This window comes from Bos taurus, chromosome 13 (genome assembly GCF_002263795.3).
Source record: "Bos taurus isolate L1 Dominette 01449 registration number 42190680 breed Hereford chromosome 13, ARS-UCD2.0, whole genome shotgun sequence".
In the NCBI taxonomy this organism is placed as follows: Eukaryota; Metazoa; Chordata; class Mammalia; order Artiodactyla; family Bovidae; genus Bos; species Bos taurus.
The window spans coordinates 61,102,098-61,172,457 of record NC_037340.1 but is presented as its reverse complement, the minus strand read 5'-3'; the positions used below and the strand labels follow the sequence as shown (position 1 = coordinate 61,172,457).

Genomic DNA, 70,360 nt, shown 5'->3' with positions numbered 1-70,360 from the left:
CTTTTGAGACTTCTTCATAAATTTTGAACACAGATTGGTTGTCAGATAAATGATTTATGAATGTTTTCTCCAGTGTGTGTCAAGGTTTTTCTATCCTCTTAATGTTTTTGGAAGAGCAGAAGTTTTAAATTTGATGTTCAATTTATCAATTTTTAATTATATGAGTCATGCATTTTTGTCTATTTTTTTAAAAATCTCTGCCTAATCGAAGATCACAAAGCTTTTCTCTTTTGTTTTCCCAGAAGTTTTATAGCTTTAGGTCTATGTATCCATTATACCAGGTATTTCTTATATTGGCTTCCCTGGGGGCATAGATGGTAAAGAAACTGCCTGAAATGTGAGAGACCCAGGTCGGATCCCTGGGTCGGGAAGATCCCCTGGAGAAGGAAATGCTAACCCACTTCAGTCTTCTTGCCTGGAGAATTCCATGGACAGAGAGCCTGTCAGCCTACAGTCCACAGGGTCGCAAAGAGTTGGACATGACTAAGTGACTATCACTTTCACATATATGATTTTTTTTGGCTGGGTTGGGTCTTCCTTGTGGCATGTGGACTTAGTTGCCTCATGGCATATAGGACCTTAGTTCCTTGACCAGGGATTGAACCCACATCCCCTGCATTGGAAGGTGGATTCTAAACCACTGGATCACTGGGGAAGTTCCCTTGAATATATTTTTAAACAGAAGTGTATTCATGTACTACTTTATGTAAGAAAAAAGCCAACTCCAAATGTTTAGTATATCTCCCTCTGACCTGACTGCTGATTAGGACGAGGTAGAATCTCAAAGATCCTTTGCAGACAAACAGAGGAGAGAAAGTCAAGAGACCATTAGGACTCCCAGTAGTTAAGTGTACCTCACATTCACGAGCGTCCTCCTCCTGCCAGGTTCTGTGTTAGCTGTATGGAGACTATATTATGCAAATTGCCTGCTATGTGCATTAGCTACACAAAGAAAGGATGAGTCCTATTTTGGAGGAAATCAGGGAGGCTTCCTAAAGGAGGTGACTTATCCTCTAGGCACTTTAAGAGGGAAAAGCACAAGGAGATAAGGCCTGAATGAAGACGTGTAAGGGGCCTGTAAAGGTCTGATCACTTGAGGAGAGACAGTTGGCTACAAAATAGTGTAAAGGGCTAGGGCTTGGGGTCCAGCAGTTTAAGATTTAAAACCTTGTTATACTGTGTGACCCGGACCAAGACATTTCACCTCTCTGAGCCTTTGCTTCCTCATTGGCAAAATGATAGAAGTTCCTAACTCCTTAGGCTATTTCTAGGACTCACTGAGATCAAGCTTTGCAAAGCTCCTACTGTGGTCTTAGTACAGAGCAGATGCTTACTATACAGTAGACAGTAATAGCATATTTTCAAGTCTAGGCCTGGCCTTCGGAACCGTTTGGCTGCAATTATGCTCCCAATTTTTTTATTTTTATTTTTTAATGTTTTGGCCATGCTAAAGGGCATGTGGGATCTTAGTTCCCTGACCAGGGATTGAACCCATGCCTCCTGCATTAGAAGCATGGAATCTTAACTGCTGGACCGCCAAGGAAGTCCTAGCTCCCAGCGGTTTTTAGTGAACTCTGGAAGGTGGGCTTTCAGATCCCCCGAAATGTCCCCTTCACTGTGCTCCCTTCAGACTTGCCAGTTGAAATAATGACACTTCCCTATACACACACCTAGGCCTGTGGGGGCAAAAAAATCTGGCTTCATTTCACTCCAGAAAATTTTCAGTACTTCCAGACTTTGGTTTTTATCTCCAGCATTTTTAAGGTCTGACAAGGAGTTGGAATAAAGACTGCTTGTTTATATTTTTGCCAAATGGGCATTTTTTTGTCCCTCTCCTTGGTAGTGTGAATTAAGGGAGTATTTGCCTCCCAACCCCACTACCAAGCCAGCTCAGGAAAACAGACCCAGACCACTCTTTTGGCCAGAAAGCTTGGAGGACTCATTAAATGACCCCCCAACAGTCCCACCCCAGGGTTCCGCTACTAGTCCTTCAGTTCATTTCATTTGCTCCATGTGTCTCACTCTTTGACACTTCATGGACTGCAGCACGCCAGGCTTCCCTGTCTATCACCAATTACTGAAGCTTGCTCAAACTCATGTCCATCAAGTCAATGATGCCATCCAACCATCTCATCCTCTGTCATCCCCTTCTCCTCCTGACTTCAATCTTTCCCAGAATTGGGGTCTTTTCAAATAAGTCAGTTCTTAGCATCAAGTGGTCAAAGTATTGGAGCTTCAGCTTCAACAACAGTCCTTCCAATGAATATTCAGGACTGATTTCCTTTAAGATTGACTGGTTTGATCTCCTTGCAGTCCAAGAGACTCTCAAGAGTTTTCTCCAGAACCACAGTTCAAAAGCATCAATTCTTCAGTGCTAGGCTTTCTTTCAGAGAAGGCAATGGCACCCCACTCCAGTACTCTTGCCTGGAAAATCCCATGGATGGAGGAGCCTAGTAGGCTGCAGTCCATGGGGTCACTAAGAGTCGGACATGACTGAGAGACTTCATTTTCACTTTTCACTTTCATGCATTGGAGAAGGAAATGGCAACCCACTCCAGTGTTTTTGCCTGGAGAATCCCAGGGATGGCGGAGTCTGATGGGCTGCCGTCTATAGAGTCTCACAGAGTTGGACATGACTAAAGCGACTTAGCAGCAGCAGCAGCAGCAGGCTTTCTTTATGGTCCAACTCTCATATCCATACATGACTACTGGAAAAACCATAGATTAGACTAGATGGACTTTCGTTGGCAAAGTAATGTCTCTGCTTTTTAATATGCTGTCTAGGTTGATCATGGCTTTTCTTCCAAAGAGCAAGTGTCTTTTAATTTCATGGCTGCAGTCATGATCTGCAGTGCTTTTGGAGCCCCCAAAATAAAGTCTGTCACGAGTCCCTCAGAAAGCGTTTACACACACCTCTGAGTTTCACAGCTGCTCTCTGGGACTGGCAGCAGCTGTGTGAATATAGTACTCCTTTTCACAGATGGGCATACTGGAGCCCAGAGAGGAGACGGGCCCAGCCCTTCACACCTTCAAATCTTGGCTCTTCCATTGATAAACTGTGCCTCAGTTTCCCCAAGTGTAAACTGGATCTAACCCTTGTCTCTGTGGAGCGATTATGAGAATGAAACAAGCTATTCCAGGAAGTGATGAATGGCGAGGTCTTTTGTTATTATGTCTCTGTCACCACGGCTCCTTTTGTGCCTTTACTATCCTTCCTCTGGGTTCCAGGGCTCAAGGCAAATGGCTCCCATTTCTTAAGTGCTCACTCTGGGTCAGGACTGGTTCCAAGTTTAACCTGAGAGAGGGAGCTCAGGAGGGCAGGGACCACAGCTGCAGTCACTGCTGCAACCCAAAGCAGAGCGCAGTGCCTGGCACACAGGAGGCACTCACTGAGTATTTGTTGATGAGAGAAAAACAACTCATGATTTAGGTGGTAATACTATGTCCCCTTTATAGCTGAGGTCACTGGGGCCCAGAGAAGTTGAGTGCTTTGGATCACACAGCTGGGATGTGGCATTGAACCTAAGTGGTCTGGTTCCTAAAAGAGTGGCTGTGAGGGACTGAGGGACTTGTGTGCGTGTGTGTCTACACTGCCTGCGTGTCTACACTGCAGGGTAACTCCTCAGGGATTTGTGTACAAGTCCGGCACATTCCCCACTGCCCCTCCCAGGAGTCTTGGCCTTGTAGGCTCCAGGGCGGGCCTGCCTGGGCCACGTGACCTGCTCTGGCCCTGGCCCGGCAGCTGTTCCCCAGATGTGCCCGCAGCGCAGTCTTCCAGCCGCCAGGCCGGCGCCTCTGGGCTGGGGCTGCCGGAGCTGCGGGGGAGAGACCTTTGGCTCTGGTTGTCCCCGCCCCCCCGTAATGGGAGACTACAACCGTCTCCTGCACACTCTACCCCCAGAACCGTGTGCTCAGCCCACACTTCTCTCTGCCCATCATGCTGAGAAGAGAATCCAAGCTCCTCCCGGCCCGCAGCCCCTGACAGCACCACCAGCCCCACCAATGGCATCTCTTGCCCCTCCCTTTGTCTCACCAGCCCCAGGGCCTCCTTTACTACCTAGTGTGGTCCTGCCTCAGGGCCTTTGCCTTTGCTCTTCCCTCTCACTTGAAGGCCCATCTAGATCTTTTTTAAGACTGCTCCTTCGTCAAGTCTCAGGTCAGAAGTCTCCTCTTGAGAGACCTTCTTAAAACCTCCCTGGGCTATTCACTTTCTTTCCTGTTCACCCGGTCTTCATCATTCATAGAACTTATTACCATCTGAAATGATCATTCTTTTCTTGGTAATTGTCCATCTTCTCCACACCCTTTCCAGGCTGTGAGCTCCTTCAGTCACTGCTGTGTCCCTAGAGCTGAGCACAGGGCCTGACCCAGAGAGGGCAAGCGACTTGCTCAAGGTCACACAGCACAGTACTTAGAATAGCATAGTATTTAGAGTAATATCTGTCGAATGAATGGTTACCTTATGGTCCTCAGTTACCATGTGTACAAAATGGAGACAAAAGTTGAACTTAGTCTACAAGGTTATGACATGTCAGTTGGAAAGCATTCAGAAATGGGAGTCAGAACACAGCTTTGTGTCTTTCCAGGGTCCTCAAGTTTTCAACCCTTCAAACCAGCAGGAGGCTGTGGATGGGTGCATGAGGGTGTGGGGACTTCGAGCTATCTGTCCTTAATAGCTGTGGAAGCCTCTGCCAGGTCCCAGTCCCACTCTGGACCTCAGTTTCCACATCTATAAAATGAGGCCTGTTGCCACCCCTCCATCCTAGAGGTTTTGTGCTGGACTCCTGGGTCATGTTGGAGAGGACAGGGGTCCAGGCTTGAGTCCACCTTTTGCTTTTCATCCTGTTTTCCAAAGAGGCCCCAGAACAATGAACAGGCGGCTGGAGCCTTTCAGTCTGGGCACCTCCCTGGGTCCCCTGCAGTTGAGGAGTGAGGTGGGGCCTTCCTGTGGCCTGACAAAGGACCACTGCTGCTCTGGAGCCTTAGGACCAAAGGGAGGGGCAGAATCAGGTCCCAGGGACCTCCCATCTTAGGTCACTTAGCACAGGCCAAACCTGCAGAGCTGACAAGTACACTGCTAACACACACTGAATGACATATGACAAACACAGCACATGTGTGCAAACTGACACCATGACTGACACATTGACAACAACACCTCAACACACAACCAACAGAGCAACCTGCCAAATGCATAACACAGTACCACGTGATAAGAACAATTAGCACGCTGGCCTCAGAGCACACAACCAAAACCCAAATCTGTACAACCAACACATCAGTAAACACACGGAGACCAAGGAGGCAACACACTGAAACACCCAATTGTCAAGCCTAACAGAACCACATCAAAGCAACACATTACAACAGCACCCTCAACAGCACAACCCAGACACACACCCTACAGTGCAACACACATGCACCAAACACAATAGACACTTACACCCAGATCAATATTGCTCACATCAAGATGCTGACACACAGCTCCCACAGTGCCCACATCTTACAGAAAACAATCCAATGCAAATCCACAAGCCAGCTTCCCCAGGCACTGATTCCCCACAGGGTACATGCCCGACCAGCACCACCTTCACCAGTTCAAAGGCCCCATACTGCCTCCCACCACTCCTAAAGTCTTTTTTTTTTTCATTTGGCTGCACCAGGTCTCAGTTGAGGCACGTGGCATCTTTAGCTGCAGCATGCAGGATCTTTTAGTCGTGCATGTGAACTCTCAGTTGTGGCGGCTCGTGGGACCTACTTCCCTGATCGAAACTGGGCCCCCTGCCTTGGGAGCATGGAGTCTTAACTGCTGGACCACCAGGGAAGTCCCCCAAAGCCTTTTAAATTGTATTTATTTATTTATTTGGCTGCACCAGGTGGCTTGAGGGATCTTAATTCCCTGAACAAGGGTTGAACCTGCGTCCTTGGCAGTGAAAGCATGGAGTCCTAAACACTGGAAAGAAGGTGTTAATCGCTCAGTCGTGTCCAACTCTTTGCAACCCCATGGGCTGTAGTCTGCCAGGCTGCTCTGTCCATGGACTTCTCCAGGCAAGAATACTGGAGTGGGTTGCCATTTCCTTCGCCAGAGGATCTTTCTGACCCAGGGATCAAACCCAGGTCTCTTGCATTGCAGGCAGATTCTTTACTGTCTGAGCCAACAAGAAGTGAAGTGGACTGCCAGGGGAATTCCCCCATAGTCTTTGTAGATGTAGATACCTCCACCAACAGGACTTGCCAGGTAGCTCAGTGGGTAAAGAATCTGCCTGCAGTGCAGGAGACACAGATTCAGTCTCTGGGTTGGGAAGATCCCTTGGAGCAAAGCATGGCAACCCACTCTAATATTCTTGCCTGGAGAATCCCATCGACAGAGGGAGCCTGATGGATTACAGTCCATTGGGTTGCAAAGAGTCAGACACGACTGAAGCCACTGAGCATGGAGGTATCTCCTGCAACACACACATATACACACAGACACTTCAGTATTGTGCATAAGCCCTGAGGACACACAAGCACTCAACCATGCCCACCCAGTGCCCAGGAATTCATGCCTCAGAATGTAGAACTGGGCTCTGCCAAGGGCAGATGCATGGGAGCTGGTCTGATCCTGTCAGCCATAGAAGCTGATGCCACCCGCCAGGGATACCCCAAGTCAGGCACCGTCTGCAGAACTTGCAGATACCGCCCCTCCTGCTGCAAGGCCCAGGCCCATGGAGGTGGAAGGAGGGAGACTGGGCAAGGACCTTCTGGTGCTGGGCTTTAGTAAGTTCCCCCTGTGCCCACTGGGGCTCCAATGGTGGCCCCAGAGCTTCCCTTCCCGGAAGCAGAAATCCCCGCTCCTGCCTGGTGCCTAGCAGAGGGCCCTCCCTTGACTCACCTGCCCCGTACACCTGGTGCCCCCTCCTACCCTGGGGCCCGGAACCCGAAACGGCTGAGGGTGTGTCTCTCAGGGCCTGCCCAGGTGCCTCCCCACCCCAAAAGCCTAAGGCAGTTCCACCCTCTCCACTCACCCCAACCCTAAGTACCCTCCAACTGCACCCTTGCCTCAGGTCATGGGTGGGGCTATACACCTCAAATACTGTGACTCAGGTCAATCTCTCAGGTCTTTTAAAAAGTCTCATTAGTTTTTGCTGATGCAAAAGCAGAACTGTTCTGGTTAAAAAGAAGTTGACATCTCAGAAACACTTAAGGGAGAAAGGGGCCCTTTTCCTAGGTGAAAAGAGGTCTGGATTCACATCTTTGTTTACTGCTTATAAGCTATGAGTCTGTACGTCACTTCATTTTTTCTGTGTCTGTTTCCCCATATGTGAAACTGGGGACAGGAGGAGTTCCCCTCTCTATGAGGATTCAGTGAGTTAAGTCGCATAAAGAGCTTAGAACAGTGCCTAGCAAAGTTGGCATTCAGTAGACACTAGTTATTATTATTATCACCGACTCAATGGACATGAATTTGAGCAAACTCCAGGAGATAGTGGAGGATAGAAGAGCTTGGTGTGCTGCAGTCCATGGGGTCTCATGAAATGCCAACCACTCATTCTGTAATTGGCACACACCAACTCTAGGCACAGCATTGAAAGAACAAGGTGCAAGTTGATGCCATCAGGGAGCCAGGTGGTTGGTTCCTGGCTGCTGTGTCCACATGCTGGGGACCCAGATGCCACCAATAAGTTAACTACTGCCCTTCCAAAGGGGGCACTTTGGAGAGAAATGAACCTTCCAGGAGTGCTCTCGGTAGCACTTGCCGGGTCCTCGCAGTCTGCTCAATGGCCCTGCAAACCTGATCCCTGCCTGGAGATCAGGCAGACACCCCCCAGTTCCCAGGGCTATGATGGGGAAGCACAAAGTGCTGTAGAAGGCGTGGCCTGGGAGATACCCCAGTCAACTAAGGGAGATCAGAGAGGACTTCTTGTAGGAAGAGGTAATATGCCATCTGAGATGGAAAAAAGCGAGGAAGAGTGAGGCAGAGGCTCCTGAGCCTGAACATCTGTACATCTGGGATGTACACAGGAGACAACTGCCACATCAAATTGCAAAAACTTCAAAGTCTGATAATGTAAATTCGTGAGGGTGTGGGAAAACAAAAATCCTCAACCGCCGCTGGTATGTAAACTGGTACGATCACTTGAGAGCTCAGTTTGGCAATATTGAGTAAAAGTGAACACGGGAACTCCCTTTGACCCAGCAGTTCACTCCCACGGACATACCCTGAAAATCCTGCCCTCAAGATGCCAAAGGCATGGGGCAGGAACACGGCAGCTATGCTGACAGCAGAGCAGATTGAAAACTACCCATCCGTTCAACAACAGGAGAACAGGGAAATGAAATAATGGTGGCGTGGTGGTTGTTGTTCAATTGCTAAGTCGTGTCAGACTGTTTGCAACCCTATGGACTGCAGCACATCAGGCTCCTCTGTCCTCCACTATCTCCTGGAGTTTGCTCAAATTCATTCCCATTGAGTGGAGTGGTGAAAGTGAAGTGAAGTCGCCCAGTCGTGTCTGACTCTTTTCCACCCCATGGACTGTAGCCTATCAGGCTCCTCCGTCCATGGGACTTTCTAGGCAAGAGTGCTGGAGTGCATTGCCATTTCCTTCTCCAGGGGATCTTCCTGACCCAGGAATCGAACCCAGGTCTCCTGCATTGCAGGCAGACACTTTACCGTCAGCTAGACCTGTATGTATTCTGCTGGATACCTGCAAAAATATGATGCTGCTTAGGGGGAAATACAGAAGGATTTGTTTTTTAAGTGTAAATTTAAAAAGCCACAAACAACGTTAATAAATTTCTTTGTATTAAAAGTATAAGAGGGCTCCCCTGGTGGTCGAGTGGTTAAGAATCCACCTGCCAATGCAGGGGACATGGGTTTGATCCCTGGTTCAGGAAGATCCCACAGGCCCTGGAGAAAATGAACTCTGTGCACTGCAATTACTGAAGCCCCCACGCCTAAAGCCTGTGCCCCACAAGAAGATAAGCCATTGGAATGGGCAGCCCGGCAGGGCAAGGAAAGAATAGCCCCCACTTGTGGCAACTAGAGAAAGCCCAGGTACATGACAGCCAGAAGACCCAGAGCAGCCAAAAATAATAAATCTTAAAAAAAATATACATGGCCTGGAAGAAACATGGCCACTTTGTGATGTTACCTGGGAAGTGGAGAGGGTGGCAAGTAGTCTTGGAGAAAAGGGCAGAGGCACTGACTACAGGGGAAAGCTAGCAGCATCTGTAAAGTTTTATTCTTTAAAGAATATGGGAGGGGGAATTCCCTGGCGTCCAGTGGTTAGGACTCCACCTGTTCACTGGAGGGGACGCGGGTTCCATCCCAGGTCAGATCTTGCAAGCTGTGGAATGGAGAGGGGGAAAAAACCTAAAAGATGTGAGGGGAACAATGATAGCAAACTGCTGGGTTGTTAGCTCCTGGTGGTGGGAATACAAATCGCTGTATTTCTCCGTCATTTCTACACCACACTAAGTAAAACGTTAGGCAAGCAAGAAGGGCAAAAGGCATTTCCAAGCAGAAGGGCCAGTCCAGTTAAAGGTTGGGGGCTGGAGGTGGAGAGTTGCGCGGGGGACCCCGGGCGTTCAGGGTTAGCGGGAGGTCAGCAAGGGAGCGCTTTGCAAAGAGGCGGGGTGCCCGAGCGCCCTTCATCTCCGCAGGCCCGGCAGTGACTTCGGGGTGAGCAGGAGGGGAGAGGCGCCGCACCCCAGCTTTTGTTGGGGCGCGCACCTGCCTGAAAGAGGGCGATCCGCCCCTCGGGGCCGCCTGGCGGCAGGACCCGCCGCGCCGGGCAGATGGGCCGCCCGCTTCCTGCGCTCGCCCCGTGGGAACCGACCGGGCGGGCGGGGGCGGGGACGCCGGGAGCCGCGCACAGATGGGCGGGGGCCGCGGGCGGCGGCAGATGGGTGCGAGCCCGGCCTGGGCCGGGAGACAAAGGCTAAGGGCAGATGTTCGCGGCCAGATGTTCGCGGGATAGGGGGGCTACTCTGGGAAAAACCGACTTGCCTTCCCGCCGCCCTCCCCCTAAAGTGGCTCCGGGCGGGCGGTGGGCTAAGTGAAGCTGGTGTAGCCAACGGCAGGGGCAGCTGGGAAGCGGGGAGCCCACGACAGGGGCTAAGGGGCTCTCTGGTGGAAGCATTTTACCCCCAGCTTCCCCCAACCCCGACCCCGAAAGTTCCATCTTCTTTCTGCAAAGTACCAGTAAGACAGCTCAGGAATCTGGTCTGAACTTCCCTCCCCTATGTGACCTCCTTCCCCAGGCCTCCGGTATTAGGGGGCGAGGTGTCAGCACACACCCCTGTCTGCATCACCACACCTCCACCATCATCATCATGAAGAAGGGAAGCGAAGGTCGCTCAGTCGCAGACGGATTCTTCACCAACTGAGCTATCAGGGAAGCCTAATGAAAACACCCCATGGCAGTCCATGGCATTCTCCAGGCCAGAATACTGGAGTGGGTAGTGGTTCCCTTCTTCAGGGGATCTTCCCAACCCAGGGACCGAATCCAGGTCTCCAGCATTGCAGGTGGATTCTTTACCAGCTGAGCCACAAGGGAAGCCCAAGAATACTGGAGTGGGTAGCCTATCTCTTCTCCAGCGGATCTTCCCCACCCATGGTCCAACCGGGTCTCCTGCATTGCAGGCGGATTTGTTACCAACTAAGCTATCAGGGAAGCCTTGTCATCATCCTAGCGGCAGCAATGCTGGCTGACATTTATTAAACACTTATCAGGGCTTTAAATCATTCAGTTCAGTTCAGTTCAGTTCAGTTGCTCAATAATGTCCGACTCTTTTTGACCCCATGGACTGCAACACGCCAGGCTTCTCTGTCCATCACCAACTCCTGGAGCTTGCTCAAACTCATGTCCATTGAGTCGGTAATGCCATCCAACCATCTCATCCTCTGTCATTCCCTTCTCCTCCCGCCTTCAATCTTTACTAGCATCAGGGCCTTTTCAAATGAGTCAGTTCTTCTCATCACATGGCCAAAGTACTGAAGTTTCAGTTTCAGCATCAGTCCTTCCAGTGAATATTCAGGATTGATTTCCTTTAGGATGGACTGGTTGGATCTTCTTGCAGTCCAAGGGACTCAAGAGTCTTCTCCAACATCACAGTTCAAAAGCATCAATTCTTCGGTGCTCAGCTTTCTTTATAGTCCAACTCTCACATCCATTCATGACTACTGGAAAAACCATAGCCTTGACTAGACGGACCTTTATTGGTAAAGTAATGTCTCTGCTTTTTAATATGCGCTCTAGGTTAGTCATAGCTTTTCTTCCAAGGAGCAAGTGTCTTTTAATTTCATAGCATCAGTCACCATCTGCAGTGATTTTGGAGCCCCCCAAAATAAAGTCTCTCACTGTTTTAATTGTTTCCCCATCTATTTGCCCTGAAGTGATGGGACTGGATGCCATGATCTTAGTTTTCTGAATGTTGAGTTTTAAGCCAACTTTTTCACTCTCATCTTTCATTTTCATCAAGATGCTCTTTAGTTCTTCTTTGCTTTCTGCCATAACGGTGCTGTCGTCTGTGTATCTGAGGTTGTTGATATTTGTCCCAGCAATCGTGATTCCAGCTTGTGCTTCATCCAGCCTGGCATTTTGCATGAAGTACTCTGTATATAAGTTTAATAAGCAGGGTGACAATATACAGCCTTGATGTACTCCTTTCCTGATTTGGAACCAATATGTTGTTCCATGTCCAGTTCTAACTGTTGCTTCTTGACCTGCATACAGATTTCTCAGGAGCTCATTAATTCTCACAGCCACTCCGAGTAGAGATGCTCTAACCATCAACTCCAGTTGAGGGATGATGAACACAGAGGTCCTGAATGACTGGTGACTTAGTGAAGGTCAAAGAAGAATTTAGCAAGGCTAGGGTTGAAGTCTGGGTTTCTCAAAGCCTATGGGTTCCCAGGTATCATGCCTCCTTTACCCTCCTGTGTGCTAAGTGCTTTACCAACCTAATTTCTTCATTTAATCAACAATATTTGTGAAGCACCTACTGCACCTCTGGCTCTGGGCCCACACTGGGATATTAGAGTGAACAGAACAGAGGGAAGTCACTATTCCGTGGAGTTTATATTTAGGGGAGAAGGGCACACAAAGAGCAGGGTAAGTGCAGTATATATTATCTCTTCTGGTGATAAATATTATGGAAGAAATAAGTCAGGAAAGGGGGGGTTAGGGAGGGCTGGGGTTAGGATAGGTTGCAATCTCAGGGGCTGGGAAAAGTCTTCTCTGGGAAGGTGGGTAGCTCAGTAAAGAACTTGTTTTTGCACTTCCTTCAGCTACTGGGGACAAAACATTCCAGGCAGAAGTCAAAATCAGTGCAGAGGTCCTGAGGCAGAAAGGTGCCTGGTATGTTCAAGAGGCTAATGTGACTCTGGTCGAGTGAGCAAGGAGAAGGCTGCTAGAAGGTGAAAGTCATGAAGATATGGGGGCAGAGACATAGCTGGATCTCAGAGGCCACAGTGAGGAGTTTGGTGAGGCAAGATCCTGGGATGGTTTTAAGCAGAGGAGGATGGTGGTCTGACTCCTTGAGCAGAATCTCAACGACTCTGATCCAGCTGCTGTAGAGTTCCTATCCCTGTACTGCAGGGTGGCCCCTGCTCATCTCCACCCTTGTGTTTCTCTGCTTGGATGACAGCAGTTGGTTTAGATCAGAGTGTCTTAATTTGAGGCGCATAGATGGGTTTCATTGTTGGGTAAATTTACTGTATTTTTTTGTGGGGAAAAGATCCACAGCTTTTAACACATTGCCAAAGGGGTCTGTGAGGAATATAAAGTGTTCATAGATGTCTTGCTCATAAGAGCACCCAATTGGAAACAGTTTAAATATCCATCAAAAGGAGAATAGCTAAATGCACTGTGAAATACTATGGGGCTCTGGGAAATTATGAGACAGCACTTCCACTTTCAGGAATGTATACTAAGGAAAAACTCAATGTGTGAAACAAGGTATGTCCAGGAAGAAGAGTCAACTGGAAAAAAACCCATTTGTCCATCACTAGGGGATTGAATCGGAGAAGGCAATGGCAACCCACTCCAGTACTCTTGCTGGAAAATCCCATGGGTGGAAGAGCCTGGTAGGCTGCAGTCCATGGGGTCGCTAAGAGTCGGACACGACTGAGAGACTTCACTTTCACTTTTCACTTTCATGCATTGGAGAAGGAAATGGCAACCCACTCCAGTGTTCTTGCCTGGAGAATCTCAGGGACGGGGGAGCCTGGTGGGCAGCCGCCTATGGGGTCGCACAGAGTCGGACATGACTGAAGCGACTTAGCAGCAGCAGCAGCAGCGGATTGAATAAAGACCATTCTCTCCATATAATAGAATACATACATGCAGCTGTGAAAAAACAAGAAAGCTGCCTTTATCCTGAAATACTAAGGTTTCCTAGTACTTTGTTAAGTGGAAAAACAAAACAAGTTGTAAGGTAGTATGCAAAGACTGCCACCACTTTTGTTTAAAAAGAAAGAAAAACAAAATATTCATATTTGCATGTAACTCACTAGGAAACTGCCTCTGGGGTGAAAAGAGAGATGTTTCTACTTTTTAAATTGTGTACCATGAGGATGCATTACCTATTTAAAAATGAAATAAAATTAAAATGTAAAAGGGGGGGACTTTCCTGGCAGTCCAGTGGTTAAGACTGTGCTTCCACTGTAGGGGGCATGGGTTTGATTCCTAGTCAGGGAACTAAGATCCAACATTCTGAACAGTGTGTCCAAAAAAACAAAAAACACAAAAAATGTAAAAGGGAAAGGTTTGGACCCAGAAAAGATTAAGGGAGAGTGCTTTGCCTCTGGGGCTTCCTCCCCGTCTGAGATTGTGTGTTATGTGGTTAGGAGATATCTGTGAACAACCTGAGAAACTCAGCTGGACCTGTGACGGGACCTGAGACTCGCTCAGAGTCACGTCCACCTGGAGGTGGGACCCAGGGCTTGGAGGTGGGAAATACCCTGTCAGTGGGCCGAGGGCTCCAAGATAGGAGCATTTATAGAATTTACTTTTTTTTTTTTTAAAACAACTGGGAAAGTGTTGATCACTCAGTCGTGGCTGACTCTTTGTGACCCCATGGACTGTAACTGGTAGCCCACCAGGCTCCTCTGTCTGTGGAATTCTCCAGGCAAGAATATTGGAGTGGATTGTCATTCCCTTCTCCAGGGGATCTTCCCAACCCAGGGATCGAACTGGGGTCTCCTGCATTACAGGCAGACTCTTCACCATCTGAGCCATCAAGAAAGCTTTATTTAACAGCTTTATTGAGATATAATTCATACATCATACAATTCACTCATTTGAAGTATATAACTTGGGGGTTCCCTTGTGGATCAGTGGTAAAGAGAGACAAGGATTCAATCCCGGATCTGGGAAGATCCCAGATGGTGTGGAGCAACTAAGCCCGTGTGCCACAACTATTGACCCCGTGCTTTCGAGTCTGGGAGCCACAATTACTGAGCCCACGTGCCTCAACTACTGAAATCTGGGTGCCCTAGGGCCCATGCTCTGCAGCAAGAGAAGCCAGGGCAATGAGAAGCCCAAGCGAGCACCACAACTACACAGTAGACCCCACTCTCCACACCTAAAGGAAAGCAATGAAGAATGCAGCAACGAAGACCCATCGCAGCCTAGAATAAATAAAGTCAAATTACAGAGTGTGTAACTCCATGGTTTTTAATATATCATAGAGTTGTGCAGTGATCACCACAATTAATTTTATAACATCTTCATTATCCCCAAAGAAATCTATTGGCGAGTCACTTCCTATTCCCCCCGCTACCTCTCAGACCCTGGCAGCCACTAATCCACCTTCTGTCTCTATAGATTTACCTGTCCTGGTTATTTCCTATCAGTGGAATCATACATATGTAGTCTTTTGTGACTGGTCTCTTTTATGCAGCATAATGTTTTCAGGGTTTCCCTAGAGTATACTTTTAAATGCCCAGAGAGGGACTTACCTGATGGTCCAGTGGTTAAGACTCCAAGCTTCCACTGCAGGGACCATGGGTTCAATCCCAGGTTCCCTCATGTTGCTCAGTGCAGCCAAAGATAAATAAATAAAATAAAATGCCCAGTTACTCCAGCAGACTGTATAGGGGTTGTCTCTGGGGTTGGGATGTGGGATCAGGTCTCTGACTCAGGTTGAAAGTGGACCTTCCTCTTTCTCTGACATGTACCTCTACATGATTTGCTTTTTCATAATAATGTATTTCATGTATTAAGGCTGGTTAAAATGATAGTTCATTGGAAGGACTGATGCTGAAGCTGAAGCTTCAGTACTTTGCCAACCTGAAGCTGAAGCTTCAATACTTTAGTTGGGATGTGAAGAGTCAACTCATTAGATGCTGGTAAAGACTAAAGGCAAACAGAGAAGGGGTTGGCAGAGGATGAGATGGTTAGACAGCATCACTGACTTGAATGTGAGCAAACTGTAGGAGAGTGGGTGATGGGAGAGCCTGGCATACTGCAGTCAGTGAGGTCGCAAAGAGTTGGACACAACTTAGGGACTGAACAACAAAAATGATATTTACGTGGTGCAAAAATAATTGCAGTTATGGACAACGAATTTTAAGTCATTATAACTAGGCTCAAACACATCTTTATTAATCAAAACAGGAACCTTTACAATCAACACATTTTTGCCAACTAGAAATAAGTTTGCTTACTCCTGTAGCATAAAAATCAATGCTTCAGAAATCAACGAACTCTTGGAAAGCATTTTCTGTATCCTGCTGGTTGTGGAAGTGTTTTTCCTGCAAAAAGTTGTCAAGATGATTGAAGAAGTAGTAGTTGGTTGGCCGAGGTCAGGTGAATATGGCGGATGAGGCGAAACATCGTAGCCCGATTCCTTCAACTTTTGGTTGTGCGACCTTTCGTCAGGCCCTTTCTGTTGACTGATACCGGCTGCAGTTTTTGGTGATTTCACTGATTTGCTGAGCATACTTCTCAGATATAATGGTTTCACCAGGATTCAGAAAGCTGCAGTGGATCAGACCAGCAGCAGGCCACCAAACAGTGACCATGACCTTTTTTTGGCGCAAGTTTGGCTTTGGTAAGTGCTTTGGAGCTTCTTCTCACTCCAACCACTGAGCTGGTCATTGCTGGTTGTTGTATGCAGTTCACTTTTCATTGCAGGTCACAATCCCAATTGAGAAATGGTTGGTTGTTGTTGCATAGAATAAGAAAAGATGACACTTCAACATGACGATATTTTTGATTTGCAGTCAGCTCATGAGGCACCCACTTACCAAGCCTTTTCACCTTTCCAATTTACTTTAAATGCCGAACAACTGTAGAATAGCTGACACTGAGTTCTTTGGCAACTTTTGGTGTAGTTGTAAGAGGATCAGCCTCAGTGACTGCTCTCAATTGGTTGTTGTCACCTTCCGATGGCCAGCCACTGCACTCCTCATCTTCAAGCCTCTCATCTCCTTTGCAAAACTTCTTGAATCACCATTGCACTGTGCATTCCTGGGCCAGATGTGTTGTTGATGTTGCCAATTGTCTCTGCTGCTTTACGACCCATTTTGTATTCAAGTAAGAAAATTGCTCAGATTTGCTTTTTGTCTAACATCATTTCCATAGTCTAAAATAAATAAAAACAAACAGTAATAAGTTATTAGCAAAAAACCAAGTGAGAAATGTGTATTAAGATGATGTATAACATAACCACGTTTATTGAAAATGTATTCCAATATCAAGTGGAAAATTTCAATAATGCAAAAACTGCAATTTTGTTTGCACCAACCTAAATAATACATATTCATTATAGAGAAGTTGGACAGACATACAGTTCAACTTAAGCAAGATAAAGTCATCCTTAATTCTGTCCTTCTACCTGTAAATACATACAGACATTCCTTCTGAATGTTTACGAAGTGGGGATGGGATCTGGGCAGGGTACAGGAGAGGCAGTTTCTGCATTGGGGAGCAGTAACTGGGGGGGTGGGAAGGAGGTGCTGTGGTCCAGGGATTTCTAGGATTCTGCTTACAGAGGCAGTGATTTTTATTTTCTGTTACTTGCTCTGAATGCCCTCCTCCTCTTTGCCCTAGCCTCTATTACCACAAGGTGGAATTATGCATTTATTTGAGGAAATCATTTATTCATGAGCATTTTGTAGTAGATGCTCAAGAGAAAGTAAAAGATAATGAAACCGACTCCATGACCCAGAATATAAAGCTGTGCGTTTTGTTTCTCAGTTATGTCACTCAGGCAGGCCTCAGTTATTAATCACCTACTGTGTGCCAGGCTCTGGCCAAGTCCTGGGGAGACATAGATGAGTAATATTTAGGTCTCCCACTCTTCCTAGCTTCCCTAGGGACTTTCAGGTGGCCTTTGCCAGGATTACCACCTAAGTCAATAACTGTGATGATAATGATGATGGTGATGATCTAAAGTAGTGGTTAGCATTTTAGGCTCTGGGGTGAGGCAAACTCGATACATGGCTCTGTGGCTTTGGGAACTGTGGTGCTCCTGGCATGAAGCCCATCTTCCTGGGCCTCAGTGTCCTCTTCTATAAATGGTCTTAGCTGTTCTACCTGCAGGATTGCGATGCTCTGTGACAGTACTGCAATATGCTTCATCCCGCCTGGTCCCACGTAAAGTGGTAGTGATCACTGAGCGTTTATCACTGACCCCACTCCCCACTTGTCTGCATTTCACATCACACCATTCCCAACGGAATCCTTCCAGCCACACTGTGACTTGAGTACCACCACCTCCATTTTGCAGATGAGGTAACTGAGGATGCAGTTAGCTCAGGGGGTGACGAGGACGTGAGTTCTCTCACTGTCTGACTCCCAGGTCCAGGGGGCCAGTAGACTGGGGGCTGGGAGCAAGAGGCTCTTCTCCACTCTCTCCCACACTTCCCTGGGAAAATCCAACAGGTGGTGGGGCCTCTGCACTGGGGACCATTGTGCAGGGGCCTGGGAGGGTCGGAGGGCCCAGTGTGTGTCTGGGAGAAGATGGATGCCTTCATTACCATGTGAATCCTGGGAAACTGCTTCCCTGGCTGGGTGGTGGGTGGGCGTGGGCCGCAGGGGGTGGGTGGGGGAGCTGGGTGTTCTCAGGCCTGGACCACACAGTGACTGGGAAGGGAGTCCTTATGGAATCCTGAGGGACCCATTAAGAAGACAGATAATGGGATTTCCCTTCTTGCTTAATTTCTTATTTTAGGATATCTCCATCCTGTGAGGCTTAAAAGAGACACAGATTGAACACAAAATGTTGTTTTTAAGGAAGAAAAAAAACCTTCCCCCACCTCACCGCCCCCCACCCCGCCAGTTGCAACTTTCCCACTGACTGTGCTGCACGTTTGGGTCTCAACACTTAGAGCTGGAGCCTTTCACAAAGTGCGCATGGGTCAGCATCTCATGGGGGCATTTCCCCGCGCCAGTCCCTGAATAGCTCTTTCATTCATGGAAAATATGTCCTGGGGGAATCCAGGGTGATTAGCAAATATTAATAGTTGCTGAGCAAATTAGGAGAAGCAGGTTTTAGACTTAAAAATCAAGGTATTGTCAATTTTTTAAAAAACATTTTAAATTGAAGGATAATTACAATATTGTGTTGGTGTCTGCCGTGCATCAATATGGATCAGCCATAGGTATACATATGTTCCCCAGGGTGTTGTCAGATTGATTGGAGCAGAAATGACTGGCCAGTGTTTGGACAAAAGGTCAGTAGTAGAGAGGGAATAAGGTAATCGGAATCACAATGGTACCCAGTGACCTGGTGTCCCCATTTTACAGATGAGGAAGCGAAGGCTTCAGAGGGACCCAGGCAGAGGGGTGCTCAGACCATAGCAGGAAACCTGGAGCACACACGGACTCACATACATGCACGCGCAGAAATACATCTGCAGCCCTGCCCCATGTAAGGTTTCCGTGCCCTCACATTTATACAAACCCCAAAGTCATACAGATTCCACAAGAAAACACATTCTTACTCTTGCTGACACGTGTAATTGCACAGAGAACCTCTAAGGCAGGAAGGGGCCCGGACCCTCCCCTGGACTCTGCACCATGGCAGCTAGCTCTATGGCCTTGAGCTCAGGTTTTTTCTACTTCCCCCGGACCACCTACCACCTTTGACACATATGTCTCCACCTCCTCTCCCCTCCCCCCTCCAGGGCCCCCAGGGTATTAGGGGGGTAACTCAGGTCTTAGCAGCAAGAGAGGTGCCTACTTTCGGGGCACAAACATGTGGAGAGTCCTTGAATGCAGCGCCCAGGGGCTCAGCCTTCTCGGTGTCCCCGCTGCCATCACCCTCCCCCAAGGCTTAGTCCCAGGAGGGCAAGGGGCCAGGCCCCACCACCGCTTTGTAGAGGGCAGGGTGCCCTGGGGAGGAAGGGCCCATTACAGACCCCGGAGGGGCTCATCCGCCTCACAGGGATCTGCCTTCACATGCAGATGGCCTGTTTGTCTCACCTGGTCTGCCTTAAAATGACAAAGAGGTTGGAGGCTGTCTGGGTATTACAGGAGATGACACCTGACCAAAATGAGAAGAGGAAGGTTGTTAACTACAGTAACACAATAGATATCAAAATTGTTTGCACTGTATATATGATTTGTGTTAAAAAATACATACTACAAAAAAAAAATCTGAAATTTACGTTTAGCTGTTAACAGTAATCTCTGGGTGGCAGGAAAATGCTGGTTTATTTTCTCATTTTTTAACATATATGCTAATTTTCTACAAAGCATGGCTGTAACTTCTGGATAATAAAAGTTTTTTAAATTAAATTGATGTTTTTGAATTGTGGCATTGGAGAAGACTCTTGAGGGTCCCTTGGACAGCAAGGAGATTCAACCAGTCCATCCTAAAGGAAATCAGTTCTGAATATTCATTGGAAGGAGTGATCTGAAGCTGAAACTCCAATACTTTGGCCACCTGATGCAAAGAACTGACTCATTGGAAAAGACCCTGATGCTAGGAAAGACTGAAGGCGGGAGGAGGAGGGGACGACAGAGGATGAGATGGTTGGATGGCATCACCGACTTGATGGACAAGAGTTTGAGTAAGCTCTGGGAGTTGGTGATGGACAGAGAAGCCTGATGTGCTGCAGTCCATGGGGTCGCATAGAGCCAGATTCGACTGAGTGACTGAACTGAACTGATCTATTTGTTTCATTTATTTTTGGTCGTGCTGGATCTTCGTTGTGCGTTGGCTTTTCTCTAGTTGAGGCGAGTGGAGGCTCTTCTCCAGTTGCAGTGTGCGGGCTTCTATTACAATGGCTTCCTTGTTGCCGAGCATAGTCTCCGCAGTGTGTGGGCTTCAGTGGTTGTGAGCACAGCTTCAGTAGTTGCGGCACACGGGCTTAGTTGCTCCACGGCATGTGGATCTTCCTAAATTAGGTAATGTCTCCTGCATTGGCTGGTGGATTCTTTATCATGGAGCCCCCAGGGAAGCCCAATAAAAGGTTTTTAAAAATGAATACTGAATGACATGAAAAATTACAAGGGAGTGGTGTCCTCACATGAGTTCAGAGGTCTTTTTTTTAAATTAATTGTGTATTTATTTGTCTGTGCTGGGTCTTAGTTGCAGAATGTGGAATCTTTACTTGCAGTATGCAAACTCTTAGTTGCAGCATATGGGATCTAGTTCCCTGACCAGGGATCGAACCCAAGCCTCCTGCACTGGAAGCTTGGAGTCTTAGCCACTGGTCCACCAGGGAAGTCCCGAGTTCAGGGCTCTTGATTGCTGTGTGGGCAGCTTCCTTCTCTGTGCCTTTATTTCCTCATCCCTACGATGGAGACTCAGCACATGGAGGATGTGAACACTTGGGATGGTGCTTGGCACACAAGAAGTGCTCAGTAATGGCAGCTGCTATTCTTCTTCCAGGAAGGTTTCTGTTAACGCTTCCCAGTACAGATTGGATGCCACCTGGCTGCCTGCAAGGATGGGTGTGCACAAGTTCCCTAGGCTGGGTCATGTACGGGTTCACCTGCATATAGGTTTGCCCACGCACTTACGTGTCCCTCGAGCATTGAAGTCCATACATTGTGTGCGAGGAGTCCATACATGTTCACCCATGGGGTATCAGGGACAAGCACTGTGCTTGCAAACAAGATCACAGGTCCTTTGCTTCTGATCGCTGGGGTGGAGGAAATGCTCTTTCAGTTTTCTACCTCAGCACACTCATCCCTTGTTTCCTTTCAGCTCAAAACTGCTGGGAATTTAGGCTTCTTCCTGGCATTGGCCTAGACTCAGGGCTCTTTTAGGGGTCTTAGGACATTTGTAAGGTTGTATGTAGTATGGGCTGAACAACCTCCAAGGAAGAGGAAGTTGGTAAGAAGTGTTGGGACATGTGGATTCACGGTCCTGCCATGGTGCTGAGGAATATCTGTATGACCGTCCACCTTCTGGATTGCTTCGAGTTCTTAAATCTTTCTTATTCATCTGTCCCCGTGGACGGTTTCATCCACTCATCACTCATAGTGTTATCATTACCGTCCTGGAGCCCCACCCCTGGCTTCCAGGCCTTCCCCAATGTAATGTTTAGAAAGGACTATGTCACCCCCCTGCTCAGAAACCTTCCTTGGCTCCCACTGCCTCCAGGATAAGGCCTAAGCTCCATGGCCTGGCCTTGTGGGATCTGCTCACCTTTCCTTATACCTCAGTCTTTCCCACTCTGCCAGCCTCTTCCTTCTCCTCGGAAGGGGATCTCTCCTGGAAACAGCAATGAAAGCTAAATGAGCTTCCTTTCCTCCTTTTTGTTTCTAATGTGGAGTCTAAGAGATTTGCGTTCAAATCTCATCTTGCCATTTCCCAGCTCCCTTGTGACTAAGAAAGTTTTCAGATCCTTTCTGAGTTTTAGGGGCTTCCTTTGCCTGATGGAGATAATAGCTGATATTTCTTTTTTTTTTTCTTTTTTTTGCTGGGGATGGATTTAATTTTACTTTCAGTTCTATTTGGTTTTGAAAAACTCAAGATTTGGAAAATACAAAGTATACAAAAGATTACAAGCCACCCAGATCTTCACATCTTTCTTGCCCTCAAATTTCCTCAAATTACTATCTCTTTTTACACATCTTAGAGACTCTTCCATAAATATTATCTATTGAAGATGTGCTGTGTGTTTTCCATGGATTATTTCACTTAAATCCTCACAGCCACCTGTGGGCAGACTGAGGCTCAGAGACCAGAGCCTCACGGTTGGTAAGCAGTAGATCCGAGACAACGTGTCCATTTATGAAGTGCTTTCTATGTGCCCTAGGATTGTCCCAGAGCTGGGACATTCAACACATACTGAGTGCCACTCTAGGTCACTGGGCCGGGGGCTAGGTTACTCTGGTGGGGAGGAGGGCAGAGGCTCAACCTTCCCACAGTTTATCAGTGGAGATGGCCTGTCGCTGTTGCCCCCTTTTCTCTGAGTAGGAAAACCAAGGAACAGACGCGAAAGAAACAGACCTGAGGTCATACAGTGGTAAGAAAAGAGCTGGGATAAGCAGACTTACTTTACTATTGGGGAAGCTGGGGCACGGAGACGGAAACAGACTTGCCTAAGGAAACATGGCAGGCGGCAGAGCCGGGATTCCCAGGCTCACAAGGTCTCGGCCTTCCCGGCCCTCCCCTCGGGGGGCGGGCCCACTGTGGGCCCCGCCCCACCGCTCGCGCCCGCCTTCCTGGCAGCCTTGGCGGCTGTTTCCTGCCCGCGTAGCTGGGCGGGCGGGCGGCCGGCCCATCTGGCGGCCCCCACGGGGAGGCGGCCCAGACTCGCTGGAGCCAGGCGCCGGCCTGGGCCCCCATGCCCGCCTGGAGAGCCCAGGTGTGGCCGCGGCGGGGGTGGGGGTGGTGCCTTCCTTCCCGCTCGGCCCTTCCTGACGCACCCGGGCAGGATGCTGCCTCCTCCCCAACCTCCGCCTCCCACGACCTGGCCTGGAACGGGGAGGGAACGCTAGCGGTGGGAGAGCGGGCTGGGCAGGGAGCAGCAGGCCCCGCCTCTGGTCTCCACTCCTTAGGAGACCTTGGGCAAGTCTGGCCCTTTTTTTTTGGCGTGGGTGGGACGGGAGTAGAGAGCACTCCGTTTTCCCATTTGTGCGAGAACGGCTGAACTCTGACCGGGTCACCCAGGATCCTACCTTGCCACTCAGGGTCCGACCCCAGACAGGATTGTGGGAGCGGGAGGCACCTCTTCTGCCTGAGGATCGTGACATGATCATTGACTTGACATTATCCATTCGTTCAGCCATTTAAAGTCTGTCTGCCTGATCACAACGTCAGCCGGGAAGCCCGCGCTTGACCTGTGTTCGCTGCCATGCCCAGCGGCTTGACCTGTGCCCAACTCATACCTGGTGCTGAAAACCCAAAAGGGCATGTCAAGGCTTTACCCCCTCCCCCTTAAACTGGAGCCACCCCTCCAAATTGGAGCTTACTCATTTTACAGCTGAGCAAACAGGACAGAGTGGGCAGCCAGCCCTGCTGTCGATGCTGACCCTCTTCTCCAGCGCCACTCCAAGACGGAACCCAGAATTAAGCATCTTGATTTATGTCAGCAGCACCTGCGGTGAACATCCCCCAAACCAGGCATCCTAGGTTCAAATCCCTCTGGGGCCCTTAATGTCTACTTCAGTTTCCTTTATCTGTAAAAATGATGCCACCTCCCTCACAGGGGTGTTATAACCATTCCATGAGTATTTCTAAAATGGGTTATCATAATGCTGGACACGTTAAATACAGATGACCTAGTGTACTGGAGCTCTCCACAGGGCTGGCCTCCCTCTTCCCCTACAGTAGCCCCCTCCCACTCAACCGTAGTCAGGGGAGAGGGAGGCCACTGAAAGGGACACCTAACACATCAGGGGCGAACTTGGGGCTTTTGGAGCTGTTTCCCAAGAATCCACTCCCACCCCAGGGTGAGGCTGGCAGTAGGCCCACCAGGGGCCCTGCCCAGCCACCCACCCCCGCCTCTCCGGCGTGCAGACTCGATCCGTGCCCGGCCTGGTGCCATTTTTCCATGGGACTCTGGCTGTGGTGGTTCACATCTGGAGTCTAGACTCGGAGGCTCTGCAGGCCGGGCCTACCGCCCGGGCTGGGCCACCACTGCCCGCTGTTTGCTCAGCTGAAGCTGGTTAATTGGAATTAGAGTGGCCTCTGCGGTGCCGGCTGGCCGGGCGGGCCCTGGACGGCCGCTGCCGAGGTCTGTGGAGCATCTGGCGGGGCCAGGACGGTCATTAGGTGGCAGGCGCCCGGCGCCACTGCCACCTCAGCCTCTGCCGGGGGCCGGCGGTGACTCAATGAGGGCTTTGTAGGCTATGGACCGCAGAACCAACTGTGCTGTGTGCCTGGGCTGCCTGCCCCATCTGCCGCCCTCAGAGAGGCCTTGTTCCAGGACCACACGGCCTCCCCTCTGGAGGTGGCTGGAGTCGGCAGAGATCCGAGAAGCCCCTGAAAGGAACCCTCTTGGCTGGGGGAAGCTTTTGAGATTTCCCATCCTTCCTTTCCAGAAAGCCCAGAGAAGTCAGCAGTGACTCAGGCCCAGGGGTCTGCAGAGGAGTTGCAAAGTCCTTAGGAACTCTGGAATTTGATTCAGATTGCTCAAGGTCAAATCCCTGTCTAGGGGTAGGTAAGCTGCCTTAGTTCTCTCACTTGTACATGGGGCTAATATTACAGAAGGAGAGTATGAGAATTAAGTAAATCCTGTATTGAGGTGCTTGGTACTTGCAGCAGCTCCCATTATCTGCTCCCACTTGTTCTTTAGCTCCAAACTGGAAGCCCTGTCATTTTCAGCCTTTAAACCTGGAAGCTTAGGCAGAGATTTCTGGGCTGTTGAAAGTCTGAGTCTCAGGCCAGTGGCCACCCTCCCCGACCTTAGTTTCTCTATCCAGTGACCCCATACCAGGCAGGTAAATAAAGGCTGTGCCCACCCCTTGCCTGGTCCACTGGGGGTTCTCCTTCGGGCCAGGGCTGCTGTCTTTGGCAAACTGTGGAGAAACCCTGGCTCTGGGATCTTCAGTTCTTGGGCCTGGATGGCCTCCCAGAAGCCCCCTCCCCAGCCTCTCCAGGGGCACTGGGGATGGCTCCGAGGATCAGGATCCTTCTGGCTTTGCAGCAGTAGTTTTGGGAAGAAGCCCAGGAACAGGCAGAAGGGGAGTGGTGGGTCCTCCATGTCTAGGGTGATCTAGAGTCCCAGGCTCCCCAGCTGAAGCCATGTGAATGTTGAAACCACGGAGGATGGGTTCTGCCAGCCTGGGAATAAAATCCACTCTTTCCTGGGGCCCACGTGGCCCTGCTGCTTCCCTGGCTTCACAGATAATGGCCCTCTTGCTGAGTCAGGCCAGACTTTGGATACCACAGCCTCTTCCCCACAGGCCTTTCCTCCAGAATGTGATGTAGCCGGTACCTGTCCAATACCCTCACTGCCCCCAAGTACTGGGAGGAGCATGGCAGGAGAACTGGAGGGCTGGGCACAGGGCTCGAGGGCCCCTCTGCTGGTCAGAGGGCATCTGGGGGTGCTAAGCTGGCACACTGGCCACACGCTGGGTGGGCAACCAGGATGGAGGGGCCAGAAGGTCAGGGCCTCACCGCAGGTTGCGACAGTCCACCATCCCCAGGAAGGGGCTTACATGAAAGTCTCTGGGGGGGAGGGTGAGTAGTAAACCCACTCTAAGGTACTGGGTGAGAACGTTCTCAAAGTGCAGTGGCCTGCCCAGGCAACGGGATGAGTTTTTAATGTGAGGCAAAGTCAGTCCACAATACAAAAGTCTAAAAATCAGACCCACTTTTCCCACCTGGCACCCAGGGATTGGGGGGGTGGGGACAGTTGGGGGCTTCCTTTGCAGGCAGGAGATGGGGAGGAGCAGAGAAAGGCCAGAGAAGGGGGAGAGGGAACCAGGCCCTGGAGGCCCCGCTGGAGGGAGCTTGCTGCCCCTGCCCTTCTCTGGGAGCTGCCTGCCTCAGAGGCAGATCCACACTGTGCGGGCCGGTGTGCGGCCAGCCCGCCCGGGTGTCTGGCCCTTGCAGGGTCAGGCACCAGCTCCATCACTTCTCCTTCTTCTCCAGCCCCTTCGATGTGGTGGCCTCTGTTCCCTCTCTGGTTTCTGTCACTGCTGCTGGATCCTTAGGATTTGACTCCTCATAACTGACCGGAAAAACAAGACAGAACAAGGACGACACACTTAGAGGAGGGAAGGGCAGAATCTTTGTGCCCACCTCCCACCATCACAGGAAAACCCTGGGCACAAACATCCTTGGCCCAGCACCTTCCAGGACTTGGCCCGGCCCCGCCGTGCGCCCTCCTCAGACCGGCTGCTGGTTCCACTTTCTCTGTGCCTGGTGGTGCCAAGAGGTGGCAGGGCAGCGGCAAATGGAGGAGAGGTTGGGCTTGTGCAGACCCATTTTAAGCTTCCTGGACCTCCCACTGGGGAAAGAGAGTGGGGAAAAACAGGGACAGCCAGGATGAGGCTACAGGACGAATGGCTGCCTCCCAGGGCACATAACAGGAGTCGGAAAGCTCAGCCCCAGGGGCGCGGGCGGGTGGGCAGGGGGGCTGCTCTACTGACAAATGGCAAGGTGCCACTCTCGTAGGCAGACACCCTGGCTTAGCTCTTCCTTTGGGCTCCATTCACTGAGCAAGTGAGTTCATGCCAAAGATAATGCTCACATTTCCTCACCACATCAACCCTGTGAGGCAGGTATGTGCCCACTTCTATATGAACAAAGAGAGGTTCCGAAAGGGGAAAGTGAAGGTTATACACTTGCCCCAGGTTATGTATATGCAGAGCGGTAACAGTGTCCACGGCTGTGTGACCAGGGCTGCTGACCCCCACTCTCAGGTGAGCCCCACAGTACTGGTGAGGCCGCTGGGGTTCTGGGGCCCTGCTCCCCCGCCCCTCGACTGGGCACTGTGGCTGCCTGGTGGTGGTGGAGCTGCCTCTTGCTGCCTGCCCCAGCAATGCTCCCTGCCCCGTACACTGGAGTGGGGGTGTCTGCCCTACCTTGGGCCCCGGGGCAGTAGGGGGAAGTGGGCAGGTGGGCACCCGCTGGGTATTACATGGCGCTGGGATTCTGCGGGCGCCGGCGGCGAGGGCCAGCTAGCTTCTGCTGCATGGAGTCCGCCAGGCTGGCTGGGGAGCCCGAGACTGTGGGGAAGTGGGTGAGCCTCGGGGTGTGAGGCAGGATTTCCGCTGAGGACTCGTAGCTGTGTGAGAGACAGACAGAGACAGAAAAAAAGAGATGGAGAGGAAAAGACTAACGAGGACAGAGATTTCTCTTCCAGGGAGCAGAAGTGGGTCTTACTTTTATCTATCTCTGCACTTTCGAACTCTGTGGAAAGAAGCCAGTATTACTTGGAGGATAAAAAAGAAAAGGTGCACCTACACAGGAACACACTCTGCAGAAGAACAGGGATGCCCTAGATGTATCTGTACGTGTCCCAGGTGGTGCTAGTGGTAGAGAACCTGCCTGCCAAGGCAGGAGACATAAGCGACGTGGGTTCCATCTCTGGGTGGGGAAGATCCCTAGAGAAGGGAATGGCAACCCACTCCAGTATTCTTGCCTGGAGAATCCCATGGTCAGAGGAGCCTGGCGGGCTACAGTCCATGGGGTCGCAAAGAGCCGGACACGACTGAGCGACTGAGCACACATGGAGATGTTCTGCTGCTGTGAAACATCTCTCAGACACACCCTTGTGTGAAGAATCAGGACGCAGAATGCCCCAAGAACGCCACCGCCTGCGTGAGGACGTGTATACACATTCACGCTTTCAGGTGCAGAGACACCTCTGGATGGCCAGGGACGGGGCTGGCTGCGTGGGCGGCTGGGCTATGAGGGGGTTGGTTGTCCCTCCCCTGCTATGGAATTTGCAACCACGTGAATGTGTTATCATTTAAAAAGTAAATGAATAAAAAAAGGAGAGTGCCACTAAAGGGAAAAGTAAAACCAAAGATAAGGTGGAGAATTAGGGAGAGAGATGGGCAGAAGAGAAGAGAGACTATTTGCTTTTTCACCTCAATCTAAAAACCTCCTGGGGGGGGTGGGGGGCAGAAAGGTGGGGCACCCATGTGGGCAAACTTTTACAGAAACCAAGCACCAAGTGGGTGAAGGCGGGCACCCTCTGTCCTGGCTGGGGAGGTCACCCCCAGTAGGTGCTGGGGGCTGAGGCTGGCTGAGAGCCGAGGGTGAGGGTAGGGACTGAGCTCAGGGCCCAGGTCCCATTCCTGCCCCCAGGTTCACCCCCAGCCTTGCCTCAGAGTCCACAGAGCTTTGCCAGGTCAGGAGCCCTGGGCAGGCATGTTGGGAGCCTGGGGCTCTGAGGCAGGGCAGGGAGGGCAGGGGCAGGTATGGGGGAGGGGTGAGTCACAGGCTCCCCTACAGGCAGCCAGGTGCACAGAAAGCTCTGGCAGGCACTCGAGGGACAACCTGGAGGCCAGGCAGGTGGAGCTGGTGGAAGGCCCCAGAGTGGGCAGCTTCAGCTGCAGCTGGCAGCTATTTCTGGGTCCCTGGCGGGTGGGGCTGGTGCTGCTGGGGTGTAGACACCTGTCGGAGTCACGCAGGCCTGGGGGTCAGGGTGGGGCTGATCACGGGTCTGGCAGGTGTGTGGACGGCCAGAGAAGGGGTATGTGTGTGACTAAGATGGAGAGAAAGCAGCCGGCTCTGGGTTACAGCCACAGCGGCAACTGGACATAGACTGACGCTGGAGTTCTAACCAAGCATTTCCATCACACTAGAGTCCCCCTGCGGAGAAGGCAATGGCACCCCACTCCAGTACTCTTACTTGGAAAATCCCATGGACGGAGGAGCCTGTTAGGCTGCAATCCATGGGGTCGCTAAGAGTCGGACATGACTGAGCGACTTCACTTTCATTTTTCACGTTCATGCATTGGAGAAGGAAATGGCAGCCCACTCCAGTGTTCTTGCCTGGAGAATCCCAGGGACGGGGGAGCCTGGTAGGCTGCCGTCTATGGGGTCGCACAGAGTCGGACACGACTTAAGTGACTTAGCATAGTATAGAGTCCCCTGTGTCACTCACGTGTGGACACTGAGGCTGGGGGCGGGGAAAGACCTGCGTGAAGTCATATGGTGGCAGGGTCGGGATGGGAACCCAGGGCTCCTGACAGTGGGGCAGCCTGCGGTAGGGAGTCTACACAAGCCAGTCCCCTTTCATGACTCAGCTGGCATCTGGTGTGGGGGCTGCCTTGAAAGCCCAAAGGCCATTCCCACCCCTGGCTACTGGCCCACGGAAGGGTTCTGCTGGTGCCCACGGGCACCCACGTGCTGATGCAAAGGGCAAGGCTGGTGGCATGAACAGTGTTCCCCCAGAGGCACGTACCCACAGCCCTCAGAGGCTCCGCCAGCTGCCTGCAGTGCTAGGCAGACCCCTGCTCCCTGCCCCCTCTTACCTGAACATTTCGGTCACTTCTCCCTTGGCCAGTGCCACCAGGACAGGAAAGCCGATACATGCAGGGACCAGGTACAGGAGGGCAGGCTGTGAGAGGACAAAGGCTGGTGAGGCAATGCTGGGCAGGGCACCCACTCAGGGCCGGGCCTATCACCCCAACTCTCTTCTGAGTGTGACTGAGGGACAGGTTCTCGAAGCAAGTCAGTGGCTGTGCCTGCACTGGGGCTCCTGACTTCCCTAGAAGCAGCAGCAAGAAGCCCAAAGAAACTCAAGTACGCAGGGCTTTCAGGGCGTCCTGGAGTCTGGCTGGCAGCATCCCACTGCCCAGGACACCAGGTTCCTGGTGAGTTGGTCCTATTCCCAGAGACCCTGACTGCCTAGGTCTGGGGCTGGAAGTCTGCACTTTTAAAGACACTCCAGGAGATGCTGTTATAATGACAATGATGATGACATAGCTGCTATGAATGGAGCACCTGCTGTGTCCTGGGATCAAGGTCACCCAGCTGGTCAGGGCCCAGAGCCTGTGAGGACACTCCTGGTGAAGCTGGGTTTGGAGGACAGGACAATTATACCGGCCGGCACTGTTCCTGGAGAACCTACTCTGTGCCCTGAACACAGGCTCTGGCGAGTACTTCAGTCCACCTCCATAACCCCATGACCCTCCTCCTTCTGTACAAGCGGAAGGCTCATGCTTTGGGAGTGGGGAGTGGGCAGCTCAGGCCTTGGAGAGCCTAAGTGGTAAACTGAGGGTTGAACTCGGGTACCCCTAGACTCCAAAGCCATTCTTCTGCTCACAGTGTCTGAAAGCTGGACCTCATGCTACTGCTCAGCCTTCCACGGCCCCTACTGCTCCCAGTGGCCTGACGTCCTCAGGAGATGTGACCCTTGTTTCCCTCTCCAACCTCACCCGCCCTGCCCTGCTCTGGCCACATTGGTCTCGTTTTGGTCCTCTTTGTCACCTGCAGCCACAGGATCTCGGCACGTGCCATTTCTAGGATGTTCTTCCCATCTGTGCCTACTTTGCTTCTCCTTCAGACTTCAGCTCAGCAGTCACTTCTGTGGGGAAGCCTTTGCTCGCACTGAGTCAGGCCCTCTTGCTGCACACTCAGGGCCCCTGCAATTCTTCACGGCATTCTCCAGCAACTTGGAATGAAACATCCCTGGGCTGTTACAGGCTGGAGATTCTCTCCTGTTAGGCTGTTAACTCTGTGAGGGCAGGCTCCACAGTTATCTTGTTCACTGCTGTCTTCCTACTACTCAGAAGAGGGCCTGGTGAATACTAAGCTAATGGCTCCCTCACAAAATACAGAGGGTGCCCTGGAGATGACTTGGGTAAGAGTGAAGGAGACATTGTTCCTAAAGCCAAGCCTCGTTCCTAAAGCCAAGCCAGCCCCTGGCTAGAGGACAGGGCTCCACAGTCCCCGAAAGCTGACCATCAGACCATTTTCAGACTCTTGCCATGGATGGGCTGTGAACTACCCCACTTCACACAGGTTAACCTTGAACCTAATTACACCCTGAGCACTTGGATCTGAGTTTTATAGATGCTGCTACTGAGGTTCAGACAGAGGGAAATGACCTGCCTGCAGTCACATAGGGTGTGTAAGTGGCTGAGTTGGGATTTAAACTCAGGCAGCTGAGCTTCTTCCCCTGCATCAAGTCTTTGCTATGAGATCAGCTTTGGGCCAGGAACGACAGAAATCATGACAAAAGCCTGCATCGGGACTCAAGATGGGCAGCCAAAGCAGTACTCATGGAAAAGTTTATAACTCTAAATGCATTTATGAGAAGACTAGAAATAAACAATGCAAGTTTTCAAATCAGGAAGCCCCAAAGAAGGAGGAAAAGAATGAAGGCAAAACAAAAATTAATGAAATAAAGCAAATACAAACTTAATACAATTTAATTTCTGAAAAGCAGAACACTTAAGAGATGATGAAATTGAGATCAGAGGAGAAAAAAGGATCTGCCCTAAATCACATAGTTGGTCAGGATACAGACACGGATTCCCTGTCACTTAAATCCAGTGTCTTCTTCATCAAGGCCAGGCTGGGCAAAATAGAGGGCTTCCTGGGAGGAAGGTGGGTAGATATTTGGCCCCACCAAGGTCTTCCTCACCTAAGAGCCAACAGCAATTGAGGTGCTCCTTTGGGAAGAAGTGTTTGCTTAGTATCAGAGGGATACAAACCTATTCTTTTCTTTCCTCTCAAGGCACCAGGGAACCTCTCCAAAGAAATTCAGTGCTAAGGAGAGGATGGGATGTACAGCTTGGGGCAGTGAGCTGGGGGTCAGGACTCCTGGGTCTCCATCAGGCCTTGGCTTGCTCTGTGACCACAGATAGTCCGTTTTCCTGTCTGGGCTTCCCTCTCCGTCTGTACAGTGAGGGCACCTGATGATCATTAAGGACTTTTCTTTGGAGGTTGCTAGTCTTGGCCTGGAGTACATTTTTGATAGAGGTTAAAAGACACACAGGCAGAGGTGACACCCTCCCTAGGGAACTGCTGGCATAGGGACTGCCTATGTCTTGGTGAGGGAGGAGGAGCTCAAAGAACAGGTTCCCCTTGTGTCCAGAGCCCACCTCAATGAAGACTTTCAGGGAGATACCCATGTGGATGATCAGGGAGAATAGGTGGCTGCTGCTAGGCAATAGGGTCGGCTTGTGGTCAGGAGTCTAGGGCTCCAGCCAGGGCCGAGCTTGACTTGCTGTGTCACGTAGGGAAGGCTCCTTTTCTCTCATGTAGAGGACCACCTCTCCCACCTCTGCCCCCAGCCTGTGTGAGAGCTCCCAATGGAGCCTTCTCTGAGTCTAAGGCAGAAGGCAAGCCTGCCACCTGGTGGCCACCTAGGGGATAGCTCTGGGCTTGGAATCTGCGGGGGCTGACAGCTGGAGAAGACACCTCCCAAGACAAGGCCCAAGTACTCCTAAGTGCATGTCCCTCTCAACTTGCACAGCTCCTGAGGTCATCTGGAGCAGATGTGAATGAAAGGGGCTTCCTCACTGGTTCTTGGTTTCTCTACTGATGAGGACCTTGAACTTTCTGTATAGTGTTAGTATCAATTTCACAGTGTCTGTAAGGACTCAATGAGTTAATGAGCGAAAGGTTAGTTTGCACAGTGCCTGGCAAACTAACAGACTAACTGGGTCAGCAGCTTTTGTGATTAACTCAAAGGTGGCTTCTCTGTGGCCGGTGCCCAGGGAAGGGAGAAAGGAGGAGGGGGAAGGATGGAGGGAGCACAGCAATACCAATTGGGTCAGACGTGGATCTGAGCACTTCACTACATTAACTCATTTCACTCTCAAATAACCCCAAGGTGGCTACTACTATTTATCCTCATTTTCTGTTTTCATGAATCAATGAGGAATCCTAAGTGTAACTTCAGACAGTAGAGCCTGGATGGCCACCAGGGCTCTCTTAGACTCCATTCCACACGGCCTTTCCCATGGCTGGGGGTTCATAACCTGGGCTTGGTCTTCGTGTGACACAGGTTTGAATTCTGGGTCCATCACACTTTCCACGGAGCACCTGAACTGCAGCTCCTCATCTGTTCACAGAACCCTCACGAAGCACCGAGCAGAGCCTGGCACAAAGGAAGTACTCTGATTTCCAGCAGAGAGCAACCCTGTCTGCTGGCTTCCCCTCCCCGACTCCTCCTCTCCAGGCCACACTGACAGCTCCTGGCCTGGTCCACTTGGCAGCTCAGCACCCATCTAGGAGAAGGCAGAGCCTGGCTGGCTTGGGGGATGATGGGAGGGAGATCCTGACATCCTATCACTTGCCTGGGGGGCAGGCAATGGGCTGAGACCGCAACAAACACCCACCCGATTCCGTTCTTCTGTCTGCCACCACTACCAAGGCTGAGAAGCCACAGCTGGGGCCACGCAACACTCTTCTGGCCCAGATGTGGGCAAAAATCTGCTGAGAGGGCTCAGGGAAAGGTTTTGCCTTCCTTGAAGGTCACAGGCTCGGCTGGCAGCCTTCCTCCTCCCCCTCCTCACCACTAGCGTGCATGTACTACCTGAAGCCGGGCTGCCATCTTGCACCAACTATGGGTGAAAGCCCGAGAGAATCACAGACACGGCTGCTCTGCACCCCTGGGTCGCCTGCACGTGTGACATGGGAGTCCTGGTCACCTGCAGTGAAAGCGCGCCCTGTACACGGAGGACAGTCATGCTCACCTGGGCGTGCTTGAAGATGTGCATGATGAAAATGGTAAGGCCCAGCCCGAAGATGTAGGCTGCAAAGCTGGTGTAGAAGTAGGTGTGGGTGTTCTTCTTCAAGCTTCAGCGACAGCATGGGGTAGAGAGAGAAAGTGAGACACAAGCACTGCAGAGCCACATGCCCTCTTAGGAGAGTAGCTGGGGAGACCCTGGAAGCTGTGTGGGGCTGAGGTTATGGGCTGTGGGGTGTGGAGATGGGCGTGCACTCTGGTTCTGCCCCATCTAAGCATCTCTGGACCAATCACTTTCCTTCGCTCAGCCTCAGTTTAATCATCTGCAAAACAGGAATGCCACGCGCCATCTCCCTGATGGTTGCTGAATATCAAATGCTATAATCGAGAACAGCGGCTATGAAGCTCAGGTCAGCATAAAAATCACCCGGACAGCATGTTAAAAAATAAAGAACTGTGTGGGAATTCCGTGGCGGCCTAGCGGTTAGGATTCCAGGCTTTCAATGCCATGGCCTGGGTTCAACCCCTGGTCAAGGGACTGATATCCCACAAGCTGAGCAGCATGGTCCAAAAAACAAACAAACAAAAACAAACAAAAAAAAACACACAGAACCAAACCCCCCCCAGAACAGAACAGAGTGCTAGGCCTAGTTCCCAGGGGGTCTAATCTAATGGGTATGGGGATCTGCATTTTGGTATTTGTGTGTATGTGTGTTTTATAACTTTATTTTTGGCTTTTTAAAAATGTGTAGCTGATTTATATCACGTTAGTTTCAGGTGTATAACACTGTGATTCAGATATTCATATATTCTTCAGATTCTCTTCCCTTATAGGTGATTACAAAGTATTAAGTACAGTTCCTTGTGCTAAACTGTAGGTCCTTGCTGGTTTGGGGCTCATGTTTTGAGGAACTAAGATGCAGAAACTTAAGTTCTTACTTTTAAGCGCAGTGGAGCTAACAGTTCAGTAACCCATTATGGATACTAAAAAGATGCTGATTACGAGGATAAAATGCCAGTGGCTTCCTGGGCAATTCGCCTAAGGTCAGCTTCAGAAGAGCTGACCCACAAGCATCCTGGCATTGCCATCACTTGATGCCCTTTCACGAAGCCAGCTCAGGACCTTTGTGTGTGTCTAGCAACATCTGTGGAATGAAGGGGGACCGACTCCTTTCCCTTTGCCCTGGCGGCTTCCGAGCTGGGAGCCGCAGTCCACTGAGAACAGTCCTGCTGTGCAGCCTGGAGTACAAGAGACTCCTTTGGGAACGGTGCAGATTCTGGAACAAGCTCCCAAGGACCTGCAGGACAAGGATTCTTCCTTGGAGGGTGCTGCCAGCTGAACCTGGTTCTCTAGCAAATGGCCTGGAGACTCCTATAGGTTTCTCTTTGTATGACCTCTGGAAACCTAGCAGTAGAGCAGCCAGCACAGCACAGACGTGTTTCTCCTTAGAGACCGGCCAGGTCCCTCCCAAAGGCTCCACAGTGGCCCTACCCAAACAACCCAGAGTGATGTGAGCAGCGGAAAAGTTCGGTTCTGCATGCAGCCTGGACTTCCATGATGCTGGCAATGGGTTTCTCACTACCACTTTCAACATTATTACTGTTTTTGCAACTACTGGACATAAGGAGATTAAGGAATAGTCCATAAACCAGCTCAAAATTAAGCATATACATGCAGAAAGCCCTCCTCTAGGAAGACTGGGCGCCACCTGCTGGTGGCAGGCCCAGCTTTGCCCAGGTGCATTCACCCACCTGAAAAGGTGCAACCTTTTCTGAGTTTCAAGTGGTGGCTCAGCTTGGCCCCCTTCCCTCTCCCTTGTGCTCACTTTCTACAAGGGACTGAAGAATGTCTGAGTAAGGAGAGGGTGGGTAACAGCAAGAGCAGCTGGGATACGGAGACCTGACCCGTGGCTGATAAAAGTCGGTGGCAATGAGGGCTGCACCTGCTGCTGGATGCCCTGGGAGCCACCGAGGCCAGCCAGTCTCAGCACTCCCTCCACACTGTCCCCGTCAGCCCCAGGCAGGAACGACCACTAGCTTCAGGATGAGAAACGTTGCCTGGAAAGGTCAGTTTCCTTGCCAAGACCACTCAGTGAGAAAGCACTAGGGGCGCCACCAGGACCTTCTGGGATTCCACCTCAGCCTGTGAGTCACACCTTCCCCACCCTCTCCAGGCTCTCTGGGCACTTAGAATCTCAGAATGTACAATGCAGATAAAATCAGAATTGTTCCGGCTGCTGTTGGGTGGAGGGTCTGTGACCTGAGGTACCCTCTTTGGGCTCCTCCAAATGGAGGAGCCCTAGAGAATCTCCTGCCTGGGTCAGGGAAGGCCTCACTTGTAGAACCTGAGGACTAGGGTTCCTAAGTGGCTTACCTGATGTCGAAACGCAGCAGCAAGGCAATGAAGATTCCTGCGGGGAGAAAACCAGGGTTAGATGGAGATAGGGAAGAAGCATACAACTGACAGCTGGGTCCCAGCCTGCCATTCTCAGCCACAGAGCAATCATCAGGGGACAAGGTGTGGCTGAGACTGCCAACTGCCAGCAGAAATCCTGTTTCTCTACCTTCAGTCCACCTGGAACAATGGGGAAGCCTCACTGGAAGAGGGAGGAAGTGGCAGAACTGTTCCAGGTAGACTGTTTTGGCCTGGGACCACACTGATTGGCACCTCACAGCACCATTTGCTGTACCACCCGGGGTGCAACCAAACATTTACAGGATGCTTAGGCACTAGATGCTGTAGGCAATACAGTGGGAGCAAAACCTGGGGCGGGCATGCTGATCAAATGTTAACAAAGACCAGTGTGAGACTGTAACTGTGAAAGGGTGCTCCTGTGTCATGGCAAGGTCTATCATGGGATGAGACCCAAGCTGGGGGTGCTGGGTGGGGAGGAAAGAGGGCTTTTTTGAGGAAGTGACACTTGCCAGGGAGAGGGAAGACCATGTGCAAAGGTCTTGAGGAAACAGAGCTCAGGAGGTGTGGCAGGACAGGCTGCAGCCCAGAGTAGGAGATGCTGGGGGCCGGATCTGCCAGGCAGGGCCCCGTGGGGGCGAGAAGAGTTGGGTCTTTATTCTAGGAGTAAGGGGACACTTCTGGAAGTGTTCTAAGTGGGAGAATAACATAAAAGATTTCGAAAAAGACCCATGTGGCAGCTGTTTGGTGGGTGGGAGAGCGCAGAAGCGGACACTAGGAGGCTCTGCAGGAGCTCAGGTGGGGACAGTGAACTCTGTCCACCCACTGCACTCCTATTTGCACTTTGAAATCTGGCCTAGTCATCCCCAGAAACCTGAGTCCCTGAGACACAGCCACCCAGTCCAGCCTCGGTATGTTGCACACACATGGCCATCCCTGTGTCTCTCCCTGACTTGTCTTTGGGCTCAGACACAGCAGGGCTGAACCTCATTTGGTTGAGAGCAAGCTCTTAGGAAGCAAACATTCTATGCTGATGAGAAGCACCGACTGGCAAGATGTGATTCATTTCAAAGAAGAAAATGATTTAGTCCCCAGCGAAGACTACAGCTGGGAGCTGGTGGGTGGTGAGAACAGACAAATGCTGCCTTTCTGGAAACAAAACTAGGAATTCAGTGGCCCCTGGCAGCTGAATTCTACAACTGCTCTTCAACTAATCCACAGGTCAGAGCTCCCAAGAGCTTCTTCTACTCATAATACTGCATTTGATTCTTAAAATAACACCCCGCAACCTATTCTTCCTTCAAGATTATCCCTGAGGCTCTGAGAGGATGCAATAAGTCACACCAACTGTGACTGTTGGAAGACTTCTGATACATACAGGGATTGGTGGATATGCAGAAATGTCCTGTGCAGGCCTGGAGCCCAGCACCACCTAACAAGGACGCCTGGGAAGTCTGTGGGTGCCTGGACAGACCCTGCTCTGCAGGGCGAACCGAACACATTTCTTCATCCCTGATGGGGCTTCTTCCCTGCCTCCCAGCACCACAAGCTATGGGGACACCTGGATTCAGGACCATGCATGACCTCTTAGGCAAGTCTCTCTTAACCTCAGTTTCTTCATCAGCAAAATGGAATACTCTCTACCTCATCGGGCTGCTAAAAGTAGCAAAGATAATATATAAGAAAACACTGAGCATACTGCTTGGCAAACACCAGGTGCTTAACAAACGACGGCTCCAGGATCGTGATCTTACTATGGTTGTTACTGCATAAAAGCGGTTTTGACAGCATCACCTTTCTTTGCAGTCAGATAGACCTGGTCTGAGTCCTGTCCCTCTTGCCGGCTAGTGTGTGAATTTACGTTAAGTCCCTTCACCTCTGAGCCTCAGGTTGCTCACTGCTACGAGAGAGAAAGCCTCTGCTTCACCACCATACGTATCATAAAAGGAAAGTGTCACACAGAAGTGCCTGTACACTCCCGCTCACTAGCAGGATGGCTATTACTTCCTACACTGGAAAACAAACTGGCTTTTAATTTGTTCCAAGCTTTCTTCTTTTAAGCAAACACCAGGGGTGCTTCTAACCCTCTGACCCGAGCCTCTGTGACTAGGGAGTAAGAATGCTCTTTGGGTGCGTAGCACCTCTGTCACCGGGCCTAGGTCTTCCAGGCACACAGCATCCAAGTCTCAGCCGTTTTAGCTGCCCTGAGAGAGGCAGCTCAGCTTTGCCCAGTTTCTTGACCAGCAGTTTGGGCTGCAGGCCCCCAGGATGCGTGCCCATGCTCAGGCCCATACACAGGCGTACCTGTGCCCATATCCACAGGCGTGCTGACTAGCACCCACACACATATGATGGACCCAGAGGCCAGGTCGTGTGGTCAGGCAGGTGCAGGCCACTGGTCCCTCTGCTAAAACTGCAGACACAGGAGCACAGCTGTGTGCCCCGTGTCCACGCACAGTGCGTGCTCTCCCTGGTGTCCTCCCAGCACTGGGGAGAGGGGGGCCAAGGAGACTGTGGCAGTTCTAGCACACCTGTGTCACCTGTAAACGCTGGGAAGGGTGTGTGTACGTGCAAATGTGAGGGGCCCAGATTCCTTTAAGACTGCCACTGAATGTGCTTATATTTCAATCTGTCATATACATTTATTTCTGCAGCTCTCGAGTAATGTCTGTTCACCCAGCCAAGCTCCATGAGGGCAGTCTTGCTCACCACCATTCCTCCGAGGGTCCAGCCCACGCCTCTGCTCCATGTGTGCTGAGGTGGACCCCCTTCACCAAACCCTGGGCAGGTGATGATGGGGGAATCGCACAGCCTAACCCTTCCTTCTTCCCTCTCCTGGTGAGTGAGACTGTGTTTCACAGGACAACTCCTTCTCCATGGAATCCCCTTCCACCCCCTGCACTTTGGCCCCTGCCCTGGCCCCGTCACCTGGAATGACGATGTCTCCGAGTCCCAGCATGGCAAAGTTGTCCGCTTCCAGGCCCTTCTCCAGCAGGTCCTGGGGAAACACCACTGGAGGGGGAGGCAGGGATGTGAGGAGCTGGTGAGAGCCAGCTCATGCACTCCCAGCCTCCATCTCTGGTGTATGGAACTTACACACTTGCGTTGCTGGGTGGGAGGATGGGAATGGGGAGTCAAGAGGATGCTGACGAGCTGAAGGGGGGTGTGTCCATCTGGAATCACAGCTAGTTAGAGCAGGAAGAATCTAGAATCATCTAGGCTAAAGGTTTAATGCCTTTACTGAGCTATAACTTATCACATGTCATACAATTTCAATGCCTTTTAATAGCCAGAACTCTTTGGTTAAATGGGACTGACCCCAAAGCCCAGCATATAAAAGATGAAAGAGCCCACACAGTGCTGGCATCTAATAGGCTTTCCATCTCACCACAGGACATGTGGACAGAGCCTTGTTCTGAAGAAGGAAGAGCTTGGGCTACAGGCTTTCTGTACCTGTTGATGAGGAGGAGGCTGCTGCTGCTAAGTCACTTCAGTCGAGGAGGAGGCTACATACCTACAAATCCCTTGCTTATAGCCCCTTACTCAGAAATCCTGCTGGCCAACTTGTTTGGATAAATACAGATTGAGGAAAACGCCTCCCTGTATATCCAGTTATGGCAAGGGGCAGCTGTAACTGGATTTCACCCAGACAGCCTTGGAGCAGAAGTTCACCAGTTATGTGTGGGCTTCAGGGTCAGACTGTGTGGGTCTGAATCCTGGATCTGCTGTGTGACTTTGTACAGTTTACTTAACTACTCTGGGCCTTAATTGTCTCACCTGTAAAATGGGTATAACAACCGAACTGACCCTATAGTGTTGTGATGAAGATTAGGTTATTTGAACACACTGTTAACTTTAACTGTTACGTCTTTACTAACCCAGTCCTGCTTCTGTGTGAGGCTGCCCTCCTAGGTGATGAATCAAGCATGGTATAAGGCTAAGACAGTCAGGACAATCTGGTCTCCGAATTCCTGACCTCCCTTCAGCTAGGGGTGGTCATGTGACCCAGCTCCAGCCAATGGCATATAAATAGAGGTAAGACGGGTGGGTTCTGGGCCAAGATTGTGCTTCCCTAATGAATCGGACAGAGTCCTTCCCTGTCCACTTTTTCCTGCCTTGAATACAGTCACAGCGATTTACAGCCCTCCTTGTCTGAGCCTCCTAAACCTGCTATCATTCAATCCTGAGTGGCAGATCTGGAAACCTACAGAGATGAAGTCTCCCCACTCAGGCCACACAGCCAGCACGTATCAAATATGGGATTCAAATCCAGACTTTCTGACTTCACTAACTGTCCACTTAACCACTCTGCTAGACTACTCCTAGCAGTAGAGGGCAACAAGCTTTCCCCATAAGACAAAATCCCCAATTCCAAACACCAGAAACCAGAGGGGACTGTCATTTCCCTGTCCAGAGTCTTCCAATGGCTCATTCACTGCCCACTGGGCAGCAGCCGGGCTCCCTGACATGCCATCCTCGGCTTCCTCAAATCTGGCCTCTTTTCTGCTGCTCCCCTAAAGTCACCATGCTCCTTCTCCGATTCTCTGCTCCTTTCACGCATTCTTCTGCTTGCAGCGCTGGCCTGAAGCTGTTCTCTCTTTCAAATGCCCCTACTGCCCCTTCACGCTTGCTAAACGCATATGCATTCTTTTGGACCCAGGAAAGCTTTCCTGACCTGTTGGCTGGGTTCATCCATCACAGCACGTGAGGCACAGTTGCTCTTCTGGCTTGGCCAGCATCTGTACTCTTGCTCTGCACGACTGCCCTCACCTTACACCCTTGGTTCTGGGAGGCTGCCAACTCAAAACACTGCCCCCAAGCACTGCAGAAGGCGGTGACCCTGTCCTCTGTACCACTCCCAATGGGAGAACCTAGTTCCTGGGCCCGGAGAGGCCCCATGGGTTCATCCAAGCCAAAGCTGGGAGGAACTTTCCTCTGGGGTCACTGAGCCGCGACCCTGTGCAGCATCTAGGAGCAGCCGTGTGACCGTGAGCCTCTCTCCGGCTCACGGAGAGGACCCGTGTGCAGCTGTGGAGTCAGACCATGAGGAGCACAGCTGTTGCTTGGCTCTTGGGGCCGGCTCCATCCTGACTGCCCAACAGGATCCCCCTTCCTCCTTCCATCATGTCTGATGGATTCCGTACTCCTCTTTGGGTCTCGCGATGCCAGGGAGTGGTTCTTGATAGTCTAAGGCTTAAACCCCAAGCTCATCATGCTTTTCTCATCCCCCTCTGATGAGGAACAATGAACTTGGGCCTGTGACCTGATTCTGGCCTGTGAAATACGAGAGAGGCTGCAGGGAGAATTCAGGAAAAAACATCCCTCTCTGATGAAAGGGAGACATAAAGTTCCCCTTTTCTGCCCCTGAACATGCTGAGAATGGTGGGGTGGAGGACTGAGGTGACCCTGGCTCTTGGCGATGCCACCGATGGTCATAAACCCAACTCTAGATGCTCCGCCACCGGGCTTGTTGCCAAGTGAAAGGACAACATTTCCACATTACAGAGGTCTGTAGGTGAGGTTTCTAATATTTCTAACAATGGATACACTGAAGAACACAACCAGGGAAGTGTGAGAGGAGTGGAGCAGACAACACCTGCTGGTTATGTGTTACAGGGATCCAGGGAGGGGGCTCCAGGTCTTGATGTGGGGGTGTCCTCCTCTGGAGGCCCCGCCTGCCTTGCCACAAGCTGTTTTAGACACCGCTCTCTATGACCAGGTGGCCAGAGGATGGCTGTGTGGGAATACAGCCGACAAATCAAAGAGGAGAAGGAAACCAGGCCCTAGACACCAGGGAACTTGGAGAAGAAACAGCTGAGGGAGGGTATTAACTGAATCAGGGACCATGCGGGAATGCGACACCAGGGTGGGGGCAGACGGGCTCCCCATGGTGGGGTGGTCACTTACATTTTATTGGTGCCTCAAAGGACTTTGCCACTGTCACCATCACATTGGTGCCAAATACCTAAAAGGAGAAGAGAGGAGTCTGGAGGGAAGTGTGTGCAGATGGGAAGGAATGGCTGTGCGTGGCTTTTCAACAAGGGGCTGCCTGCGATGGGCGGGAGAGGGACAGGGAGCCAAGAAGGGTTCCAGAGCAGATGTAAAGTTGAGATGAGGCAGCCAACGACATGGCTAAATGGACACTTCCTGGGGCTCCTTGTCTGGACAGCAATGAGGGGCAAGTCCAAGGAGTTAGGAAAGGATCTCTGATGCCCTGGCTGGGCATCCTGTCAGGTCAGGGCTCTGTCCTTCCCAAGAGAGGAAGTCCTCCAGCACCACTCATTCAGGGGTGCCTCTCAGCAAGGGTGGCAGGTCCCTTAGCCCAGCGCACAGTCTCTGTCCTTACGATCAGTGTCTTGCTCAACAGTGTCCACTCTTCTGCTTTAACCACCCCTGCCTCAGCTGTTCTGAGCCTCAACTTGCTTGCTGGAGAGACATGGGATAAGCAATCCCCTGCCGGGCTCACTGTGAGGGAGAGAGGACGGCTGATAGGCACAGGGCAAAGAAAGGTGAGCTCTCGGTGAGCAGGGGTGGGACTCTGCTCTGTCATCTACTTCACAGCCGAGGGCACTGCCCCAGAAAGGACCTGATCTAGGGCCTTACCTGCAGGTCAAGGTCGCTGCCCTCCACCGGACCTCCTGCGCGTCCCTGCCCGACTCACCCAGAAGATGTCGTAGATGAAGAGCCCGCCCAGCAGGATGCAGCCGGTGCTGACGTTGTTCAGGTGCAGGAGCTCCACCCCGTTAAGGGAGAAGGCCAGGCCGAAGAGGTTGTTGGCAATCCAGTGCTGGGGGAAGGCGAGAGTGAGGCCACCTCACCGGTCACCACCTTGCCCCTCCAGCGCTCCAGCACCCCCCGCAACTGCCTAGGCCCTGGCTACTCACCTTCCTCAGCAGGTACCAGACGCCAACGATGCTGCTCAGGCCCAGGCACACCAGGTCCTTGGTGTCAAACTCATAATTGATGATCTCTGGGCAGAGAGGCCGGGTAAGTCCACTCCCCGGGGCGGGGCTGCCCCTCCCACCTGTCAGCCCCTGGACGGAGGAGGGCATGGCTGTGGGCTCCGTCAGAGACCCACAGGCTGGGGGTGCTCACTGGAGCCCTCCCCAACCCCAGACTCTCCAATTTCCTAGAGGAGGGAATGGAGGCCCAGAGGGAACCCAGGCCTGACGCAGGGTCAGTGGGAGGTGGTCCACGGTGCTAGAAGCCCACGCTCTGCACTAGCAGCTGGGCAGCCAGCTGGGGAGGCGGCTCCCTTTTCGAGTTTTAGTTTCCTCATCTGTAACAAGGGGATCACAGGGCTTCCCTGGTGGTCCAGGGGTTAAGACTCCACCTTTCCACTGCAGGGGGCGTGGGTTTGATCCCTGGTTGGGGAAGGTTCACATGCCAAGAGGTGTGACCAAAGAAATAAACACAAAACAAAAAAATGGGGGTCACAGCACCTCCCTGATAGGACTGCCATGGGGAGCAAGTGAGGTGGTCCTTACAAAGCACTCAGCACAGAGCCTGCATACAGTGGGTGCTCAACCAATGCTGACTGCACTGAGCCCAAGGCCCTTGCAAGGTCCCAGTTCATTCAGGAATCTTTCTACTCTGCCGCCAAAGGAGTCAAGAAGGTTGCTGGTTAGCCCTGTGTCACCAGTAGAGGAGGAAGCAGGTGAGAGAGAGAGGCCTGGAGAAGTGGCAAGCGGGAGGCCCTGAGCCTGCTCTGCTGGGGAGCCTGTGGCAGACATCCTGACGTTAGACCCCTTCTCCATCATCTCCGAGTGTCCTACTGAGGAGGCCCAGAGAGGTGGTGGAGCCTGCCCAGGGTTACAGAGCGCAGGCTTTCCTTTCAGATTCCAGACTGTAGTGGACTGCTGGTTGGCCCCAACCGTTGTTCACCCCTCTGTGGTGACAATACCCTGATGGAAACGAGGCCAACTAGCTCTCAGCCACATTTTCCAGCTTCCCCTGCAGCTAAATGGGCCTGCGGAACAGCTGCCTCTCCGTCCTTTGGGACAGCCTGCAAAGCAATGGTGTGCTACCCTGGACCCGCTGACCCGAGTGCAGCAGAACACAAGACAGGTGAAAACCCCCATGGTCACTGACTGGGCACAGATGCCTACAGATGCACAAAGGAATCATATAAAATCGCTGCTCTCCAGGGACAAGGCAGCGTGTGCTGGGCACATCCCCAACGAGTGTGACATTCACAAGCTCAGACTTGTACACAAAAGAGAAATACCTTCCACCTGTCCAAGCTGTTGATAATCCTGTTACAGCAGTCGAACCCACACCCTAACTCACTCACAGGACCCAGGCTTTCCCCAATTCCCTGTGGCTTTCATTTTTTTCAAAAGCCATGGAACCTCCTTTTCAAATCATAGCTAGGGAAGTAATCACACTAAAAACAGACATGATAAAAATAGCTTCAGGAGCCGACTGTTTACTGTTTACTGAGCCAGGCGCTGTGCTGAATGCTTTCCACTCATCACTTACTCACAGTCCTAACAACATGCTTATAAGGGAGGTACTACATTATGATGCTCATTTTACAGATGAAAAAACAAAACAAAACCAAAAAAGCCCAACAAAACCCCCCAAAGCTCAGAGAGGTAACAGTGTGCACCCAGCGGCAGAGTGGGGATGTCATCCCAGAGCCCACCTTGCCCATCACTTGCTGTACCGGGGAGTCCCGGTATCGGAGAGACAAAGGGGAGGGGAGGGAGTGGGAAGAAATCCAAGGTACGGCCAAGGCAGGGGGTGGCGGCAGCACTGACCTTCCTTGTTCTCCCCAGAGCCCTGTGTGAACAGTAGCTGGTACTGTCGGTTTGGGAAGTTGGCTGGAAAAAACTTATTCATGAGAGGGCTGAAAGGAAAGATAAAGCAGGTTGGCAAACAGAGCCCCTGTGGGGGTCCCACAACCCCAGACATTTGTTTACAAGCTGTTATCTCCCAACAACCTCACAGCTGCCCTGAGAGGTAGGTGTTATTGTGCCCATTGTAGAGATGTGAAAACAGGCCCTCAGAGGGCAAGTGACTGCCCAGGGTTACATGGGAAATCAGTATCTTGAGCTGATTTGAGACCTGAACCTAGCCTCTTAGTTATTACCCAAGAAACACAAAAGAGGCAGACTTTCACATAAAACAGTTTTTAGGACAGCAATGGATTCCAAAGTCTGGTTTATCCACAATCTGTATGAGAGTCCCGTCAAGAATGCATATTCTGGCTTAAGCCTGCATAGGGTTAAGTCCTGACTCTTCAAGGAGACCCGCTGAGTCTAGGCAGACAGCAGAGCTGAAATAAGGGGCCGACTAGTAGCCCGGTGAGATCTGACTCTTTAGAGTGAGAATGCCTGGGCCCATATTGCTGAGGCGGCTGGAAGGCCAGCAGCTGAGAGGGGACCATTAACTGCAAATAGCCCCAGATAAACCACATCCTTGCCAGCTCCCTGCCCAGCCAGAGGCAGTGGACCTAGCCTGGTCCACAGTAAAGCCATGATGCACAAACTGTGGGCAGACTCATAAGGGAAATGAGATGCATAGCCCTTTCTCCTGGGCTCAAGGCAGAGAGGTAGATGGTGAGGTGGCGTGAGTTTTGCTATTGACTCTAGAAGCAAAAAGGTAAACCCTCTGTCCCAATTTCTCAGAAGTCTGTTTACTTCAAGCACAATCCAGGTGTGTGCAGTGTGACAAATCAAAGCTGCAGTTTCCTTTGCGTTCTGAGGCTACTGGAGACTTCCCATTAAAATGGCTATCTAATCACTCTTTCACAGGTAGCCTCTTGTGTGTGTGCTTGGAACTCAGTGACTCTTTGCGACCCTTTGGACTGCTGCCCCAGGCTCCTCTGTCCATGGGATTTTTTCAGGCAAGAATACTGGAGTGGGTTGCCACTTCCTTCCCCAGGGGATCTTCTTGACTCAGGGATCAAACCCCCCCAAAAAAATCCTTCTAAGTGTCTGAAACTACTTTAATATGTTTTTTAAATCCTGCAAAAATCTAGCACACTTTAGCAGTTAGCAGACCCGAAGCAAGCCTGAGTTGACTAGTATTCTTCTTGAGGGGATTTGTTTTGACCATTTCCTTTAATTATCAGTTTCCCAGAACACTTAGAGATGCTGGGAAGCAGCAATTCCTTCTGGATGATTCCTTAACTATTATATAAACTGTGCCAACACAGATAAAGCGGGAACAGTATAAGCTGAATTATTGTCACCTCTAATTTGAGTAATAACCATGCTGTCAGTTTCGGAATACAAATAAAAGGAATTAAACATGGGAAGAAAAAAGACTGCATATTCCTGGATTCCCTTCCAGATCTATTAAGTCAGATGACCTGATGGTCACCCCACTCCATAATTTGCCAGGCCTGCGATTTTTACAAACTCGGCTGGACTTGATAAGTGAGATGAATCACAGCCCCTTGGGCGAGAGCGGGCTCACATTCACTCCTTCCATGGGGCCTGTTTGTGGCTCAGGATGGGCTTGGCCTCGTCTCTGGAAGCATTCTGATTACTCAGCATGGTCTACTTCCTGGCCTGGCAGGGAGCAGAGACTTTCTTTTTTGGATTGCCTTCAGAACAGAACGGAAAACCAGGGCTTTTGGCTCAGTCTGGGTCTGGATACTAAGCAGTATCGTGGAGCAGACACAAACCGGGGTGGCCCAGCCCTGATGCCTGCTCTGCCACATGAGGCCCTGGGCTCACTTCAGTGCATCAGTCTCTCTGCTGAATGTGGGGATAATAGCACCTGATTCAAAGAGCTGCTGTGAAAGTAGGGGAGAGGGAGAAGTTTAGCCCAGCGTTAGATCCTCAACAGGGGTCATAAGTACTCAATGTCTATCATCGCAGGTGGTTGAACTTGAAAGCATTCAGCAATGCCAGATCAGACTGATGACTGATGAGGCAGGCAAATCCACAATGGTGCTCCCAGCTAAAGGAAAATGGACCCAGGCCAAGGGGTACCCAGGGCACAGAGGTAAAGGCAGGGAAAAGGGAGCTCTCTAAGACCCTGGAGCTTGGAGGAAGAAAATGTGGATTAAGAACTATCTCTGGGCCTTAAGTTTCCATTCAACACACAGCCAATCCCTTCCCGTCTACAGAGGTATGACATGAATGATGACAAGGCTTTGTGATTATGTAGACATGACTGATACAAGATGCAATTGGGAGTGGGTTTCCACAAACAGGCTCTGAGCAGGTGGGAGGCAGCAGCTGGGAGGGATGAGGCTGGAAGCCAGTTTCAGCTCTGTTCACTGAATCACGTTTCATGAGCATGAAGCCAGAGGGTGTGTGTAGAGGCAGAGAGAAGGCCTGAGGCGCTAAACTTAGGAGCCCTACAAGCAGAGGGAAAGGGGTTGAGAGCATGGACTCTGGAGCCAGGTTTCCTGGATTCAAATCCTGGCTCTGCCATTGAGCTGTGTGACCTTGGCAAAGTTACTTAACTGTTCCTGCAACTGTCTCCTCATTTGGAACACTGTAACAATACCTTTCTCATTGGATTATTAAGAGGATTACATGAATGTTTGGCACCCTGTAAGCTTAACTGCAGCTTCAACTCCAAGTATGAAGTCTCTAGACAGATGTCTTTGTTATCCCAAGAAGAGGGGCTGCTGGATAATACGGGGCAAGAGACAAGCAACCTGGCTGGTGTGAGCCTGCCTTAAGGGCAAGGGTCCTGAGAGGCAGCTGGTAAATGCTTGCTGAATGCAGGTTTTTGTAGCAGGCAGAGACTCACTCCTTCCAGCCCTTGATGGCTCACGTCAAGCCTAAAGGTCACTGCTTTCTGCTGGGAAACCACATCCTGCTGCCCTTCTCCCCTGGGGGTGAAGGCAAAGGGCAAACTGGTGTGTGGCCTCTCCCTCCTGGGGTTGCAGATCGTGGTCTTAGGGACCTTATCCTCTAAAGGTCAGCTAGGTGGGATATGAGCTCAGAGGTGGTAAAAATAAGCTGCACGGTTCCCTTGGCAGGAAGGGTACTGGCACAGGCATGAGTCTTGGTGGCTGTAGAGGGTGAAGGCAGGCTGTGGGCCCTCACTTTGCTTAACACTCCAGGCTGTGGTTTCTTCCCTGGGAGGCTCACGGCAGCTGGGGAAGTGGAAGGAATCCCACAAACACCGCCGCCTGGACTCCCTGGCTTGGGGCTCAGCCCCCACAGCCTCTCAGCAGACAGAACCCTCCTCTGGCTGTCCTCAGGAGACTACAGGCCCATCAGAGAGCGCGTGCCCAGGCCCCATCTTTAAGCTCTCTTTTCTCCTTCATTTTCGCCAAAACTACAAAAAATACGTGGCTGCACAGTTAGACCCGTGCTCAAAACCACTCTGCTCCTGAAGGCTGTGACACTCTCTGAGCCTCAGTTTTCCTGTCTTGAACCTGCAGTCCTTGTTTGGATTCTGAGGAAGGTCTATGTTTGGGGATACATACAAACAACTAACCAAAATTTTAACAGTACTGTAGACTTCTAGGAGAAAATGCTTAAGAAAACTCCATTCGATCAAAGAAAGGTAAACTTAATTCTTAGATCAACTATCTCAATAGCACAATTAAATTATGCCCTCCCCCTTTTCTGCTAAAATTATTTTTATCTGATTCAGTTCTTTTCCCTGCACATTTTATAGTAAGGCTTTCTTTAATCCCATTCATTCCAGTTTTTCAGTCTGTATCAATTTCTGTTTCAGAGGATAGCTTGGACCCTGAATGGTGAGTACCCCTTATGCCCACGGCCAGTCATCATTTTCACAAGGTCTCACCTTCCCAAGTCACACTGTGTGCTCTAAATCGTCTCAAAAAAATGACAGTCACTGACAAATTTTACCATGTGCAGTTTTAGTGGCTTCGGTTCTATTTTCTGCTGATAATTTCTATCAATAAAAACTATGAACTAGTTAAAAGACAAACAACTCTTTCTTGGTTAATCCATGAGAAATTTTGGACAATGTTTCTCAGTTACTGTCCTAAAAGGAAAAAAGAAAGATCTGGGGTGTCAAAATGACACAGGTTCAAAATAGCCTGCTGGGCAGTGGCTGGTGATCTCTCTTGCAGGACTGTTGAAATAAAGTGAAATAATCAACTCCTCAGCACCTGGTCAAACAAAATATATTTTTTCATGCTAAGGCAGTGCTTGGGCTGTGCTAACGACTCTTGCAGATGCTGAGGAGGGTGGGATGCGCTAGAACTGGGGGGCTCCTAACCAGCATGGGATTCCCTGGTAGGTCAGCTGGTAAAGAATCCGCCTGCAATGCAGCAGACCCTGGTCCGATTCCTGGGTTGGGAAGATCTACTGGAGAAGGGATAGGGTACCCACTCCAGTATTCTTGAGCTTCCCTGGTGCTCAGACGGTAAAGAATCCACCTGCAACATGGGATCAAACCCAGGTCAGGAAGATCCCCTGGAGGAGGGCACAGCAACCCACTCCAGCATTCTGTCCTGGAGAATCCCCATGGATAGAGGAACCTGGTGGGCTACAGTTCAGGGGTCGCAGAGCTGGACACAACTGAGTTACTGGCACAACCAGCATGGGAAATGACCTCCCTCACTTGGTCCACCAGGAGAGAAGAGGTCTGTTCACTGGGGAAGGGTGACTAGGTCTGCCACTGTCTTGCTGGGCTCATCAGTCTGGATCTCCAGAAGGATTGGGGGGCTGGGGTGTGGCCCTAGAACACGGCCTTGTGGGTGAAGTTGAAGACAACACTGACCTCGGTCCCATATGTCTGTGTGAACTCGAGCCAGTTGCTCTCACTCTTGGTGGAATCTGGACATACCCCCTTGCTCTGGGCATGTCACAGACATGCTGACTTGAACCTTCCCACGCCCCTCCAAGGAGGTACTCCCCGTATCTCCATTTCACAGGTGAAGAAACTGATGCTCAGAGAGCTTGAGTAACTTGAGCCTTGGTTCCAGGTCTGACTGTCTCTTGGGCCCACATTCTTGACTCCCAGATCCTGCCTCGAGGAACCAGGCCAACCTCCGCCCACTCCCAGGGCTTCCCTGAGGATCCCGCTCTTCCTCTCTGACTGCACCTACAATGTGCACAGACCTTCTGGCTCCCGGCCCGGCCTCTCCCTCCTACACCCTCTTCCAGGTTTCCTGCCCTTCGGAGCCGAGTTCAAATTGTGTTCCTGCTTTCCGGGAACTTTTCCTGGTCTGCTGACCACCTCCATGGTTGTCAGCCTGAGGCTGTACCTCTTCAAGGGGCCAGATGGAAGCAGGTTGGGGTGCTTGTGCAGTCACAGCCAGGGGATGGGCTGGGGACACCACTCCTGTTGGGTAAGCAGCCCCACCTGAGGACTCCTGGTTTAGTTCTTTCAACCCCCACTGAACTGACACAGCACGTGACGATCTGAACAGGGTGGCAGTGAAAAGAGGATGGGCTCTGCGGCCACAGAAACTTAGATTTGAATCTTTGTTCTGCTGCTTATCAGCTGTATCATCCTAGAAAATTTCTTAACCTCTCTGAGCTTCAATTTCTGAATGTGTCATAGGATTAAAAGCAACAGATTACAATGATTACAACAACGGCTAACAGCTACTGAACACACCGAGTGTCAGATACTGTCCTAAAAGTTTCTATGTGACCAATGAGAAAGGTATGATCATTTTCCTTCACATTCAGGTGAGGAAATTGAGGACAGAGAGATTAAGTAACCTGCCCAAAGTCACAGGGCTATTAAGTGGCAGAGTCTGGATTCCAAGTCAGGTAGTCAAATTCCAGAGCCTGTGCTCCTAACTTCTCTCAATACTGCCTTGCTCTCTTATGAGCTGAGACCACAAGTGAGAAGCCAGCTTAGCGCGTGCGCAGCAGCCACCACACGCAGCAGGTGGCACCGGCATCACTCATCTCAGTACTGTGACAACTACCACGACACTACTGTTCACAGATAATTTCCCTAACAACTGTGGTGGCCAACGCCCACCGGACAGTCTTATCCTTCCTTGGAAAGAAACCGGGGCCCAGAGAGGCTCTGGTTCTTGTGCAGGGTCACCCACGGTATAACACAGGGGAAAAGTTCCCTTGGGTTTTTACAGCCAGGACTCAAACCTGGCTCTGAATGATGCCAAAGGTCATGTTCTCATCCGAGACCCTGTACTGGCTCTTGAGAAAGCTGCTTCAAAGGTCGCAGAGATGCCTTCTGACCTGATGGTGTGGGACAGGGCCAGGATTCCCAGCACGAAGAAATACATGGACAGCAAGAGGTTGATGTACTCCTGGGAGAATATCTGAGGCAGAGATACAAAGAGAAACAGGACGTCAGGGTTGTTGGAGGCTATGAGGAAACCAGACTCCCTGCTTTTCTTCTGGAGATGGTCTCCCCGCTCTGGAGATGGGGAACAGTGTCAGGAAGAATCTCAAATGGTACTGGGAAGGGGGGCTTCCAGTTTCTATGGCAACAGGAAAAAGGGAAGGACCCTCAAGCCCTCAGATATGCCTCCCCAAGTGGTCGCCAAGAGTCGGACACAACTGAGTGACTGAACTGAACTGACTAAAGCAGTCTGTAGGTTTGCCCTTGGTGGCTCCACTTGGAGACAGGCAATGGGGTGTGTGTGTGGGGGGCAGACACAGGGGAGGGGAGCCTGATGTTCAAAGTCCCAAGAGAGCCGTCTGAACCCCAGAACAAACTCTTTCAAGCTTCCTCCTCTCTGCTCAACGGCTGAGGGAGCCTGTGGGTGGCCACCCGGTTATGAGTCACCTGCACCCCGTCCCCTCTCCATCCCTTCCTGGGCCGCCTCTCCCACAACGATGCCTGAAGCTCTGACTGAAGCTCTGACGCAGGCCCTGACAGCTGCTTCGGGGTCTTATTTTGGGTGAACCTGAGGAACATTCTCTCTCACAGGGCTCCAGAGCCAGTGGTCACATGTTGTTAACTCTGGACTTTAGAAAGGCTGTGTTATATGGCTCCACGGTCACAGTATCATATTGTCTTTTGTTATCATGAGGCCCTCTTACTGGGGGGAAATAATGTGCTGTGGAGTGGGACACAGGGCCACTGATGACTGTCAAACAAGGCTGTTCTTGGATCTGTTTAAACGCCTGTCTGATCACCTTGCTCCCCTGCTTAACACCTCTCAGCAGGTTCCCTGCTTGAGCTTCTCTGCTCAAGTCCACACCCTCTCCTTGGCTTCTCGTGTCCTCGTGGTGACCACCGCAGGCCTCTCTGGCTGCAGCTCGTGCCACACTGGCCTTGGTGTGCTATGTTCCCACCCGCGGGCGGCCCGCGCACATGCCCCTCTGTCTGGGAAGCTCTCTTCTCCTCATTTGGGCTTCTGAGAAGCTTTCCTCGACATGACCTTCATTATTTCAGCTCATGTTTACCGTCTGCTACGTGCCGTACGCCGTGCTCAGTGCTGGAATAGGCAGAAAAGCCCCTGCTCTCACAGAGTTCAGGCTCCAGAGGGGGAGAATCTCAAGAGATGAAAGTGTAACACACTGTCAGGTGGAGACGGGTGCTAAGAAAAGCACAGCAGTGTAAGCAGAGTGGGGTGGGACTGTCACCCAGGTGGCCCAGGAAAGCCTACGACACTTCACCTAGGAGTAGATCTGAAGGCAGAACGGGAGCGGCTGTGAGGAGGTCTGGGGGAAGAGCCCTGGAGGCGGCGGGAAGGGTCCCCAGGGGGCCTTGTGTGCCCGTGTGCAGGGAACAGTGAGGGTCTGCAGGCCTGGAGCAGAGGGAGGAAGCAGAGTGTCAGGAGACGAGGCCGGGACGGCAGGAGGGAGACAGAAGCTGCAGAGCTGTGAAAAAGGCTTTAGCTTCGTCTGGGTAAGACATGCTGGTGTTGCAGGGCTGAGGGCAAGGCTGTGACCTGGTCTGATGGCCTGAGAGGATTCCTCTGCAGTTGTGGGGAAGGCACACCCCACAGGGCAGAAGTCCAAGGTGACAGCCCAGCGAGAAGGGCACTGCGTGTGGGAGGATGGAGGACACGGCGAGAAGGGGGTCAGACTCCAGCTCTCTGAGCTAGAGAAGCAGGACGTGCCCAGGGCTGCGGGCTGTGGGGGGAGGGCATGTCTAGGGTTCTCGGCTGAGCAGCAAGGCAGGTAAGGGGCTGCTGTCTGAGGTGGGGGCTTGGGCAGGGGCAGGTCCCTCCGTGCTGTTCTGGTGCTACAGGCCTCGACTCCACAGCGCTTCCTAGGACTCTCACTGCATGTTTATCTACTGATTGCGAGACTGGTGTCGGTCTCCACCACTTAACAAGCTCCTAGAGGGCAGGGGTGGGCCAGCAGTTTTCCCCACTGCAGTGCCAGCACCCAGCACAGCACCTGTGTGTGAGTTCTCAACAGAGACTTGTAGACTGACTGAACATCAGCGGGCACAGGGCGAACGCTCCGACCCGCACAGGCGTGTGGACCGAGTTAACTCGCAAGGATGTGTTTCCCCACTACACAGTGCTCTTTCAACACGGGCCGGGGGAAGAAATTTCCCTCTGGCCATGTCTTTGAGTTTCTGGTCAGCTTGACTGTGTGGCCTACGAATTGTGCGCCAATTCTGAACTTTTAGAAGTCAGGGCTATACCCGTGTCCGGGGTACTTCTGGCAGAAGCACAAGTCTGCAGAGTCTAGAGCACAGGGTCTGGGTAGGGTCCTCACCCAAAGCTTCCTTGCTTTCTACTATTTTATTCTTTTTTCTCCTTTACCCCAATTTCTTCCTTTATTTTCCTTATGCTACTGGATTTAATTTTCATAAGCTGCCTCAAAGCAATCAGGTTTAAATGAGGTGCAATAAGGTAAATTTTATGATCTTGAGAAATGCAACAAACTCCAGTGCCCTAACCAGGAGGAGGAAAGGGGCCTAGTGAGAAAGTGAGAGCCACTGTTATGCAAACTGTATCCAGTGGTCAGTCTGGAATTTGGGAAGAAACTGGTGCCTGTGTTATCCAGGCAGCTGCCTTTCAGAAATCACAACATGACACTCTTGTGACTTGGTGGGGATGGACACTGTGTCTTCTGGTGCAAGGCAGGCTGGGGCTTACCTGCCTGGAGAGGAGGACAAGCTGAGCAACAGGTGTCTGGAGCCTTAAATAAAAATGTTCACACCCTCTGCTGCCAGAAATTCCTTTCTAGGGAATCTAACCTAAGGAGAGAATCCTAAATACTGAAAATATTAGATGGTCCTGAGGCAAAGGCCTGGGTGTGTATTCCTAGTACTCAGTACAGTAGAGACTTGAGAAATATCTGCCAAAAGCCAAGTCGGATGCACCGTGCTCATGTACACGGAGCCACGGAGAGATCGCAAGAGTACAGGGGAAAGGGAAAGGGACACAGTGCCACGTATGGAGACGAGACTCTCACCAAAGACACACAGATACACTCAGACCATATGCCTTTGAAAAAGACTCACATCCAACGACACAAACGCCTGAGGGCAGGTGCGTCCGGTGAAGGGAAATGAAGGTGGAAGATGGAGATGGGCGTCAGGGGTGAAGAAAACAAGCAGGGCAGCCCGGCATGGCTGATGGCGGTGTGCTGTGAACCAAAGCACGTGAGAAATCCACCTCTTCTCCCGAGGTCCAGGAAAAGAGGAAAAGGAAAAACGGTGAACACCTAATGTGACCTGATGCCTTCTCACTGACAGGAGTAAAAATCACAACTACGTTTTCTGTGTGAAGTGAGGCGGATACTGTCAGTCAGCCGTGGTGTATCTGCTTGGGAGGGATATTCTGAAATCATTAAAAGGGATGGTTCTGATCCAATAATGAGGGAGCGATGGAACTGCAAACAGGCGCTGTTTTTGACTCATCCACAGACTGGTAAAAGTCAAGGATTTTGACGGTGCTCGGTGTAGGTGGGAGTACAGGGAAGCCAGCACACTTGTAACTGCTGCGAGGGCATGTAAACTGGTAAAATCAGAAGGATGTGGCACAGTCTGTTCCGATTGCCACGTGGAGATGCTGTCTGAGCGGGCAGTCCTACTGCAGATACACCTGACAACACGTGACTGTGCTGAGGCGCCCACGACGATGCCCACGGCTACAGTGCTGGGACTTCCCACCGCTGGATGCCCCCTCAGGGTGCATCCGGGAAACAGAACCACAGGCAGCTGTTACAGGGAACGAGGCAGAGCTGACGGTGCTCATACAAAAATATCTCCCTGGAAAGAACGGTATGTTTGATATATATATAGCTGTTTGAAAATTTTTACATAAATGTGGATCTATGCATAACGGAATAACTCACAAGAAACTATGCTGGGGAGAGTATTATGGTTTATTTGCATCTCCTCTTAGATTGAAAAAAAATTTTTTTTTAAACTACATACATGTATTTTTAAAATGTAAATGAAAAGTGATGCTTAAGGAAGGACTTTCCTTGTGGTCCAGTGGTTAGGACTTTGCACGTCCACTGCAGGGAGCACAGGTTCAATCCCTGGTCAGGAAAGGCCATGAAGGGTGGCAAAGAAAAAAAAAAGTCCTTGAAAAGTTTTCAATGACCAGGAAAAAAGTGCTTGCACTGTGTTATTTAAAAAAAAAAAGTTATAAAATGACTATCATTACGTTAAAAACATGCTTATGAAAAGTCTGAGAGGAGATATGCCAAGGTGCTAATGGTGATGACCTGCGTGTTTTTCTCCTCTCTGTTTTCTGCATAAATTACTTTTGTCATCAGAAAACAGTACATGTTAGACTAAAATAAAAAGTTTGTGAGTCTGCAGTACATGAGAAAATGCTTATGATGCTATCAATGTGAAGTGAGGGAAGCGGCTACAGGACTGAACACGCCACGTGGTCACAGCTACGGAGGAACCATGCACGGGAGCAGCAGGGGAAGGACACACCTCCAAAGGGGCTCTGTGACTGTCTCTGGCAGGGGGGTTTTGGATGGCTGCTGTTTTCCCCTTTTTACTTTTCTGTGTTTTCCAGGTTTTCAACACTGAGCCTGTGTAACTTTTATTGGGAAAATAAACCTCGATAAATTAAAAAAAAAAAAAAAGAAAAGCAATTAGTATGGTAGAGGTATGTCCGAGACACAGCTATACCCCACCCCAACACGGAGAGTACAAAAACAGAAACCAGAACAGAACAGAAAGCTCCACGGAGAAGGGAAGTAAAGTCTGGTGGGAAGGAGCCCCCCGACATCACAGCAGGGAAGGGGGGCGAGGGGTGAATTGTTATTACTTTTCCTGCTCTTTATTTTCTATAAATGAACATGCATGCCTCCTGTGATGGGAAAAACAGAACAAAATAAAATATTTAAACCAAATGACACACCAGGTGACAAAGGACTTACTTTGAAAAAGAGGTAGAGTCCCAAGAGCGTGCAGCTGGCGATGATGGGGAACCGGGCAGCGTCCCGACTGGTGATCGTCTCGGGCATGTCCGAGGCGTTCTAGATGAAAAAAGGCCGTGCTGAGAGGGGACTGGTTCTGGCCTGCAAGGGTTGGACACTGGTGGGAACTTGGTGCCACGACAGCTCATTCGTCTCCCCGCTTTATGCCTGGTCACTGAGGTGCCTCAGGGGTCCCCATGTTTTCCTGACTCAAGGCTTTGCTAGTGCTGTTCCCTCTGCCAGGGCTATGGTCTATCCACCCCAGGGCAGGATGCTCTGATCCCACCGACTTGCTATTGACGAGACCGGGACCCCGACAGGGACAGTCCTGGAGGACCCAGTGCGTGTGCGGCAGAGGCAGTGGGTACCTAACAACTGCAAGAGAAAACACTGGACACTGGCGACAGGAGAGCAGCCCTCGGCCTCATGAGGGCTACTTCCAGTTTCCTTACAGATTAGCTGAGGTGTCAAGATAGCCAGTCTTTTATCCAGTAGGTAGTGAATATTCTACGTGGAAACAGACCAACCACAAAACAAAACTAACAATGGTTAAAACTGAGCATTGGGAAGACAACAACTGCAAGGAGAAGCAAATCTTGACAAAACTCAGACTCAAGTGACTGGGAAAATGAATCTGGTCAGAGTACAAGCCACAGTTAAACTCACAATGGCAGATAGCAGGAATGAGATCTGGGTATAGAGCTGACGGAGGATAAATACTTACATGAAACAACTGAATGCAAGCAAAATCACTTCAATATTATTAAAATGAAAAAAAAAAAAAGGAAATGGAATTAACAGTACAACACAGAAAGTTAAATCAGCTCCATGGAACTCATGACAAAAAGATTTCCTAATGAAAATCTATATTGGTGTAATTCTGGTTGTTGTTTAGTCGTTAAGGCGTGTTTGACTCTTTGCAGCCCCATGAACTGTAGCCCACCAGGCTCCTCTGACGTGGGATTTTCCAGGCAAGAATACTGGAGTGGGTTGCCATTTTCTTCTCCAATAATTCTGTTTAAATTTATATTAAAAAACATTTTAAATATAAATCTAAAGGTCAAAAGCTTTCAGGACCACGAGGCTCCCCACCCACTTCTGTGCTCACAGTCCACAAGGACCCAGCGACCGTCACTGCACGACGATGCCCCTAGAGTGACCGCCCTAACAATGGCTTGCTGGGTGACTCAGGCAGATCGTGTGCTCTCTAAGCCTGTTCACTCATCTGTCAAACAGACCGACAATGTCTATAGCTTTCCCTGGTGGCTCAGACCAGGGAAAGGGCCTGCCTGCAAGGTGGGAGACCTGGGTTCGATCTCTGAGTTGGGAAGATCCCCTGGAGAAGGAAATGGCAACCCACTCCAGTACTCTTGTCTAGAAAATTCCATGGATGGAGGAGCCTGGTGGGCTACAGTCCATGGGGTCACAAAGAGTCGGACACGACTGAGCGACTTCACTTAAAAGGGCCAAGAGGCTTAAATCAAATGAGATGTCCAAGAGCCTGGCAAACTGTCAAGTACTGTGGCTGTCCAAGGAGCTGTGATTATCAGGGAGGGGCAGGTGGGAGGCCCTAAGCCAAATCCCAACACAGGCATGGCTACATTACAGCCCTGCAGCCCAGGCAGGGCTGAGGGAGATCCTCCCCCTGGAAGGACCAGGTGGCTGTGTGAGGCACTCTCTGGCAGCTCCACTAGGAGCAGATGAGCAATAATGACATGGCGAGGTAGGCCCATCTTCCTTCCTTGCTCCCAGCCCTTGATTTCTGCATTTGGCAGCACTGTGTGGTAGGGTGTGGGCAAATTCACGGCCCTCTCAGTGGACCTCCACAGAGTCACTGTATTTCCTGTGTAGCAGCAGGGTGGGCACAAAACTAAATGAGCTCCCGACTCTAAAGTGTCCACAGGCAGGCAGGCCAAGGCTCTGACGTGTAAACAGAACATCCCCGGGTAGCGTGACCCGTGGTAGAACTGCCTCGATACGTGGCACGAGCAGCCCGTGGTGGAAGGAGGGCTCTGACGTCAGCGGGCCCAGCCCCATTGCCAGCTCTGCTTCTTCCCAGCGGTGGGACCTTGGGCAAGTTATTTTCTTTCTCAGAGCCTCAATTTCCTCAGCTGTAAAACGGGTTGCCAGGATTCAATGATTTTTGCATTGGAAGTACTTAAGTGTTGTGCCTTGAGCTTCCCACAAGTTGTACAAACTATCATTATTATGTACAAGGGAGTCACGTGAAAGTGGACAGGATACTACTTCTGCAAGGAAGCAGGGAGTGTCAGAGGTGGTTAGAGCAGGTATTACTTAAGCAAAGCTGTGAAGGCCAAGCACAGGGTCTGGTATGCAGCAGGAGCCAGATAAATGCTGACTGAGTTGAGGAGTCTGCTTTGTGTACAAGGAAGGGAAGCATTTACAGGCAGAGGGACTTGCAGATGCAGGGCACGTGGTGTGAAAGGACCCACAGACTCTGGCATCACCTGCAAACCAGAGTGACTGCTCATTTCCACACATTCACTTCAATTCAGCCCAGGATCCTGGGTGGGAAGAGGCTCAGTATTATTTGATGGCAAACCAGGTTGGACAGATGCTCCACCACACAGTTAAATCCGGTCTTCTGTGGGTGACTGTTAGAAACACCCCACGTGCAATGTTGAGTCAGCACGGAAGACTTAAAATCTGACTGACCAGGACGGTAACACGGACAGCATTTACTGAGGGCTTTCTAGGTGCCAAGCATTCTAGGTACTTTACATGATTTCATCCTCACAATAACCCCAGGCAGCAGGGACTTTTAATACCTCCATTTTACAGATAAGGAAACCGAGGCTCAGAGAGGTGATGTAACTCGCTCTAAGGTCACACAGCTGGCCAAGTGGCAGAGCCAGGAGGCATGCTGAGGCAGTCTGGTTCCAGAGCCCAGACTCTTGGCTATCACCCCCTAGAAGTCCTCTGTCTTTCCTATCTGGAAATTTCTGCTGCCAAGTTATGTCAAAATGCTCAGGGGGCCTGTAACCTTTCTGAGGAACAGAATCCTGACAGCAACAGAATCTCTGTAGTTTCAAAAATACTAGAAGTTGGCCAGATTCTCCACTGATTCAATTTAGATTTTCAAACTAGATGTTCGTATGCAAATACAATGGCTCCTGGGGTGGGTTTGAGTGGCTGGGAGCTGACAGAAAGAGCAGAAATAAATTTAGCTTCCAGTGACACTGTGGATGCTTAGTTATCAGAGCGGAAGCAAAAGCAGCAGAGGAAGAAGGATGCCAACTTCATTGAAGTCGTTGGCTCTGCTGGAGCTCTGGGAGTTCTGCTTCCAGGCCATGCCCTACAAAGGATCTGGGATTCACAGACCATTCTGGCACCCCAGGTCTCCTCTCCTCACTGCACGTGCACTCACTCACCCAAGCATCTCCCAAACTACCCCCACCCGAGTCCTTCACCCTCCACTGCAGGCTCCATGAGCACCACCTCACCAGCCCCCTTCCTGCCTGCCCCCTCCTCTATTAGGAGCTCTTTCTGAAGGACCTGATCGCATCACACAACAGCTCAGAAACCTCTGGAGAATGGACTACCAAGCAGCCATTAAATGAGAATCAAGGTCACTGCGGGTGGGAGTTATCAACTGGTACAACCTGTGCACTAGATATTGATGAAATCCATCTAAATTAAACATGCACAGAGCCTCTGACCCAGCAAATCGATTTCAAGGAATCTATCCTACAAATACACAGAGAAGCGTGAAGTAACAAATGTATAATGAGATTAATATCAGCATGGCTTATGATAGCAGAAGATTGACACAAACTAACTGACCAGCGGAGGACTCCAAATTAGGGGTCCTCACACTTGAGCGCATGTCAGAATTGGCAGTAGGGCTTGTGAACAGATACGTGTTTCTAACAAGTTTCCAGGTGATGCTGATGCTGCTGGTACAGGGATTGCTGCTAAGTCGCTTCAGTTGTGTCCGACTCTGTGTGACCCCATAGATGGCAGCCCACCAGGCTCCCCCGTCCCTGGGATTCTCCAGGCAAGAACACTGGAGTGGGTTGCCATTTCCTTCTCCAGTGCATGAAAGTGAAAAGTGAAAGAAGTCGCTCAGTCGTGTCCGACCCTCAGCGACCCCATGGACTGCAGCCTTCCAGGCTCCTCCGTCCATGGGATTTTCCAGGCAGGAGTACTGGAGTGGGGTGCCATTGCCTTCTCCTGGTACAGGGATTACACTTTGAGAATCATGGCTGTGGGGTACAGGGGGACACCATACAGCTATTAAAGAACAGAACTTCTCCATGGGTACTGGTGTGTTAGATTTGAAGCATATTAAGTGGTGGAGACAGCAAGGTGCAAAAAAGAGTGTGTCTACAACAAAATGTGCGCTTCCCCAGTAACAAATCTGCTTGGAATGCAGGAGACACGCCAGGAGCCATGGGTTCGATCCCCGGGTTGGGAAGATTCCCTGGAAAAGGAAATGGCAACCCACTCTAATATTCCTGCCTGGAAAATCCCATGGAGAAGTCTGGTGGGCTACAGTCCGTTGGGTCTCAAAGATTCGGACGCCACTGAGCGACTAAACCACAGAAATACCACAATGCAACAGCTATATAGCACAGGTGGGGGAGCACGTGCTTATTTACTTGCAGAGGCACAGACACCTCTTGATGGATATCCAAGAAAAAGGCAGTAGGGGATGCCCCTGGGGAGGGAAACCGGGCAGCTGGGGTGGGAGGGAGATTTTGCTCAGTCCTTCTGGAATTCTATACCACGGGTGTGCATAACCTACCCTCCCTGCCATAAAACAATAAGATAGGTCTACATGTACTGACACACGGGAATGACCAAGATATACTGCTTTGGAAAAAAAAACGAAGAATCAGTTCAGAGCAGTATGTACTGCAAAATCTCATTTTTATAAACATAAATTTACATATGTATACATACACGGGCACGTACATGTCTGTATACGCACAGAAAAAGATGGGGAAGGATGCACACCAAACAGCTCACTGGGTACTTCCAAGGAAGTGGTATGGGGCGGGGATTTCCTTCATGCTTCTGTGTTGCTTGAACTTTTGCAAACACAAAACATGTAGTGGCTATGAAGATTGGCTGTTGTATTGCCTTCCGGATTCCCTACCTCAGAAAGGCTGCAGGTTTCTGGAGCATCTTCTTGTTACCTCACCCCAGCACCTGTACTGGACTCGCATCAAACTGCTCACCGCCTCCCAGAACACACCTGTGGTCCTACATCTCCCTTTCATGTCCTGCCCGCTGAGCTCTTGCCCACCCCGGCAAAGATCATGGCGGCCTCCTCGAGCAGTCAGCTGGTCACATGGCTATTTCTCGTTGGGGACTGAGCTCTGTGAGGGCAAGGCTTGGCCTCTTCGTCAGGCACTCCTGGTAGCCAGCCAGGGCCTGGCATAGAGCAGGAGCCCAGTCCGGCTGGCTGGGGGGCTCCTCTGAGTTACCAGCCAAAGGCCTTTGAATCAATCTGATGAGTAGCTGTTCCTGGGACCTGCTCCCTTTTGGGAACACAGGTCTCAGACAGGGATAGGCACTGCTCTTGGATGGCTCCGCCCATGGCTACTTCCTCCCAACACACTCCAGGACGCTTCACCTTCTCCTCCCACGATTTCACAACTCACTCTGTCACGGACAACTTGGCTCCAGGGAGAATTCTGTCCTCACATGCTCTCTCTCAGCTGGCGGTGGGGGTCCAACCCTACTGTGAAATCAAAATTCCTGGGCCCCCAAGCTAACTTTTCTCCCCTTGCCAAATGATCACAGAAACATGACTCAGGGTAGAAAACGGGAGTCATTTAGCCTCTCCTCTCCCCAGGCCAAAATGCCACTTGTGTGATGCAGGCAACTGCATCCAGGAGAGAGCCCAGGACTAGGAACATCTGGTTCTGCCCCTACCTGGCAGAGAAATCCTTTCTTTGCCTCCCAGTTTCTCTATACAATGGTAATAATAAAACTGGCTCTGCCTGCCTCAGTCAGTAGCTGGGAGAATCAGAGTGAAGGTTTGTAAGCTTTAGGATACCCTGGTGATTGGAGGCTACTAATGGTCAAGCTGTTTGTAATTCCATACAGTCTTCCAGTCCACCTGTCTCTCAGGAGATGCTGGGGAGAGGTATTTAGATGCTACAGTAGATCTAAAGCTCTCTTCTATTACCCTCTGCTCCAGCCACTCCAGACCTTCCACCAACTCCTGAACTGCCGTGTGCAGCTACTTCGCTAGTTTCCTTTGCTTCGAATGTCTTCTGGCTGAAATTCAACCTCTACATGAAGGTTCGAGTCCACCTCCAGCACAAAGCTGCCCTGCCCAGCCCCAGGCGCGCTCAATCTTCTCCCTAAACCCGGCAGCACTACTTGTATTACAATCTCAGATCTAGTTATTCCTCGCTCATCCACACACCCAAACTCCGTGGTGATAGGGCTCTGACCCACTCATCTTTGCAGCATTCCTCTGTCCTGGACAACAGTGGAGGTTCAGGAAATTCTGTTGTTTGGAAGATGTTTTCTAAAGAGATTAGTAATCCATGTGTAGAAGGTGCTATGGAGAATTACTCAAGTCTGGGGAGCCCCTCACATCAAGTGCCTAGCTCATTCCATGCTGCCCTTCACCTCCTTTGTCCTGATCTATTTCAGAATTTCTCCCTGCACCAAGTGTTTGTGTGTATGGCATGACAGGGAGGCTGAAAGCCACCTGAACTCTGCTTAGAACAGGCAGAACAATAAGGCAAACGGGGCCATCTAAGCCCTGCCTGACCAATCCCCTCTGCATCTGACCTAGAGGGAACCAGCAGCAAGTTCTCCGATCTTGGGAAAGAAAGGTGGCAGGCCCCAGTCACTGCTCAAGTTGGGTAATGTTTCGAGAACCTGGGTTAGAGCAGTTTCAAAAGCGGCAGCTGTTTGTGGGTCTGCCCTCCTTGGGCAAGAGAGCTTCCGCTAAGGTTCAACTTCAGGTTTGCGTGGGGAGGAGCAGCAGGGAGCCCGCGCAGATCAGGAGCTGGAGGACGACTGACAGGCTGACAGGAAGTGAGAAGCCATTGGCGCAAAAGGCTAGAAAGAGCTTCTTATAGAGAAGGAGGGTGGGAAGGAGGAAGTCTGGAGGTGGAAGGCCCTGGGATCCTCTTAGGTATACAACGGGACAGATGTTGAAGACCAAGGATGGAGTCTGGCCCAGTCTTACAAGAGAGGCCAATGGCAGCTCACTAACTCAGCTGAGTTACTCCAATTTGGTGGAAGGACTGTCTTAAGGGGCATGAAGAGAGGAGCTACTTTGAGGTAGGGTCAGGGTCTGGGGTGGGAACAGGGTTAGGAATAGCATCTGGACTCAGGCTAGGATAGGTCCAAGCTTGGGTGTTAGGCAGGGAAGAGGAAACCAGCAAACTTGGGGTCTATGACAGGTTAAAAAAGAGAGGCACCAAAGTGCCAAGTTTTGAGGAGCTGGCTGACTGGAACTGGTTCCACAAAGTGATACAAAAAAACTGGGGCCTGAGCTAGGGGTTCTAGGAGTTAATATTTCTGTGTTACTTTTTTTTTTTTTGAGGTGGGGCAAGACTCTATGGGTCACAGATTCCAGCCGGACAGGTGTGAAAGCCTGGGTTCCGGAACTTACCCGGGGAGGGGGGTAGGGTGAGGAATGACAAGAGACTGTACCATTCAGGAGGTGTTAGGACCAGCGACCCAGCAGGTACAGAGGGATGCTGACCCAGAGCCTGGGATGCGGCGAGTGTCCCAGGTGGAATGAGCAGCGAGAGCCGAGGGTGAAGCTGGTCTGGCCGGGACCAGGAGGCTCGAAACAGTGCTCAATCATAGTGTGAGGGTCTGCCAACGGTGCTTCCAGCACGACGCACAGAGGGAGGGCGCAGTCCCTATTTGAGGAAGGGGTCAGTTCAGGAACCTGGTTCGCGGATGGGTGCCCACATCCTCAGGCACCTAAGGTCAGCCCCGGGATGTGAACCTGGCGTGGGGAAGCCGTGGTGGGCGATAATGGGAAGGGCCAGTGTCCGGACAGAAGAGGTGTCTGTCCCGCCTAGAGCGGGGGTAGGGGGAGGGTCCGTGTCAGCCGTGTCAGGGTGGGAGGTGGACAGCGCCCGGTTTTGCCGCGGACCCTACCTTGCCGCGGGCGCAGCGCACGGAACGCAGGGCGCCGAAGAAGATGGGCAGTAGCGCCATGAGCAGGAGGCTGCCGTAGGCCAGCGCGATGCCCTCTGGCGTGGAAGGTGGCCGCGTCGTGCCGTTGGTTGGGCCGCCTGCCTCGGCGCTGCCGTTATGCGGGTCGCTGACGGCCGAGTCCATGGCGAAGCTGCGCTCGGGGTCCAACTCCAGCTCCAGCCGCTGCAGCGGAGACGCAGAGAGAAAGATCCGGCGCTGTGGGGAAAGCCACGTTCCCCTAAAGAAACAGGAAGTGACGTGCCTCCCTCGCCGGCCCGCGCCGCGCACGCGTGCGCGTTCATGTCTCCACGCCCGCGCGCCCTCTAGCGGAGGCGGAGGGCCAGGAGGCCGGTTGCTAAGCAACATGCTGGTGGTAGGGAAAGGAGCGCTGGACCACTGCAGGGGGCATCCACTCCGAGGGAGACCCGAGGACCCCATTCTCCATTCCCAGTCAATCTCCTTAATCCCGGGATGCCCCATTCCCCGAAATTCCTAATAACTAACGATTTGTTTACACATGCATGCATTCATCCAATATTTAATCATCCCCTCATTCCTTAAATACTGAGTATCCCATTACATTACAGGCACTGTCCTAGGCTCTGGAGACACAGAAGGGAACAAAATAGGCAAAAGTCAGCCCCTGCTCTCATGAAGCTTGCATTTTTAGTGTGGTGGGAGAGGGTGTTGGGAGGACAATAAACTAAATGAATAAAAATAAAAATCGATGTAACTGTGTAGTTATATGTTATATAGCATGTTAAGAGCGATTAATAATTTAGAGAGACCTCTCTCTTTAGGAATCTAGTGAATTTTTGTATATGGCTTGGGCCAGAGTGGTTCCAGCCGGTTCCAGGGGACAAAGGTCAGGAGGCTTGCTTTGCTGGTGGCCAGGCCTGTGGGGGTCCCAGTGTCATGTGTGTTCAGAGGTGAGGAGAGGGTGTGGAGAGGAATGCCTCGGGCTTGGGTGCATGCCTGGACTGTTTGAGGTTCCTGGCGCTGCTTCTGATGCCCTAGTTAAGAGCTGGAGAAAGTAGGTGGCAGATAAACTGAAGAAAGCTGCACCCTGCAGGCACCAAGCACCAGAGAAACTCTGGACCAAGCAGTGGGAAAAGAGCATGCTCTCCAGGAACCCAGGAAGTGAGCCAACCTCGAGCCAGGAAGGGAAGATCTATTCTCTTCCAGTATTCCTCTAGTACACTCTACTGAAAAGACTTAACATATGTCAGATGCTAAGGGAGAAATATTGACAGGGTCCAGCTCCATTATCACAGAGCTGGCAAAAATAGTAGATTTAGAGCAGTAAGTTGATTAGTGATACAGATAGTGTAAAAATCAAACAGCCTGGGTCAAAGCTGGACAGGTGGTGAGGTGGGATTGGAGTATAGGGTTCATAGTGAGAGGAGACAAAGGCAAGGAGTCACACTAAAAAAATTGAATAATAGAGTTGTTTGCCTAATTAGTGCCAGGCACTGTACTAGTAACTTTAAGAGTGTTTTGTTTGATCTCAGTAACACTGCTGAGATACGATTAGTCCCATTTTGCAGATGATGAAGCAGGCTCACAGAGATAAACTAGCCAGCCAAGTCACACAGTTCAGCAGAGGAAGAGGAGAGACGTGAAGTCTGGTCTAGAGGGCTCCAAAGTCTCTGCTTTTTCTAATATTTCAGCTACAAAGAAGGCTAAGGAGTTTTTCCCAGAGTGACTTAGTTTGGGGCAGATGGTGTACAGTTTCAGGCTCTGTTTTTCAGAAGCTGGACATGACCTGAGTGGATGGGTGAAGGCAGTGTGCCTGATGAATTCATCCATCAATAATTCAGGCCACAGGATTTGCCCAGCAGCTGGGCCTCATGGCTCCAGGCTCTTCATCTGAGAGTGTACAATTGGAAATCAGAGACACTCTCGCTTCGTGCTAGGCTGAGCACTTGATTTAGTTTGGCCCGGGGCAGATCTGGCCATCTACCTTTACCCTCGTGGGAGACTGTGAATATGACCCAGGGAACTGAGGGGTCGATTCAAGTTCAGAAAGCTCCTGTCAAGGCTTCTGAAGGGTTGGATTTCTGGCTTGGAGCTAGCCTGTCTTGATAGTCTCTGGAGACAGGGATAAGACAATCTTGAGGAGGCGGGGTGGTGCCCTGAGGCTTTATCTGCTGGAACCTCCTGTATGGTGTTACTTTCCCAGAGGAGATCTGAGCCAAGGTCAAGAACAGAGCCTGTCTAGTTAGCCTGGAATAGGTAAATTACCAAACACTTGCTCCAAAGAAAAATGTAGATCCTACTCCTTCCCCTTTTACTTATTACTGTGTTTGGTCACTGTGAATGGATTTCAGGTTTTCCAGTTTTTCTCATACATGCTCTCTCTCTCTCTCTCTCACACACACACACACTTGCACATCTATTATATGCTTAAATAATTCTGAACATACTAAGCAAGGATCATTATTGGATGGTAAGCTGTGGGAGAAAGGTTTTTAAGGTGCAGGATAGTCACACAATAACAGATGACTTGTTATTTATAAAAGGAAAAACTTGCCTTTATAGTGGAGTGATCTGGTGGACACTCCCTTATCCAAGTGATCAAACTTAGCCATTACTGGATGGGATGGGACAAAAGGACTTAGATGTGATGCAATGTGGGGGACACATCACCTGAGCAGTCTTCTTGCCAAACATGTTTAATCTGTATCTATTGATGAGGAAACATCAGGAAAAATCTGAAGATGTCAGACTGTGGCGTATTCAGGACAGCTAGCCAGAACTCTTCAAAAATGCCAGTGCTGTGAAAGAAAAAAAAATCATGGTGTAGATGAACAGAGACTGAAGAGAGGTAAAAAGCAAATGTAATGTATCATCCTTGATCGGATCTTGGATCACAGCATTTTCAAGAAGGCTATAAAGATAATTTTCAGACGCTTGGGAAAATTGGAATGTAGATTGTTTGGGTGTGATAATGGTATTGTGGTTCAGTCGGCCCTTGCTGATCAGGGTGTGATTCCTGGACTAGCAGCATCGGCTGGAAGCTATAAGAAATGCAGATCCTCAGGCTCCACCAGACCTACTAGATCTCCAGGTGATCCAAATGCACATTTTGTGTGACAAATGCTGGTGTAGGAGACCTCTTGCATTTGTAGGAGGTATATTCCTGCCTCAGGAGCCCAGGGGATCCTGTCCTCTTGATCCCGGAGAGAACAGGCAGGAAAACAGTGTAACTCTGTGTAAATGTTTGCTGTTATATTATCTGCTGAGGTCACAGGGCCTTTAAATATATGTGCTCAATAAATATTTGTACACGAATGAATGAGTATATTGTTCCCTCCACCTAACCTACTTTATCTTTCCCCACAACCCTGCTTAACCCCTGCGCATCCCTCAAAGCTTGAGTCACATGTGATTTCCTCAGAGAACCTCAGGGAACTCCTGTTACTTCTAGCAGCACAGAGCCAGCAGTAAGTGCCACCGATGTTTTACTAAGATAAAAGAAACAGGGAGAAGCATTCTCTGTGCCCCATACCTCCTTACAGTAAGGCCAGAATCCTCATTTGCGAAGATCTTCTTGGAGGCCCAAACTGCTCATGTGGCTATGTTTTCAGTTCTATTATCCTAGAGAAGTTCTCACCCAGCTCTATTAGGGAACTTGTCTGAGAATTTTCCTGCAGGGTTTTTTTGTTTGTTTGTTTTTCTCTTTTGCCCTGGTGGTAGCAGGAAGTCAGAGTGAACCTAGGTGTGTGCCCCTGGGGAACAAATAGACAAAATGTGTTGGGTGTATACCATGGCCAAGTACCTGCTCGGTTAGCGCGTGTCCTGGTTTGGGCAGGACAGGCATGGTTTCTGCCTTTTGCCATGGCTTATTATTATTCTTTTAAAATATTCTTATTTATTTATTGCCCACGCTGGGTCTTAGTTATGGCACACAGGATCTTTGATCTTCGTTGTGGCATGCTAACTCTTAGTTGCAGCGTGTGGAATCTAGTTCCCTCACCAGGGATCAAACCTAGGCCCATGCGTTGGAAGCACGGAGTCTTAGCCACCGGACCACAGGGAATTCCCTGATTGTTATTATTATTAATTTATTTTTAATTGAAGGATAATTGCTTTACAGAATTTTGTTGTTTTCTGTCAAACCTCAACATGAATCAGCCATAGGTGTACATTTGTCCCCTCCTTCTTGAACCTCCCTGATTATTATCATTTAAAGAAAATATTTACTTATTCGGCTGTGCCAGGTCTTAATTGTGACATATGGACTCTTTAGTGAGCATACTGACTTTTAGCTGCGGCATGTGGGATCTAGTTCCGCAACCAGGGGTCGATACCAGACCTCCTGCATGGGGGGCCCAGAGTCTTAGCCACTGGACCATCAGGGAAGTCCCTGGCCGACTAGTAATACAAATAGAACCCCTTGCATTCTCAAGGGTATACTAGTTTGGATGATAATGTATGGTCACCCTCATAGGTCAGAGGGCCTAAGATGAGAATTCTTGTTTTAGTGCCTTTGGTGGGGAGTGTCCTTAGGAGGAAGGGGAGGAAGGAAGGAAGGGGAGAAAAGGCCAAGTGAGAATGGGGTCTCAGCTGGGGACTTGCTCCAGCATGGTTCCAAGGGGACCTCTGGGGCACACCTACTGCACAAATTTGAGGCCTCCTGTGCCCTGTGTCTGTCAGTCACTGGCCATAGTCTAGGGGTGAGGGAGGGAAGGGAAGTCTCCCTGTCTAGTTGGCTTCTGTTTGACCAAGGGCAATTCTCCAGAGAAGGTGGCAGCTGAGTGTTTCTTAGCCAAAACTCACAACAAGTAGGGGTCAGGTCACTATGTCTGGTAAAGAGCATCTGAATGGGGTTCCAACTACATCCCTTACAATACCCCTGCCCTCCTCAGCATGTGTCGATCTTTAAAACATAGAGCTGAGCATTAAGAAAAATGTGTGATACAGTTTATGTAAATTAAAAGTACATATCACATTGATAAACCCTAATGGAAAAGAATATGAAAAAGAATGCATAACTTAATCACTTTGCTGTACAATATAAATTAATGTGCACCCATGCTAAGGTCGCTTCAGTTGTGTCCAACTCTTTGTGACCCCATGGACTCTAACTCACCAGGCTCCTCTGTCCATAGGCATTCTCCAGGCAAGAATACTGGAGTGGGTTGCCATGCCCTCCTCCAGGGGATCTTTCTGACCCAGGGATGGGACCCATGCCTCCTGTACTGCAGGTGGATTATTTACCGCTGGGCCACTGGGGAAGCCCCCATGTAAATTAACACAACACTGTAAATCAATTATACTTCAATGAAATAAATTTTAAAAGTACATATTACATAGCAACATTGCAAACCTAACAAGGATATTTACATATTAAAGAACACACATTGAGCACATTAGAATGGCTGCATACAGAGGGATGGGAATAAGAGTGGGTGTTGGTAATGAAAACAAGCAAAAAAAAACCATACAAAAGTAAAGTAGGGACCTTGTGGAAAATAGTGAAGGTAGTCTACTATGAAGGAAAGAGTATGATGAACTCATCCCTCTACTCCTGACATTCAAATAGGAAATAAAAGATCTTTGAAGACTTTAAGAAAAAGTCATCACTTTGAACTCCCTGTCTTCCTTGTTGGTTTGGGGACAGATGCTGGGTTTGCCAAGGGAAAGACAGTCCTGTTCTGACAGCAGCGAGGCAGGGTGACGTGGTTGGTGAGGGCTAGAAGACCAGCCGGCTGCACTTTAGGCAAAGGTAGGAATGTACGGGTTCTAGAACTCCTAGGAAGAGGTGAAAAACCAACCCCTGGCTGGGACAGGCAGGGACAGAGCTGGGCTTCAGTTACCCACTTAATACCGGGATGTCTGTATTGTCAGGATCTTTTCTTGGCTTTTCTCTGCACAGTGTCTTTATTTTCTTCCCTAGCAAACCTGTGTGTGACAATGGCTTGAGTTAATATGCTGTGTTTGCCTCGGGAAACTGTAGGCTCTCTCGACTCAGTGTGGTCAGGGTGTCCAGCTGTACTGACACGAGTCCTCTTTTTTGGAGGGGTGGGTGGATGAAGCTTATATTACATGGTCTGAGTCTGG

At 50.6% G+C, this 70,360-nt stretch overlaps 1 protein-coding gene, 1 long non-coding RNA gene and 1 other non-coding gene across 13 annotated transcripts; all 3 read right to left on the bottom strand.

The window, feature by feature from the left end:
- Positions 1-15,572: 15,572 nt before the first annotated feature.
- On the bottom strand, positions 15,573-21,585 carry LOC101906008 (uncharacterized). Its single transcript, XR_009496973.1, has 3 exons — positions 20,964-21,585; positions 19,419-19,479; positions 15,573-16,575 (listed from the first exon to the last, which is right to left on the bottom strand). It is a non-coding gene; the product is annotated as an uncharacterized lncRNA (long non-coding RNA).
- Positions 21,586-25,620: 4,035 nt separating this feature from the next.
- On the bottom strand, positions 25,621-64,554 carry HM13 (histocompatibility minor 13). 11 transcript variants are annotated; one of them, XM_005214664.5, is made up of 13 exons: positions 64,256-64,534; positions 56,108-56,206; positions 51,026-51,108; positions 44,675-44,763; positions 42,797-42,882; positions 42,574-42,699; positions 41,820-41,877; positions 38,841-38,924; positions 35,874-35,910; positions 33,507-33,609; positions 29,331-29,416; positions 26,984-27,130; positions 25,627-26,071 (listed from the first exon to the last, which is right to left on the bottom strand). In XM_005214664.5, the coding sequence occupies exons 1-13, from the start codon at positions 64,436-64,438 to the stop codon at positions 25,972-25,974; spliced, it is 1,281 nt and encodes a 426-aa protein (XP_005214721.1). In that variant the 5' UTR covers positions 64,439-64,534; the 3' UTR covers positions 25,627-25,971. The 11 variants fall into 11 exon arrangements, 10 of the variants coding, with proteins under 10 accessions (NP_001039589.2, XP_005214721.1, XP_024856290.1 ...); XR_003037679.2 differs by having other exon boundaries at positions 25,983-26,071; positions 26,928-27,130; positions 42,797-42,936; XM_025000523.2 differs by lacking the exon at positions 25,627-26,071 and adding an exon at positions 26,093-26,350 and having other exon boundaries at positions 42,797-42,936; positions 56,108-56,248; positions 64,256-64,334.
- Positions 38,932-38,987, bottom strand: MIR12010 (microRNA mir-12010). Its single transcript, NR_162347.1, has one exon. It is a non-coding gene; the product is annotated as a microRNA mir-12010 (primary transcript).
- Positions 64,555-70,360: the final 5,806 nt, after the last annotated feature.

What these genes read in the sequence shown, in the direction of transcription:
- HM13 (XM_025000519.2), bottom strand. Translation starts at nt 64,438, where the DNA reads ATGGACTCGGCCGTCAGCGACCCGCATAACGGCAGCGCCGAGGCAGGC. An exon ending in CTCTGGGGAGAACAAGGAAG is followed by an intron (nt 42,937 to 44,674) that starts GTCAGTGCTGCC and finishes AGGGGCTGACAG; the next exon opens with GTGGGAGGGGCAGCCCCGCC. An exon ending in CTGCTGCGTTTCGACATCAG is followed by an intron (nt 33,610 to 35,873) that starts GTAAGCCACTTA and finishes CTGTCGCTGAAG; the next exon opens with CTTGAAGAAGAACACCCACA.